This window comes from Amia ocellicauda, unplaced genomic scaffold (genome assembly GCF_036373705.1).
Source record: "Amia ocellicauda isolate fAmiCal2 unplaced genomic scaffold, fAmiCal2.hap1 HAP1_SCAFFOLD_207, whole genome shotgun sequence".
Classification (NCBI taxonomy): domain Eukaryota; kingdom Metazoa; phylum Chordata; class Actinopteri; order Amiiformes; family Amiidae; genus Amia; species Amia ocellicauda.
The window spans coordinates 4920-76559 of NW_027102770.1; the positions used below are offsets into that span (position 1 = coordinate 4920).

At 42.6% G+C, this 71640-nt stretch overlaps 23 non-coding genes across 23 annotated transcripts; 8 read left to right on the plus strand and 15 right to left on the minus strand.

Annotated features, from left to right (window-relative positions):
* Nucleotides 1-17431: 17431 nt before the first annotated feature.
* trnat-cgu (transfer RNA threonine (anticodon CGU)) lies at nucleotides 17432-17505 on the minus strand. Its single transcript has one exon. It is a non-coding gene; the product is annotated as a tRNA-Thr (tRNA).
* A 1802-nt stretch (nucleotides 17506-19307) lies between these two features.
* Nucleotides 19308-19381, plus strand: trnan-guu (transfer RNA asparagine (anticodon GUU)). Its single transcript has one exon. It is a non-coding gene; the product is annotated as a tRNA-Asn (tRNA).
* Nucleotides 19382-19545: 164 nt separating this feature from the next.
* trnat-cgu (transfer RNA threonine (anticodon CGU)) lies at nucleotides 19546-19619 on the minus strand. The gene has a single exon. It is a non-coding gene; the product is annotated as a tRNA-Thr (tRNA).
* A 1569-nt stretch (nucleotides 19620-21188) lies between these two features.
* trnan-guu (transfer RNA asparagine (anticodon GUU)) lies at nucleotides 21189-21262 on the plus strand. Its single transcript has one exon. It is a non-coding gene; the product is annotated as a tRNA-Asn (tRNA).
* A 164-nt stretch (nucleotides 21263-21426) lies between these two features.
* Nucleotides 21427-21500, minus strand: trnat-cgu (transfer RNA threonine (anticodon CGU)). Its single transcript has one exon. It is a non-coding gene; the product is annotated as a tRNA-Thr (tRNA).
* Nucleotides 21501-23078: 1578 nt separating this feature from the next.
* On the plus strand, nucleotides 23079-23152 carry trnan-guu (transfer RNA asparagine (anticodon GUU)). The gene has a single exon. It is a non-coding gene; the product is annotated as a tRNA-Asn (tRNA).
* Nucleotides 23153-23316: 164 nt separating this feature from the next.
* trnat-cgu (transfer RNA threonine (anticodon CGU)) lies at nucleotides 23317-23390 on the minus strand. The gene has a single exon. It is a non-coding gene; the product is annotated as a tRNA-Thr (tRNA).
* Nucleotides 23391-24622: 1232 nt separating this feature from the next.
* trnat-cgu (transfer RNA threonine (anticodon CGU)) lies at nucleotides 24623-24696 on the minus strand. The gene has a single exon. It is a non-coding gene; the product is annotated as a tRNA-Thr (tRNA).
* A 2232-nt stretch (nucleotides 24697-26928) lies between these two features.
* Nucleotides 26929-27002, minus strand: trnat-cgu (transfer RNA threonine (anticodon CGU)). The gene has a single exon. It is a non-coding gene; the product is annotated as a tRNA-Thr (tRNA).
* Nucleotides 27003-29796: 2794 nt separating this feature from the next.
* Nucleotides 29797-29870, minus strand: trnat-cgu (transfer RNA threonine (anticodon CGU)). Its single transcript has one exon. It is a non-coding gene; the product is annotated as a tRNA-Thr (tRNA).
* A 1983-nt stretch (nucleotides 29871-31853) lies between these two features.
* Nucleotides 31854-31927, minus strand: trnat-cgu (transfer RNA threonine (anticodon CGU)). The gene has a single exon. It is a non-coding gene; the product is annotated as a tRNA-Thr (tRNA).
* Nucleotides 31928-34027: 2100 nt separating this feature from the next.
* Nucleotides 34028-34101, minus strand: trnat-cgu (transfer RNA threonine (anticodon CGU)). Its single transcript has one exon. It is a non-coding gene; the product is annotated as a tRNA-Thr (tRNA).
* Nucleotides 34102-34757: 656 nt separating this feature from the next.
* trnan-guu (transfer RNA asparagine (anticodon GUU)) lies at nucleotides 34758-34831 on the plus strand. Its single transcript has one exon. It is a non-coding gene; the product is annotated as a tRNA-Asn (tRNA).
* A 1900-nt stretch (nucleotides 34832-36731) lies between these two features.
* trnan-guu (transfer RNA asparagine (anticodon GUU)) lies at nucleotides 36732-36805 on the plus strand. The gene has a single exon. It is a non-coding gene; the product is annotated as a tRNA-Asn (tRNA).
* Nucleotides 36806-39241: 2436 nt separating this feature from the next.
* trnat-cgu (transfer RNA threonine (anticodon CGU)) lies at nucleotides 39242-39315 on the minus strand. The gene has a single exon. It is a non-coding gene; the product is annotated as a tRNA-Thr (tRNA).
* A 1435-nt stretch (nucleotides 39316-40750) lies between these two features.
* On the minus strand, nucleotides 40751-40824 carry trnat-cgu (transfer RNA threonine (anticodon CGU)). Its single transcript has one exon. It is a non-coding gene; the product is annotated as a tRNA-Thr (tRNA).
* Nucleotides 40825-41938: 1114 nt separating this feature from the next.
* Nucleotides 41939-42012, plus strand: trnan-guu (transfer RNA asparagine (anticodon GUU)). The gene has a single exon. It is a non-coding gene; the product is annotated as a tRNA-Asn (tRNA).
* Nucleotides 42013-42176: 164 nt separating this feature from the next.
* trnat-cgu (transfer RNA threonine (anticodon CGU)) lies at nucleotides 42177-42250 on the minus strand. Its single transcript has one exon. It is a non-coding gene; the product is annotated as a tRNA-Thr (tRNA).
* A 639-nt stretch (nucleotides 42251-42889) lies between these two features.
* On the plus strand, nucleotides 42890-42963 carry trnan-guu (transfer RNA asparagine (anticodon GUU)). The gene has a single exon. It is a non-coding gene; the product is annotated as a tRNA-Asn (tRNA).
* A 164-nt stretch (nucleotides 42964-43127) lies between these two features.
* On the minus strand, nucleotides 43128-43201 carry trnat-cgu (transfer RNA threonine (anticodon CGU)). Its single transcript has one exon. It is a non-coding gene; the product is annotated as a tRNA-Thr (tRNA).
* Nucleotides 43202-44434: 1233 nt separating this feature from the next.
* Nucleotides 44435-44508, minus strand: trnat-cgu (transfer RNA threonine (anticodon CGU)). The gene has a single exon. It is a non-coding gene; the product is annotated as a tRNA-Thr (tRNA).
* Nucleotides 44509-45293: 785 nt separating this feature from the next.
* Nucleotides 45294-45367, plus strand: trnan-guu (transfer RNA asparagine (anticodon GUU)). Its single transcript has one exon. It is a non-coding gene; the product is annotated as a tRNA-Asn (tRNA).
* Nucleotides 45368-45531: 164 nt separating this feature from the next.
* On the minus strand, nucleotides 45532-45605 carry trnat-cgu (transfer RNA threonine (anticodon CGU)). Its single transcript has one exon. It is a non-coding gene; the product is annotated as a tRNA-Thr (tRNA).
* Between the last annotated feature and the right edge of the window lie 26035 nt (nucleotides 45606-71640).

The window sequence follows — 71640 nt, forward strand, 5'->3', positions numbered from 1 at the left end:
GCTTTGTCTCTCAATCTAAGACATGAGTTTGTTTTTAAGTGTTAGTAATTTGGGGGAAAACTTGCACACATCCAGTTCTAAGAAGAGCTTCTGAAAGGCCTCAAATGTGTGCCTCAGTTCTTTCGAGTAGGTGAGGTTTAGTGCATACGTCAGTCCAAGAAAAACAGCACAGGCTCTAGACAGATTTTCCAAGCCAGCCATGACTTGCACCCCCTCCAAGATGATGCTGACGTCCTCCTGATCATCCCTCTTGCAGATGGCAATTTTCATTATTTGCGGCAGGAGATCTTGCTGTACATCTGTATTGTCGCACTGTAAAACAACCATTAAATAAGTATTTTTATCTTGTCTGTCTCTCTATCATTATATATCTGTCCATAATTATAAAGTTTATTTGTGTACGGTTGTAAACAAACATTTTGAAACATTTTTCTTATAACAACTTAAAATTCTAAATTTCTTTGTAAACACTAAAACAAAAAAATATGTTTCAGTGGACGGCACACACTGTCAAAATAACAAGCTCAAATATAGTTTCACCAATGACAGAGGGTGTATTCAGGGTAAAGAAAAAAAATACATTTGGTGACACCAGTGTAGGGGGGAAAACTGCAAATTAACCATGTTTACATGAGGAATATAGTGCATTCAGAATGTAAAACAGCCCCCACATTAATTCTAATTTTCAGTTTACTTATTCTGATTGTTGGGGTAAAGTTGTTTTCCCAATTATAAAGAATACCTTATCAATTATTTCTTCCTGTGTCTCGGAACTGCCCTGGGACATATGCAAAGAAAATTTCATTCAGGTTCGGGACTGCCCCGAACCACCTATGAAATATTGCTTGTAGATGTATAAAAGGCTGTGTGAAACTTTCAATAAACGAAGATAAACAAACTGACATTGTGTCAGTGACTTTATTTCCCGGGCCTGTCTCCTGCTGAGAGTCTAAACTGTTACTGGAAGCGCTCACTGGGGTGCCTGATTCACTGGGATCCGAAGGGTTGCTTCAACTGAAGCTTTGCACCTTAACACTGATGTTGATCCCAATCTGTAAATGTAACTGGTCCTACTTGCACCGCTCCAAGCAAAATTCGAACCAGCTTCACCGGCATTGGAGGTGGGTGCACTAACAAGGACGCTAAAGATCATAGCCTCTAGCATCAGTCACTGGGGCACCTCTTGAGGCCAAGTGGAGTGAGGTTTACTCACACAGCTCTTACTAGCTGCTCTCTGTTACATATAAATGAAATTACACTCTGCCTTACATCACGCCTTTTGGGTTTGAGGACTGAAAGATATAACCTACATTTTTTTTTTTTGGTTACACTATTTCGATGGTCCACTTTAGACATTCTACTAACTGTAAGTAACTACTCTCATTAGAGTATTAGTAGACTGCAAGTAAACTGTTAGGTTAGGGTTAATAGATTACGTTAACACGTAGTTGCAAAGTTACTTATACTCAGTAGAATTTCTAAAGTGGACCACCTAAATAAAGTGTTACCTTTCTTAATATAGTGGCTGACAAAAGTCTTATTTGTGTTAAATATTTTCACAGTTGTTTTAGACAATTTAATTGTAAAAAAGTATTGTTCAGGTTCATCCCCTTGGAATTATAAGGTTCTATCTGACATTTTTGACAAAATTGAGTTATTCACATATTCTTATTCTGTGACAACTTATTTACATTATGTGACTTTTTTTTAAGTTGTGTACATTTTTGGACTTTTTATTTAGAAAACAAAAAGGTTCTGTCTACAAAGTTGAACTCAAACTTCGTACTATACGGTTCTATTTGCGAGCCAATCAGCACTTATCTAATTCTATCTATCTATCTATCTATCTATCTATCTATCTATCTATCTATCTATCTATCTATCTCTCTTTTGGCTATTCTTTCTCAAGCCAACATCAAACAAACCTTTCAATCCATACTGATCTCTAGAGAGAAAGACATTTTACCTGTCACACTTTTTGTGGAATATTGGATTTCGTTAATTTAAGACACCTGTTTCAACTCATCAGCTCGTCAGAATAGGCATCGACATGAGACAACTAAAATTGAACTAATTCTCTTAAGCCTTAAAATTGCAGAAATGTCCTTAAATAAAAGAGGAAAATGTATCTCTTGGTTCTATTAGTGAAATCTTCTCAATATTTTGTATCAAACACTAAACCACAATTTCATTAATAAAATGTACACATTATTTTTAATAATTACGTAAAAACATTTAGTGAAAATTACAAGACCCATGATTAATTTTTTACAGTGTATAAAACATTGAATTTACAAGCCATAATTATATATAACGTGCACATCGGTAATCAATGTGACAACCAAATGAAACAGAAATTAAGCTACTAAATGAGGTTCGGATGATTACTGCGAATTGAAAAGCTGCAGCAGTTCTATGCTATACAAGTACACAAATGAGACTTGTAGAATAAAGTGTTTACTCATTTATTATGATACCAGAGCTATTTATATTATTAAACTAATTTAATTAAAAATGATATATTGAAATCAAATCAGGGTAGTTGACTTTTTGAGATTAATACTGGCTTGTACTTCAACATATGTGACCACAAGAGGGGGAACTTCAACATGAAAACTCTTCCGATTTTGTCAAAATTTGCTTTCATCTGATTTATATTATTAGGGGTGTGAAACCATACATTTATTGACTGGAATCACCTGGAAGCCTCAATAGTTGTCTGCAACGAATATATTTCATTAGTATTATTATGAAAATGTTTCTGCAGTTATTTTCAAAAGCTTATACAAACAATACACTTCATACAGTGATACACAGCTGTGTAGAGCATTGCCATATGTAATATGGAAGTCATTTGTCACTGGCTGGTTGCCAGATTGGTTTAAGTGACAGATTTTGGACAATTTTCAAACGTCTTCTTCTGTGAAACCGCAGGTACGATTGATGTGGAATTCTGTACACATGCCCTTGGCTAGATCCTCCATCAGATTTGTTAAAGGCAATACGATTGATGAAACGAGATGCTTAAAGCAATGCTTAAATTGCATAACGTGTCATAAATAGCAGGTTTGAAGTACATTAGAATGTATTAGACTGTGTTAGTACTGTGTAGATGTGTATTTGGCCCCCTGCATTGCTGCTTGCAGATATATTTATTATTACGCTTCCAGGTCCAGGATGCCTGGAAGCCTATTGTTGTTGTAAGGATTTTTATTATTATTATTATTATTATTATTATTATTATTATTATTATTATTATTATTATTTATTTATTTATTTATTTTTCTTTTCTTCCGCCAGAATATTTTCAAATGCCTATAACTTTTGAACTGCTTGGTGAAAACTCACCAAACTATGGTATGAGTGTAGGGGCTATGGTATGGTCACTTAAATACAATATGGTGGCCTAACGTCACATGGTTTGGCAGCCATCTTGAATGTAGTCCAAAAAATTGGACCGTTTTCAAACAGTGTTTTATCAGGAATGGTAAAGAGTTGAGTTATGAAACTTTTTCTACATAGTGTGCTTATGTAAATACTTGATTTGGATATATCAAAAAAATGATAAGTCACATGGTGTGCTCACAATTTTCAATTAAGCTGAAAACACTTGAGCCTCAGCTCCTCATAGACCATTTGACTGGCTGATGTGTGCTTTGGTATACAGCATCTGTGGACTGTTCTCTACAAATATTCTATAAGAAAAGTTCCTACGTGAAGAAATATGGGCGCAATGAACAAATGTTTTAGACAAAAAGTCAATTTTTTTACTGTAATGATGCACTGTCTCCACTTGTGGCAGCATATATCATATTTTTCACTGAGAAAACAAGATTCAGGCGCCATCTTTGGCATGCACATCGTAAAAACTAAGAACTATCAGTCACTTGCAACAGTACTACAATGGAAAGTATCTGTTTAAACACACAGACACTTCTGCAAGCAAATACAAATAGTATAAACTGAGATTTGTTATAGTGAGGGATCGTTTCAGAAAGAAAGCCGTTGAGAAAAGCTAGACAAACCGAAAGTGAAACTAAAACATAGAATTAAAAGTGATTCACAAAACACGAAAATACAAGTTATTAAAATAAATACAAGAATATGAACAATGGTACAACAGCAATGACGTTGCTGAATCTGTAGTGGTGGGTTATTGCTTTAATTTGAAAATCATTTCAATCTGAGATCGAGTGCCACCGCGAGTGCATTACTACTGTTTAATGTTAACGATGCAACACGGGGGCACGATTTTGTCCTCTTCTATCTCAGTGAGATCGTATATTATGGTGACATATTATATACTGAACAATGCAGAATCGCTGGCTCTACAAAGTAGAGTTGAAAGGGTAAACATAAGACGTGTACTGTGCGAGCTACACCCGAAAATACAGACCTACTCTGTCTTTGTACATTGTAACAGCAAAAGACTAAGGGCAGGATTAAATCAAAAATGTTTGCGAGCGCGAAAAGTCCCAGAAGAGTCACAGGAGGGGATCTCGCAGCTCAGCTCCTCGCTGAATTAAATCTGAAATGTGCGGAGCTGCGAGCGGGAGGAGCCGGATTTTCTGGCGGGGTTTCTGGGGTGGGCGGGCGCGTGAGAGAAATCGCGAGCCAATCACAGTGTCTGAAATCTGAGTGACAGCGAGGGCGCGAGAGCAGGACGTGCTGCGAGGAGAGCGATGCGTCGATAAAGCAGAGAAATCAAAACTGTGACCCGCCCGCTAATAGCAAACTACACAACTGTACTCAGTTGCGGCTTCATTTTCAGTAAGATGACACTTTCTTCTAACCATAAATGTAACCGCTGTGATGTACAGGTGTGTAGTTTGCTATTAGCGGGTGGGTCAAAGTTTTAATTTTATCCAGCCCCACGATAGCGCCTGAAGGTACAGCTCCACGCTGTAAATTGAAAGCATGAGTCTACCCGCTGAAACACAATTACAAACCTGTACTGTGTAGCGGCTAAAAAAGAGTAGGAGAAAATAATACAATAATAAAAACAAAGCCGCTCTTGATGACAGCTGTGTATTTTAAATTTTGTATGTCTTCGCAGACAATCTTATCCAGGCGTTATCTATAGCCGTGGATCAATGCTGGTATCTTCGGTTATATATGAATACCAGAAAAATGCAAGTCTCTTATTCAGGGACGCTTTAAATCAGCGTTTACTTGTCATGTGCACTTTGTATTGCTCTGTTTTGTAAGATTGCCAATAAACATATAAACACATATAATAATAATAAGAATAATAAGAATAAGAATAATGTGTAGCGCGGTGTATTCAATAAAAACTGACCCACTGGCTAATACAAAACTACTAAATGAACATCATAGTGGTTACATTAATTATTAGAATAAATGATCAACTGAAGAATGAAGCCGCAACTGAGTCCAGTTCTGTAGTTTTGTATTAGCAGCGGTCAAAGATTTGATTCAATCTGGCCCCTAGTTTGCCGGTATAATGTCGGTTGATGTGTGATTGTTCACTGGATGTGTCCCATTGTGATATGTGGTTGTGAAGCAAATATATATTTCATGGAGATATTGATATAAGTTGTTCGACTCCGATATGACTCAGAATCGCTCATTTCAGGTGTTTAATTTTCTACATTTTCTGGTGGAGGACCCCCAGACCCCCACCGTGAATCCCTCATTATGCCTCGCCCTCATTTTCCTGGCTACGCCACTGATCCATACATAGATACTCTTTATAGTACACATTGTAATATGACAGTGTAATATAATTGTGTATATGTCAGTTGTATATATGTCAATCTACATCATTGATTTTCCACAGTGCCAGCTGTGATAGCGGTGCTGATAGTGGCTTGGCGCCCCCACAACGTCCCCTACTGTAGTTTGAAAGGAGCCTGTAGCATATAGGCTAACGCGGCACATAATTGTCTCCACGGTAAGAGGATGGTTGCGTGCAAATCTATTGTTCAATTTATCCTTCAGCAGGTGACACAATAACGATATGCTGTGTCTATCAAACCGATAATGTCTTATTAAAAGGTGATCGGAAGGTCTAGAAAGTTCCGATGGATCTGAAAGTGTAGGGCTGGCATCTTCTTCCACGCCTTCGGGCATCGATGTCTGCCGTTTTAATTGTCATAATAGTCCACTTTCTCTTGTATAGATGGCGATATGGTGCTCATTCAATCCAATTGCGTCATGCGTGTGTGATATGTGATTAGTAATGAATGATTGACACTGGTTTCATTATGTTGTTGCATATCATCTCCGTGTTATATAGGCTGCTGTGTCTAGGATAAAGGCATAACGTTGGCCACCTGCTACTAGATAATTGATTGTTCAGATTATTCCATATTTTTCTAGAATATATACAGTGGGGGAAAAAAGTATTTGATCCCCTGCTGATTTTGTACGTTTGCCCACTGACAAAGAAATGATCAGTCTATGATTTTAATGGTAGGTGTATTTTAACAGTGAGAGACAGAATAACAACAAAAAAATCCAGAAAAACGCATTTCAAAAAAGTTATACATTGACTTGCATATTAATGAGGGAAATAAGTATTTGACCCCTTCGACTTAGTACTTGGTGGCAAAACCCTTGTTGGCAATCACAGAGGTCAGACATTTCTTGTAGTTGGCCACCAGGTTTGCACACATCTCAGGAGGGATTTTGTCCCACTCCTCTTTGCAGATCCTCTCCAAGTCATTAAGGTTTCGAGGCTGTTTGGCAACTCGAACCTTCAGCTCCCTCCACAGATTTTCTATGGGATTAAGGTCTGGAGACTGGCTAGGCCACTCCAGGACCTTAATGTGCTTCTTCTTGAGCCACTCCTTTGTTGCCTTGGCTGTGTGTTTTGGGTTATTGTCATGCTGGAATACCCATCCACGACCCATTTTCAATGCCCTGGCTGAGGGAAGGAGGTTCTCACCTAAGATTTGATGGTACATGGCCCTGTCCATCATCCCTTTGATGCGGTGCTGTTGTCCTGTCCCCTTAGCAGAAAAACACCACCAAAGCCTAATGTTTCCACCTCCATGTTTGACGGTGGGGATGGTGTTCTTGGGGTCATTCCTCCTCCTCCAAACACGGCGAGTTGAGTTGATGCCAAAGAGCTGGATTGTGGTCTCATCTGACCACAACACTTTCACCCAGTTCTCCTCTGAATCATTCAGATGATGGCAAACTTCAGACGGGCCTGTACATGTGCTTTCTTGAGCAGGGGGGCCTTGCGGGCGCTGCAGGATTTCAGTCCTTCACGGCATAGTGTGTTACCAATTGTTTTCTTGGTGACTATGGTCCCAGCTGCCTTGAGATCATTAACAAGATCCTCCCATGTAGTTCTGGGCTGATTCCTCACCGTTCTCATGATCATTGAAACTCCACGAGGTGAGATCTGGCATGGAGCCCCAGACTGAGGGAGACTGACAGTTATTTTGTGTTTCTTCCATTTGCGAATAATCACACCAACTGTTGTCACCTTCTCACCAAGCTGCTTGGCGATGGTCTTGTAGCCCATTCCAGCCTTGTGTAGGTCTACAATCTTGTCCCTGACATCCTTGGACAGCTCTTTGGTCTTGGCCATGGTGGAGAGTTTGGAATCTGATTGATTGATTGAGTCTGTGGACAGGTGTCTTTTATACAGGTAACAAACTGAGATTAGGAGCACTCCCTTTAAGAGAGTGCTCCTAATCTCAGCTCGTTACCTGTATAAAAGACACCTGGGAGCCAGAAATCTTGCTGATTGCTAGGGGATCAAATACTTATTTCCCTCATTAACATGCAAATCAATTTATAACTTTTTTGAAATGCGTTTTTCTGGATTTTTTTGTTGTTATTCTGTCTCTCACTGTTAAAATACACCTACCATTAAAATTATAGACTGATAATTTCTTTGTCAGTGGGCAAACATACAAAATCAGCAGGGGATCAAATACTTTTTTCCCTCACTGTATGTGATAAAGAGGTGTTTTTCACCCTTGCTTTAAGATGCATTACTATTTATGTACAGCACAATTAGGCTGGGATTAAATCTAAACTTTGACCCACCTGCTAATAGAAAACTACAGAACTGTACTCAGTTGCAGCTTCATTTTTAGTAAGATGCCATTTTCTTCTAATCATAAATGTAACCACTATGATGTACAGGTTTGTAGTTTGCTATTAGCGGGTGGGTCAAAGTTTTGATTTAATCCGGCCGTTAGTCAGATATCAATTCGTTATTTTAACTTTTTTTATGAAGGTGACCTGCCTGGTATGACCTGAGTTATGGGGATAATGTTTCTATCTCTCACAAATTTAATAAGACAACTTTCCTGGTGTGGTCAGATCTCATTACTTGCCCAAATGTGCCCTGTGTAAACTTGTTGATGACTGACTCTTGACATTGATGCTTCTGTATCAGACAATCAGTAAAATGTTGGTATACCTCAGAGAAAGTTTTTCCAGCCATTGTGGATTGTCAGCAAACCAGTGCTTTTTTCATGCTTTACAGCACAGTCTGGATGTAAATATATAATATTGACCACTGATGCCAACAATCACTCTGGGTCTTCCCACCCCAGATGAGACTATCAGTGGCTGAGAACATCCATGTAAGCAGCGAAGTGTGAAATTGTTTTTCAACCTGCTCATAATGGTACTATCCTCAGGTTTCCAAATAAAGAATAGGTGGAGCTGAAAATACTTTAGTCAAAACAGCGAAACACTGTTCATTGGGAGACATACAGGATGCGATCCAGGCCACAGTCCCAAGGCTTCTAATTCTGTCTTCATCCACACCTTCCACTCTTGAGAACATCTCCAACCCTTGATTCCTTTATCAAAACTAATTGTGTGAGGAGAAGCAAATGATGACACTTGTATGGAAGTAGGTGGTAGGGGTGTACCTTTAGGCAAAATATATGAATAATTTTTAGTCCAGACCACAAAGCTTGCACAGTACACAACTATTTTCTGTAATGGTGCGCTGGCAATGGCACTCACAGTCACAGACTCTGTACCTGCATAAAATATAAAATATCAGTATCTTTTTATAGTGTTTAATTTTTTTCTAAACTGGTAATTATTTAGTGTAAAAGATTAAGAAAAATATGTATATAGTGACAGTACAGACAAAAACTTAGGTTTGTGAAACAACAAAAGCAATGAATTGTGTATTTGTATGCATGTGCACATAATGGTGATTTCAGTACACTTATCAATGAAATGTAAATAGCATACCTTGTGCTTGACCAGATGGAGCCACTTCTGACACCATTGATAACAGTGGTGATGTAGGCTTTACAGGTGGACTTATGTTTTAAAAACAAAGAAATGTTTCAAATGAAAGTTATGTTTATTAAGATTATGCAAGTAATACATATTTACAATCTGACTGGCATACATCCTTGTTGGTAGTGTCACCTCCAGGTGGTCTTGATACTGTAGAATTAGATCGTTCTGAATGTATTAAAAAAAGTTTATTCATATTCTTACTGTGAAGCAGATTAATTGTTAGTGTTAGTATTAGTATGGCAATAACAATATTCCATGTTTAAAGTTTTTATCTTTGGTTGTGCCACCTTATTCACTAATAAGATAATTTCTATGTGAAATGAACATAGATAACTTGTTTCACTTTTGACTAGTTTCAAAATCAAAATAACATAATAAACGTTTACTTACAAGCTTGTGCAGTAAATTTAGATGGTGATATATCTATCATTACCTTATCCAGGTATTCATGACCACTGACAGGTGAAGTGAATAACACTGATAATCTCGTTATCATGGCACCTGTCAGTGGGTGGGATATATTAGGCAGCAAGTGAACATTTTGTCCTCAAAGTTGATGTGTTAGAAGCAGGAAAAATGGGCAAGCGTAAGGATCTGAGTGACTTTGACATGGGCCAAATTGTGATGGCTATACGACTGGGTCAGAGCATCTCCAAAACTGCAGCTCGGGTGTTCCCGGTTTGCAGTGGTCAGTATCTATCAAAAGTGGTCCTAGGAAGGAAAAGCAGTGAACCGGCGACAGGGTCATGGGTCGGCCAAGGCTCATTGATGCACGTGGGGAGTGAAGGCTGGCCCGTGTGGTCCGATCCAACAGAAAAAGTTAATGCTGGTTCTGATAGAAAGGTGTCGGAACACACAGTGCATCACAGTTTGTTGCGTATGGGGCTGCGTAGCCGCAGACTAGTCAGGGTGCCCATGCTGACCCCTGTCTACTGCCGAAAGTGCCTACAATGGGCACGTGAGCATCAGAACTGGACCACGGAGCAATGGAAAAAGGTGGCCTGGTCTGATGAATCACGAGTTCAGGGTGTTGACTAGGCCTCCAAATTCCCCAGATCTCAATCAAATCGAGCATCTGTGGTATGTGCTGGACAAACAAATCTGATCCATGGAGGCCCCACCTCGCAACTTACTGGACTTACAGGAGTCCATGCCTCGACAGGTCAGGGCTGTTTTGGTGGAAAAAGGGGGACCTACACAATATTAGGCAGGTGGTCATAATGTTATGGCTGATTGGTGTATATCTAGTAAATAGAAAATATTTAAGTATTTAATTTTTGTTTTTAACTTCATGACATTCGTTACTACTTGAAGTAGTGAAGTAATTACATGCCTGGTTCTTGTGGGGGAGGCACAGACACTGTTGAGGGAACAGAAACAGCCCGAGGGGGCACAGACACCATCGAGGGAACAGAAACAGCCCCAAGTAGCACAGACACTGTTGAGGTAGCTCTAGAAAAAAGATCCCTTTTCCTCTGCAAGTAACTTTGTAGCTTATGCATTTTTGTCCCCGGTACACATTTTCTGCTGAGAATAAATGCAGCATAACCATCGGCTTCGCTTTATCGAAATCTCTCTCCAGGTGTCTTCAGCGCGCACCCCAAATCCAACAAGATTGTCATCTTCAGATTTCTCAGGTCCCATTGGCACATCTTTCTTGTGCGTTTCAAATTTCAGAAGATCCTCAATTTTGTTGTGGCTCAGTGCATAATCAATGAATGACATTAAACTGTCCTTACTGTGTCCTTGTGAAGAAGGAAACCTTTAGCTGTTTCCTCCTGTACATTTGTGATCAGGTACATGGTGTAACCGACATCATTTTCCAGAAGCCATCTGAATGATTTCCCCTAATATCAGCCAAAGTCGGCGCAGTTGGTCTTTGAGACCGTTTTGGATCACGTGCGGAACAGACCAGGGAGGCGCCAACCATGACTCATTTCAAAAAGGGCAAAAGGAGCACTGTTTTTATTGTTTGAGTATTTTACATTACGAAAATTAAACATACAAAGTTTTAATACTCATGATTAAAAACTGTTTTTAAAAAACAATTCTAAAATCATTTCTGAAACTTTTAAAATCCTTAAAAGTTTTAAACAGAACAAGTGAATTCAAAAGTGTGTTCAATATCAAAACAATTTGTATTAAATATGGCAAACTGCCAAAATAGCTATAATGAAAAAAAAAACATCTGATGTGTTGTTTTAAAACGGTAAATGCATTAGACAAAATAAAGAACAAAACATGTTTCTAAAGCAATACAAAACAGTCTAATACATCTTTTTCTAATTTTAAAAACAGTCAGCACATCAGACAAACCATAAACATAAAAAAAAACTCAAAACCCTGTGATTTAAAACCATTTAAAACAAAGACCATAATCAGTCTTTATAAAATTAAAATCAACAATCCTGCAGAGGAGGCCCTCACAGTCCTGATAGAGATGTTCTTTCTATGCTTCCCAGTGCTGATGCTCCACTCCGGACCGGTTCCTGTCTCTGCTGTGCTAACTCCTCTCCGCAGGCCATGGTTGCCTCGCCGGCATCCTCAATCTGTGTGGATGGTGCCTAGGCGCTGGCGCCTCGGCTCCTCACAGACCTGCAGAGAGAGAGAGAGACAGAGAACCAGTCTGGGTGCACATGGGAAGATTCACTCACGTCTGTACTCCTGAGACCAGCGTGTCAAGTCGGACTCTGCTCCTGAGGAGCAGCCCTGAGGTGGGGGCCCAAGGACCCCTGGACCAGACTTATTAGGAGGAGGAGTGCCTTTTACCCCCCCCCTCACCACCTTTGATCTTCTTAACAAGAGGGATGGGGTAGTTGGGGTATCTCTTCCCCTCTCTCTTCCTCTCCTTTGGCTGTCTGGCCAACTCCTCCTCTGTCATGGAGGCTTTGGCCCCTAACATCGAATCCTGGGTGGGGCAGTGCAGTTGTACCCTTGAGCAAGGTACTTCACTTAGATTGCACCAGTAAAATGCCCAGCTGTATAAATGGGTACAAATGTAAGTCGCCCTGGATAAGATTGTCAGCTAAATGACAATAATAATAATAATAATAATAATAATAATAATAATAATAATAATAATAAACAGGGACCCCTGGGTGAGACCGTGGCCCTGCCGCTCCTCTATCCCCCTTCTCCGAGGTGGCTAGAGGAGGCACCCTTCTGTGCTGGCGGTTTCGACACCTGTGTGCGCCGATATTCCTGTCCTTTGCCTTTCTTTCTATACGAGCCAGCACCTGATCTAATTCACCCTCCAGCTACAACGGTTCCAGGGCTTTCTTTCTCACCTGCCTGTCGCAGCTGGAGGGAGGGCTGGCTCTCTTCTGCAAGACGGTCTCACCTACACTATCTTTCGACCCGGTTCCCGAGGCTCTGCTCTCCACTCTCACACATGGAGGAGCGGTGGGTCTGGTTTTCTTTTCAGTGGTTTTCAGGGGGCTGGTCCACCAAGGCAGGGCCCGATGTTCCGTTTTTGCTGGAGGAGGGAGTGGAACTTCTGCTTCGGCTCCAGCGAGGGGTGGGCCGGGGGGAGCTCGACTATCTTGGGCTGCCTCCAGAGAGGAGACATTATTTCTCCTCTCTGTCCACCACTTTTCTCTTTTTATTGCTCACCTTCACCCAACCCCCCCCTTCTGACTGTTAGCCCTTTCTCTTAAGTGGTTCCTTTGGGGTAGGGGGAGGTTCTGGAGCCAGGTCATATATCTGTTCTTCTTCTCCCTCTCCCTCCTCCTCCCGCGCCGGGCCTCCCTCATGTTCCGGCTCAGGGTCCAGAATGGAATCGTGAGAAGGGAGACCCAACTCTATTTGTGTACGACTGGAGGCAGTTCTTATAGATATGGCCCCCCACAGCTGCAGAGGTAGTAGAGTAACTTTTCTCTGCAGGCGTGTGTCTGGTGACCTCCTCTACACTTACACGTGCACTGGGCAACAACGGGGTCTCGGCCCTGACACCGCCTGCAGAGTTTTGGCATCCCGTCATAGTAGACCAGCCCCCTAGCTTCTCTGATCTGTATAGTATTGGGGAGGTGGCAGACCTTCTCTGGATTCTCCACGCTCCGCCTCAATCGAATCCGGCACTGCCACATTCCCCCCACACACCGTCCACATCCAACATCCAACTATTCGAGTGGAGAGCTCACTGAACCTCTCAAGCCAGATCTTCACGTCCTTGCCTGAGACCATCTCACAGAAAAATTGCACAGTCACTATTCTATAGCAAATATCCGACAGGATTATCATCGCAAAACCCGCCAGCTCCCTGTATTTCTCCCTTCTATACACGCTGTAGCACTCCTCTAGCAAATCATGGTTGACAAAGCTTACCTCGAAGAAGTCTTTGTCTTTATGCGGCAGCTTCACCAGCAAAGCCCATACCTTTTTGCAGGACCTCCCTGCTGAACTGGAGTCTTGACATCCGCTTGTCTCCTAAACTAAACAAAGGAACAGAAAACTAGAGGTAGGTCTCCTGCTGGTGGTGGAGGTTCCAGTGGATTGATGTCAGTGAAAAGGTCTGACTGGAGTCACTGCTCCAGTGGGCTGCGCTGCTTCCCGCTGAGACCTGGTCCTGGTATCCCGTGGGGTGCTGCCTTCATGAAGCCTGCTCTTCGGTCCCACTGGTCCAGGCAGGACCTTCAGATGGTTCATCCTCAGCTGGGCCTCCCTCGCACCGGAACAGGAACACCGCTGGATCAGGAACTCCAAAGGATTCTGGGTCGCCGCCACACTGCCTCTGCTGAAAAAAAAAAGACAAATGCCAATCTCTGCAAAGTCTACTCCATGTCCTCCTTCAGGTGGTGAAGAGAAACCCAATTCCAAGATAAAGGAGCACTGGCTATGTCAAAAGCAGGAATCAAACCCATGCCTCTAGGGGAAACTACAACCTAACCACAGCACCTTCGACCACTTGGCCATCCTGACCACCCGGGAGGGTGCTAGCAAAATGAGTAGCAGTCAAGGACTGCCTTCCGGAGCTTGAGCTGACTGAAGGACACTCACAATGTGGAATAAAGCAGGCAGGGGAGGCAGCGATGCTGCCCTCAACTTTTAGAACTGGAAAAAGACGTGGCGGAAGATATGGGGGCTGCAAGGGCAGCTCCTCATTAGAATACTATTTTATTGTATTTAGTATTTTACATTTACATAAAAACAATTCAATTTTTTAATACTTATGATTAAAATCTTTAAAAATCAATTCTTAAAATCACTTAAAAAAAATTATTATCTTTGTGATTTTAACGAAAAACAAAACAATTAACTTAAAATAAACGTGCACAAAACAACAAAACAAACGTGATTAAAGCAAAACTGCTCACCAACATAAAAGTCAAATACATTGAAAATAACTGAAAATGCATTGGACAAAATAAAAAAAACAATTAAAAAGGTAAAAATAAAAAACAAACAAAAAAGGTCCAATGCATTTAAAATTAAATCCAAAACAGTCAATGTATTTGACAAAAGAATATAACAAAACTAAACCAAAAAACCCCTAAAACAATTAGTGGTTTAAAAACAACTAAATCTTTAAAAACAATTAAGATTCATTTTTAAAATCGTTTTAAAAACAATCATCCATAAATTAATTAAAAGATCTTGGACTCGGGCTCCAGCAGGGGGAACTGACCGTCCCCGGAGGTGGGTCCCATCATGGGATCCTGAGCTCCCCCAGATCTTGTATGTGCCAGTTCTTATAGGCTTATAGGCTGCCCTCAACTTTTAGAACTGGAAAAAGACATGGCGGAAGATATGGGGGCTGCAAGGGCAGCTCCTCATTAGAATAGCGTTGAGTATCCCTGCCTGTCATGCGGGAGACTGGGGTTTGATTTCCCGATAGCAGGCTCCTTCTCTGGTTTTGCTTCCCCCACCTAGGGGGGGAAGCCTACACAAAGGACTTGGGAACAAGAAAGAAATGTCACCCCAATGACCAGAGAAAGGAGGAAGAGCAAGAGCAACACAATAATTCCAATAGATTCCAATCTCTATATGTAGATTTATATATTATAAAGTCATAGAGCGAGAGAGAGAGATTGCAAAAAAATGTGTGAGAGAAACAGATTTTACGAATGGGGGCCAACAAGCCTTAGGGGGGCTGGCACTATTCTTTGGCGTCATAGTCAGCAGGATTCAAACCTGCACGGGGAGACTTCAATGGATAACTAGTCCATAGCGGGGGATGTGGAGAAGCAGGTGTATCCCGATGAGGAAGGGACAGGGAGCAGATCGCTTTACAGATCAAGAAGGATATAGGATTAAAAGCGTCTGCTAAACCTACTTAAAATGATGGACGGGGGTGCTTGACTTATTTTTTTCTGCTGTCTGTTTTCTTTGTGTGTGTTACTCACTCTACTTCTATAATGGACACAATTAAAGTATGAATGGATGCGTTAAAGAGAGCGGCTGTGTTTTAGTATGTCAAGCAGAAATGCCTGTCCGTGATCTTTTTAGATGCAGATGCACACAGAGCACGCTAGAGGGGGAGTGGGTCAGGAATTGGAAAGGCGAGATTTGTTTTAGTCATGGGTCAAGACAGAGTGCAGGAGTTACAGTTTTATTTTCAGGGCATTTTAGATTAGTTTCTGTTTTAATGACTGAGGTGGTGGAAGGACGCCTGCTTGTTGTCAAGGCAGTAGTTGAGAGACGATTGTTTGTTTTTATAAATGTATATGCACCAACAAATGGCAGGGAGAGAGTGGGGGGGTTAAAACAGCTTGACAATGACAATTATTGATTTTAATTGCACCCTGCATGACAAACTTGACAGGAACCACACTGAGCCGCACTCCCAGTCTGCCAGGGAGATGAGGGGGCTGCAGGAGAGGCATGACCTGCAGGATGTGTGGAGGAGTTTGTATTTGGCACGCTGCAGGTGGACAGTGCAATGTCCCTGATGGACATTAGCAGGCTGGCAGCAGGCAACCTTCCTGGGTTCTACCGCAGTGTGTTGAGGGCCTGGCAGCTGCTCACAGCCTGACATGTGTACAGCTCCCTCATCCTGCACTGGCTGCTCCAGATGCCCATCATCTGGACCGGGGTGTTCCAGCTGCATGATCTGCTGGCTGGAGGATTGTGGACAGCCTGGAAGGGAAAATGGGTGTGCGCTCCCTGCGCTGGACAGGTATTCTGCTCGGCCGAGGCCGGTGCCACCCTGCCTTCTGAAGGGAAACTGCTGCTGAGGGAGTGTTTCCTCCAGCTCCAGACCCCAGAGCCCCTGTTCAAGTTCCCCAATTTGCTGGTTTCCCCCTTCCCTGAGGTATGATGGAGGCCTCTCAGGGACCCTGTTGAGGAGGGGTCCGCAGGAGTTGTCCCTGGATGGGGCCTGTGTGAAGGCCCGGCACCAAACGCAGCTCTTGCCGCTAACTGACATGCCCTGGAGGGACAGGCTGGGGGGGAGGAGGGGAAGGGGGAGCCAGTATGGCACAGTGTGTATCAGCCACTGCTGAAAAGAGAGCTTGGGATCTGCAGTGGAGAGTGCTCCACGTTATCATTGCCATCAAGTACTTCCTGTTGCTAATTAACGTTGCACAGTGTGACATCAGTTTGCACACCTTTCTCTTTCTTGTTCTCAAGTCCTTTGTGTAGGCTTCCCCCACCACTCCCCGGAATCAATCCCCGGTCTCCCGCAAGACAGGTAGACATACTCACCACTATACTAATGAGGAGCTGCCCCTGGTGCCCCTGCTGCCCCCACATCTTCCGCCACGTCCTTTTACGGTTCTAAATTTGTCAGAGCAAGGTGAGGGCAGCATCCCTGCCTCACCTGCCTACTTTATTCCACCTTGTGAGTGTCCTTCGGTCAGCTCAGGCTGCGGAAGGCAATCCTGGACCACTACTCGCATTCCTAGTACCCTGCCGAGTGGTCAGGATGTCCGAGCAGTCTAAGAGGCTGCGTTCATGTTGCAGTCTCCTCTGGAGTTCAAGTCCCACTTCTGACATATCCAGTGTTCCTTTTGCCCTTCTTCAAACGTGTCAGCAGGAGCACCTTTGTCTGTCTCTGTGGTGTAATCGATTAGCTGTTGACCTTTTCCCCCCACCCCCTGTTATTATTTCTACTTCGGGCGGTCAGCTTGCCAGACTGCGGCTACAGTAACCTTAAGCTGCTTGCTGCGGACGGCCATCTTGGAAAAATGTATTGAGCGTTTAGAAACTTCCTTTCCATTGCCTAGGCCAACATAAACCAAGGCACTGCTAGGAGTCGAACCCAGGGTTTCCTGTTTACGAGACAAGCGCTTTGACCAACTAAGCCACGGTGCCAGGACTCTCCCATTCCCCAGTGCCTACACTCAGGCGTAAGAAACAAAACAAAACAAAACAAATTAAACAAAACAAAACAAAACAAAACAAAACAAAACAAAACAAAACAAAATCTGGATGCAGGCTGCAACAAAGAAAGCACACAGAGGTGAAAATGTAAGGTTGACGGGAGCAACAAGCTCCCTGTTGCGACTGTCCAGGGGCGGCAATGGGAATTGGACGTTAGGTAAGTAGCATAGTAGCATAACAGCAGATCACGGACCACTGTCAATCAGATGCTTGCCTTTCCGTCCATCCATCCATCTATCTATCTATCTATCTTTGACTCTCGATATCTAACTCTCTTGCTTGCTATCGCTCCCCCAATGGTCAGTAGCATAGTAGCATAACAGCAGATCACGGACCACTGTCAATCAGATGCTTGCCTTGCCGTCCATCCATCCATCTATCTATCTATCTATCTATGACTCTCGATATCTAACTCTCTTGCTTGCTATCGCTCCCCCAATGGTCAGTAGCATAGTAGCATAACAGCAGATCACGGACCACTGTCAATCAGATGCTTGCCTTGCCGTCCATCCATCCATCCATCTATCTATCTATCTATGACTCTCGATATCTAACTCTCTTGCTTGCTATCGCTACCACAATGGTCAGTAGAATAGTAGCATATCAGGAGATCATAGACCACTGTCAATCAGATGCTTGCCTTGCCGTCCATCCATCCATCTATCTATCTATCTATCTATGACTCTCGATATCTAACTCTCTTGCTTGCTATCGCTCCCCCAATGGTCAGTAGCATAGGAGCATAACAGCAGATCACGGACCACTGTCAATCAGATGCTTGCCTTGACGTCCATCCATCTATCTATCTATCTATCTATCTATGACTCTCAATATCTAACTCTCTTGCTTGCTATCGCTACCACAATGGTCAGTAGAATAGTAGCATATCAGGAGATCATAGACCACTGTCAATCAGATGCTTGCCTTGCCGTCCATCCATCCATCTATCTATCTATCTATCTTTGACTCTCGATATCTAACTCTCTTGCTTGCTATCGCTCCCCCAATGGTCAGTAGCATAGTAGCATAACAGCAGATCACGGACCACTGTCAATCAGATGCTTGCCTTGCCGTCCATCCATCCATCTATCTATCTATCTATCTATGACTCTCGATATCTAACTCTCTTGCTTGCTATCGCTCCCCCAATGGTCAGTAGCATAGTAGCATAACAGCAGATCATGGACCACTGTCAATCAGATGCTTGCCATGCCGTCCATCCATCCATCTATCTATCTATCTATCTATGACTCTCGATATCTAACTCTCTTGCTTGCTATCGCTCCCCCAATGGTCAGTAGCATAGTAGCATAACAGCAGATCACGGACCACTGTCAATCAGATGCTTGCCTTGCCGTCCATCCATCCATCTATCTATCTATCTATCTATCTATCTATCTATCTATGACTCTTGATATCTAACTCTCTTGCTTGCTATCGCTACCCCAATGGTCAGTAGAATAGTAGCATATCAGCAGATCATGGACCACAGTCAATCAGATGCTTGCCTTGCCGTCCATCCATCCATCTATCTATCTATCTATCTAGCTATCTATCTAGCTTTTTAGCTAGCTATCAATCTATGACTCTCAATATCTAACTCTCTTGCTTGCTATCGCTCCCCCAATGGTCACGTATGTTGCATTCAACGACAAAGAAAATCGTGTGCTGGAAATGATTTCTGGCAACTGTGAAGGAACTGCACGACTGCAGCAAGCACAACACCTCCGTCTGTGTCTGTGGCGCAATCGGTCAGCGTGTTCGGCTGTTAACCGAAAGGATGGTGGTTTGAATCCACCCAGGGACGGCCCACTTTTCCCCCCGCCCCTTGTTATTGTTTCTACTTCTGGCGGTCACCTTGCCAGACTGCGGCTACAGTAACCTTAAGCTGCTTGCTGCGGACGGCCATCTTGGAAAAATGTATTGAGCGTTTAGAAACTTCCTTTCCATTGCCTAGGCCAACATAAACCAAGGCACTGCTAGGAGTCGAACCCAGGGTTTCCTGTTTACGAGACAGGCGCTTTGACCAACTAAGCCACGGTGCCAGGACTCTCCCATTCCCCAGTGCCTACACTCAGGCGTAAGAAACAAAACAAAACAAAACAAAACAAAACAAAACAAAACAAAACAAAACAAAACAAAACAAAACAAAACAAAACAAAACAAAACAAAACAAAACAAAACAAAACAAAACAAAACAAAACAAAATCTGGATGCAGGCTGCAACAAAGGATGCACACAGAGGTGAAAACGTAAGGTTGACGGGAGCAACAAGCTCCCTGTTGCGACTGTCCAGGGGCGGCAATGGGAATTGGACGTTAGGTAAGTAGCATAGTAGCATAACAGCAGATCACGGACCACTGTCAATCAGATGCTTGCCTTTCCGTCCATCCATCCATCTATCTATCTATCTATCTTTGACTCTCGATATCTAACTCTCTTGCTTGCTATCGCTCCCCCAATGGTCAGTAGCATAGTAGCATAACAGCAGATCACGGACCACTGTCAATCAGATGCTTGCCTTGCCGTCCATCCATCCATCTATCTATCTATCTATCTATGACTCTCGATATCTAACTCTCTTGCTTGCTATCGCTCCCCCAATGGTCAGTAGCATAGTAGCATAACAGCAGATCACGGACCACTGTCAATCAGATGCTTGCCTTGACGTCCATCCATCTATCTATCTATCTATCTATGACTCTCAATATCTAACTCTCTTGCTTGCTATCGCTACCACAATGGTCAGTAGAATAGTAGCATATCAGGAGATCATAGACCACTGTCAATCAGATGCTTGCCTTGCCGTCCATCCATCCATCTATCTATCTATCTATCTTTGACTCTCGATATCTAACTCTCTTGCTTGCTATCGCTCCCCCAATGGTCAGTAGCATAGTAGCATAACAGCAGATCACGGACCACTGTCAATCAGATGCTTGCCTTGCCGTCCATCCATCCATCTATCTATCTATCTATCTATGACTCTCGATATCTAACTCTCTTGCTTGCTATCGCTCCCCCAATGGTCAGTAGCATAGTAGCATAACAGCAGATCACGGACCACTGTCAATCAGATGCTTGCCATGCCGTCCATCCATCCATCTATCTATCTATCTATCTATCTATGACTCTCGATATCTAACTCTCTTGCTTGCTATCGCTCCCCCAATGGTCAGTAGCATAGTAGCATAACAGCAGATCACGGACCACTGTCAATCAGATGCTTGCCTTGCCGTCCATCCATCCATCTATCTATCTATCTATCTATCTATCTATCTATCTATGACTCTTGATATCTAACTCTCTTGCTTGCTATCGCTACCCCAATGGTCAGTAGAATAGTAGCATATCAGCAGATCATGGACCACAGTCAATCAGATGCTTGCCTTGCCGTCCATCCATCCATCTATCTATCTATCTATCTAGCTATCTATCTAGCTTTTTAGCTAGCTATCAATCTATGACTCTCAATATCTAACTCTCTTGCTTGCTATCGCTCCCCCAATGGTCACGTATGTTGCATTCAACGACAAAGAAAATCGTGTGCTGGAAATGATTTCTGGCAACTGTGAAGGAACTGCACGACTGCAGCAAGCACAACACCTCCGTCTGTGTCTGTGGCGCAATCGGTCAGCGTGTTCGGCTGTTAACCGAAAGGATGGTGGTTTGAATCCACCCAGGGACGGCCCACTTTTCCCCCCGCCCCTTGTTATTGTTTCTACTTCTGGCGGTCACCTTGCCAGACTGCGGCTACAGTAACCTTAAGCTGCTTGCTGCGGACGGCCATCTTGGAAAAATGTATTGAGCGTTTAGAAACTTCCTTTCCATTGCCTAGGCCAACATAAACCAAGGCACTGCTAGGAGTCGAACCCAGGGTTTCCTGTTTACGAGACAGGCGCTTTGACCAACTAAGCCACGGTGCCAGGACTCTCCCATTCCCCAGTGCCTACACTCAGGCGTAAGAAACAAAACAAAACAAAACAAAACAAAACAAAACAAAACAAAACAAAACAAAACAAAACAAAACAAAACAAAACAAAACAAAACAAAACAAAACAAAACAAAACAAAATCTGGATGCAGGCTGCAACAAAGGAAGCACACAGAGGTGAAAACGTAAGGTTGACGGGAGCAACAAGCTCCCTGTTGCGACTGTCCAGGGGCGGCAATGGGAATTGGACGTTAGGTAAGTAGCATAGTAGCATAACAGCAGATCACGGACCACTGTCAATCAGATGCTTGCCTTTCCGTCCATCCATCCATCTATCTATCTATCTATCTTTGACTCTCGATATCTAACTCTCTTGCTTGCTATCGCTCCCCCAATGGTCAGTAGCATAGTAGCATAACAGCAGATCACGGACCACTGTCAATCAGATGCTTGCCTTGCCGTCCATCCATCCATCTATCTATCTATCTATCTATGACTCTCGATATCTAACTCTCTTGCTTGCTATCGCTCCCCCAATGGTCAGTAGCATAGTAGCATAACAGCAGATCACGGACCACTGTCAATCAGATGCTTGCCTTGACGTCCATCCATCTATCTATCTATCTATCTATGACTCTCAATATCTAACTCTCTTGCTTGCTATCGCTACCACAATGGTCAGTAGAATAGTAGCATATCAGGAGATCATAGACCACTGTCAATCAGATGCTTGCCTTGCCGTCCATCCATCCATCTATCTATCTATCTATCTTTGACTCTCGATATCTAACTCTCTTGCTTGCTATCGCTCCCCCAATGGTCAGTAGCATAGTAGCATAACAGCAGATCACGGACCACTGTCAATCAGATGCTTGCCTTGCCGTCCATCCATCCATCTATCTATCTATCTATCTATGACTCTCGATATCTAACTCTCTTGCTTGCTATCGCTCCCCCAATGGTCAGTAGCATAGTAGCATAACAGCAGATCACGGACCACTGTCAATCAGATGCTTGCCATGCCGTCCATCCATCCATCTATCTATCTATCTATCTATGACTCTCGATATCTAACTCTCTTGCTTGCTATCGCTCCCCCAATGGTCAGTAGCATAGTAGCATAACAGCAGATCACGGACCACTGTCAATCAGATGCTTGCCTTGCCATCCATCCATCTATCTATCTATCTATCTATCTATCTATCTATCTATCTATCTATCTATCCATCTATCTATCTATCTATGACTCTCGATATCTAACTCTCTTGCTTGCTATCGCTCCCCCAATGGTCAGTAGCATAGTAGCATAACAGCAGATCACGGACCACTGTCAATCAGATGCTTGCCTTGCCGTCCATCCATCCATCTATCTATCTATCTATCTAGCTATCTATCTAGCTATTTAGCTAGCTATCAATCTATGACTCTCAATATCTAACTCTCTTGCTTGCTATCTCTCCCCCAATGGTCACGTATGTTGCATTCAACGACAAAGAAAATCGTGTGCTGGAAATGATTTCTGGCAACTGTGAAGGAACAGCACGACTGCAGCAAGCACAACACCTCCGTCTGTGTCTGTGGCGCAATCGGTCAGCGTGTTCGGCTGTTAACCGAAAGGATGGTGGTTTGAATCCACCCAGGGACGGCCCACTTTTCCCCCCGCCCCTTGTTATTGTTTCTACTTCTGGCGGTCACCTTGCCAGACTGCGGCTACAGTAACCTTAAGCTGCTTGCTGCGGACGGCCATCTTGGAAAAAAGGATTGAGCGTTTAGAAACTTCCTTTCCATTGCCTAGGCCAACATAAACCAAGGCACTGCTAGGAGTCGAACCCAGGGTTTCCTGTTTACGAGACAGGCGCTTTGACCAACTAAGCCACGGTACCAGGACTCTCCCATTCCCCAGTGCCTACACTCAGGCGTAAGAAACAAAACAAAACAAAACAAAACAAAACAAAACAAAACAAAACAAAACAAAACAAAACAAAACAAAACAAAACAAAACAAAACAAAACAAAACAAAACAAAACAAAACAAAACAAAACAAAACAAAATCTGGATGCAGGCTGCAACAAAGGAAGCACACAGAGGTGAAAACGTAAGGTTGACGGGAGCAACAAGCTCCCTGTTGCGACTGTCCAGGGGCGGCAATGGGAATTGGACGTTAGGTAAGTAGCATAGTAGCATAACAGCAGATCACGGACCACTGTCAATCAGATGCTTGCTTTTCCGTCCATCCATCCATCTATCTATCTATCTATCTATGACTCTCGATATCTAACTCTCTTGCTTGCTATCGCTCCCCCAATGGTCAGTAGCATAGTAGCATAACAGCAGATCACGGACCACTGTCAATCAGATGCTTGCCTTGCCGTCCATCCATCCATCTATCTATCTATCTATCTATGACTCTCGATATCTAACTCTCTTGCTTGCTATCGCTCCCCCAATGGTCAGTAGCATAGTAGCATAACAGCAGATCACGGACCACTGTCAATCAGATGCTTGCCTTGCCGTCCATCCATCCATCCATCTATCTATCTATCTATCTATGACTCTTGATATCTAACTCTCTTGCTTGCTATCGCTACCCCAATGGTCAGTAGAATAGTAGCATATCAGCAGATCATGGACCACAGTCAATCAGATGCTTGCCTTGCCGTCCATCCATCCATCTATCTATCTATCTATCTAGCTATCTATCTAGCTATTTAGCTAGCTATCAATCTATGACTCTCAATATCTAACTCTCTTGCTTGCTATCGCTCCCCCAATGGTCACGTATGTTGCATTCAACAACAAAGAAAATCGTGTGCTGGAAATGATTTCTGGCAACTGTGAAGGAACTGCACGACTGCAGCAAGCACAACACCTCCGTCTGTGTCTGTTGCGCAATCGGTCAGCGTGTTCGGCTGTTAACCGAAAGGATGGTGGTTTGAATCCACCCAGGGACGGCCCACTTTTCCCCCCGCCCCTTGTTATTGTTTCTACTTCTGGCGGTCACCTTGCCAGACTGCGGCTACAGTAACCTTAAGCTGCTTGCTGCGGACGGCCATCTTGGAAAAATGTATTGAGTGTTTTGAAACTTCCTTTCCATTGCCTAGGCCAACATAAACCAAGGCACTGCTAGGAGTCGAACCCAGGGTTTCCTGTTTACGAGACAGGCGCTTTGACCAACTAAGCCACGGTGCCAGGACTCTCCCATTCCCCAGTGCCTACACTCAGGCGTAAGAAACAAAACAACAAAACAAAACAAAACAAAACAAAACAAAACAAAACAAAACAAAACAAAACAAAACAAAACAAAACAAAACAAAACAAAACAAAACAAAACAAAACAAAACAAAACAAAACAAAATCTGGATGCAGGCTGCAACAAAGGAAGCACACAGAGGTGAAAACGTAAGGTTGACGGGAGCAACAAGCTCCCTGTTGCGACTGTCCAGGGGCGGCAATGGGAATTGGACGTTAGGTAAGTAGCATAGTAGCATAACAGCAGATCACGGACCACTGTCAATCAGATGCTTGCCTTTCCGTCCATCCATCCATCTATCTATCTATCTATCTATGACTCTCGATATCTAACTCTCTTGCTTGCTATCGCTCCCCCAATGGTCAGTAGCATAGTAGCATAACAGCAGATCACGGACCACTGTCAATCAGATGCTTGCCTTGCCGTCCATCCATCCATCCATCTATCTATCTATCTATCTATGACTCTCGATATCTAACTCTCTTGCTTGCTATCGCTCCCCCAATGGTCAGTAGCATAGTAGCATAACAGCAGATCACGGACCACTGTCAATCAGATGCTTGCCTTGCCGTCCATCCATCCATCCATCTATCTATCTATCTATCTATGACTCTCGATATCTAACTCTCTTGCTTGCTATCGCTCCCCCAATGGTCAGTAGCATAGTAGCATAACAGCAGATCACGGACCACTGACAATCAGATGCTTGCCTTGCCGTCCATCCATCCATCTATCTATCTATCTATCTATGACTCTCGATATCTAACTCTCTTGCTTGCTATCGCTCCCCCAATGGTCAGTAGCATAGTAGCATAACAGCATTTCACGGACCACTGTCAATCAGATGCTTGCCTTGCCGTCCATCCATCCATCTATCTATCTATCTATCTATGACTCTCGATATCTAACTCTCTTGCTTGCTATCGCTCCCCCAATGGTCAGTAGCATAGTAGCATAACAGCAGATCACGGACCACTGTCAATCAGATGCTTGCCTTGCTGTCCATCCATCCATCTATCTATCTATCTATCTATGACTCTCGATATCTAACTCTCTTGCTTGCTATCGCTCCCCCAATGGTCAGTAGCATAGTAGCATAACAGCAGATCACGGACCACTGTCAATCAGATGCTTGCCTTGCCGTCCATCCATCCATCTATCTATCTATCTATCTATGACTCTCGATATCTAACTCTCTTGCTTGCTATCGCTCCCCCAATGGTCAGTAGCATAGTAGCATAACAGCAGATCACGGACCACTGTCAATCAGATGCTTGCCTTGCCGTCCATCCATCCATCTATCTATCTATCTATCTTTGACTCTCGATATCTAACTCTCTTGCTTGCTATCGCTCCCCCAATGGTCAGTAGCATAGTAGCATAACAGCAGATCACGGACCACTGTCAATCAGATGCTTGCCTTGCCGTCCATCCATCCATCTATCTATCTATCTATCTATGACTCTCGATATCTAACTCTCTTGCTTGCTATCGCTCCCCCAATGGTCAGTAGCATAGTAGCATAACAGCAGATCACGGACCACTGTCAATCAGATGCTTGCCTTGCCGTCCATCCATCCATCCATCTATCTATCTATCTATCTATGACTCTTGATATCTAACTCTCTTGCTTGCTATCGCTACCCCAATGGTCAGTAGAATAGTAGCATATCAGCAGATCATGGACCACAGTCAATCAGATGCTTGCCTTGCCGTCCATCCATCCATCTATCTATCTATCTATCTAGCTATCTATCTAGCTATTTAGCTAGCTATCAATCTATGACTCTCAATATCTAACTCTCTTGCTTGCTATCGCTCCCCCAATGGTCACGTATGTTGCATTCAACAACAAAGAAAATCGTGTGCTGGAAATGATTTCTGGCAACTGTGAAGGAACTGCACGACTGCAGCAAGCACAACACCTCCGTCTGTGTCTGTTGCGCAATCGGTCAGCGTGTTCGGCTGTTAACCGAAAGGATGGTGGTTTGAATCCACCCAGGGACGGCCCACTTTTCCCCCCGCCCCTTGTTATTGTTTCTACTTCTGGCGGTCACCTTGCCAGACTGCGGCTACAGTAACCTTAAGCTGCTTGCTGCGGACGGCCATCTTGGAAAAATGTATTGAGTGTTTTGAAACTTCCTTTCCATTGCCTAGGCCAACATAAACCAAGGCACTGCTAGGAGTCGAACCCAGGGTTTCCTGTTTACGAGACAGGCGCTTTGACCAACTAAGCCACGGTGCCAGGACTCTCCCATTCCCCAGTGCCTACACTCAGGCGTAAGAAACAAAACAACAAAACAAAACAAAACAAAACAAAACAAAACAAAACAAAACAAAACAAAACAAAACAAAACAAAACAAAACAAAACAAAACAAAACAAAACAAAACAAAACAAAACAAAATCTGGATGCAGGCTGCAACAAAGGAAGCACACAGAGGTGAAAACGTAAGGTTGACGGGAGCAACAAGCTCCCTGTTGCGACTGTCCAGGGGCGGCAATGGGAATTGGACGTTAGGTAAGTAGCATAGTAGCATAACAGCAGATCACGGACCACTGTCAATCAGATGCTTGCCTTTCCGTCCATCCATCCATCTATCTATCTATCTATCTATGACTCTCGATATCTAACTCTCTTGCTTGCTATCGCTCCCCCAATGGTCAGTAGCATAGTAGCATAACAGCAGATCACGGACCACTGTCAATCAGATGCTTGCCTTGCCGTCCATCCATCCATCCATCTATCTATCTATCTATCTATGACTCTCGATATCTAACTCTCTTGCTTGCTATCGCTCCCCCAATGGTCAGTAGCATAGTAGCATAACAGCAGATCACGGACCACTGTCAATCAGATGCTTGCCTTGCCGTCCATCCATCCATCCATCTATCTATCTATCTATCTATGACTCTCGATATCTAACTCTCTTGCTTGCTATCGCTCCCCCAATGGTCAGTAGCATAGTAGCATAACAGCAGATCACGGACCACTGACAATCAGATGCTTGCCTTGCCGTCCATCCATCCATCTATCTATCTATCTATCTATGACTCTCGATATCTAACTCTCTTGCTTGCTATCGCTCCCCCAATGGTCAGTAGCATAGTAGCATAACAGCAGATCACGGACCACTGTCAATCAGATGCTTGCCTTGCCGTCCATCCATCCATCTATCTATCTATCTATCTATGACTCTCGATATCTAACTCTCTTGCTTGCTATCGCTCCCCCAATGGTCAGTAGCATAGTAGCATAACAGCAGATCACGGACCACTGTCAATCAGATGCTTGCCTTGCTGTCCATCCATCCATCTATCTATCTATCTATCTATGACTCTCGATATCTAACTCTCTTGCTTGCTATCGCTCCCCCAATGGTCAGTAGCATAGTAGCATAACAGCAGATCACGGACCACTGTCAATCAGATGCTTGCCTTGCCGTCCATCCATCCATCTATCTATCTATCTATCTATGACTCTCGATATCTAACTCTCTTGCTTGCTATCGCTCCCCCAATGGTCAGTAGCATAGTAGCATAACAGCAGATCACGGACCACTGTCAATCAGATGCTTGCCTTGCCGTCCATCCATCCATCCATCTATCTATCTATCTATCTATGACTCTCGATATCTAACTCTCTTGCTTGCTATCGCTCCCCCAATGGTCAGTAGCATAGTAGCATAACAGCAGATCACGGACCACTGACAATCAGATGCTTGCCTTGCCGTCCATCCATCCATCTATCTATCTATCTATCTATGACTCTCGATATCTAACTCTCTTGCTTGCTATCGCTCCCCCAATGGTCAGTAGCATAGTAGCATAACAGCAGATCACGGACCACTGTCAATCAGATGCTTGCCTTGCCGTCCATCCATCCATCTATCTATCTATCTATCTATGACTCTCGATATCTAACTCTCTTGCTTGCTATCGCTCCCCCAATGGTCAGTAGCATAGTAGCATAACAGCAGATCACGGACCACTGTCAATCAGATGCTTGCCTTGCTGTCCATCCATCCATCTATCTATCTATCTATCTATGACTCTCGATATCTAACTCTCTTGCTTGCTATCGCTCCCCCAATGGTCAGTAGCATAGTAGCATAACAGCAGATCACGGACCACTGTCAATCAGATGCTTGCCTTGCCGTCCATCCATCCATCTATCTATCTATCTATCTATGACTCTTGATATCTAACTCTCTTGCTTGCTATCGCTACACCAATGGTCAGTAGAATAGTAGCATATCAGCAGATCATGGACCACAGTCAATCAGATGCTTGCCTTGCCGTCCATCCATCCATCTATCTATCTATTATCTATGACTCTCGATATCTAACTATCTTGCTTGCTATCGCTCCCCCAATGGTCAGTAGCATAGTAGCATAACAGCAGATCACGGACCACTATCAATCAGATGCTTGCCTTGCCGTCCATCCATCCATCTATCTATCTATCTATCTATGACTCTTGATATCTAACTCTCTTGCTTGCTATCGCTACCCCAATGGTCAGTAGAATAGTAGCATATCAGCAGATCATGGACCACAGTCAATCAGATGCTTGCCTTGCCGTCCATCCATCCATCTATCTATCTATCTATCTAGCTATCTATCTAGCTATTTAGCTAGCTATCAATCTATGACTCTCAATATCTAACTCTCTTGCTTGCTATCTCTCCCCCAATGGTCACGTATGTTGCATTCAACAACAAAGAAAATCGTGTGCTGGAAATGATTTCTGGCAACTGTGAAGGAACAGCACGACTGCAGCAAGCACAACACCTCCGTCTGTGTCTGTTGCGCAATCGGTCAGCGTGTTCGGCTGTTAACCGAAAGGATGGTGGTTTGAATCCACCCAGGGACGGCCCACTTTTCCCCCCGCCCCTTGTTATTGTTTCTACTTCTGGCGGTCACCTTGCCAGACTGCGGCTACAGTAACCTTAAGCTGCTTGCTGCGGACGGCCATCTTGGAAAAATGGATTGAGCGTTTAGAAACTTCCTTTCCATTGCCTAGGCCAACATAAACCAAGGCACTGCTAGGAGTCGAACCCAGGGTTTCCTGTTTACGAGACAGGCGCTTTGACCAACTAAGCCACGGTGCCAGGACTCTCCCATTCCCCAGTGCCTACACTCAGGCGTAAGAAACAAAACAACAAAACAAAACAAAACAAAACAAAACAAAACAAAACAAAACAAAACAAAACAAAACAAAACAAAACAAAACAAATCAAAACAAAACAAAACAAAACAAAACAAAATCTGGATGCAGGCTGCAACAAAGGAAGCACACAGAGGTGAAAACGTAAGGTTGACGGGAGCAACAAGCTCCCTGTTGCGACTGTCCAGGGGCGGCAATGGGAATTGGACGTTAGGTAAGTAGCATAGTAGCATAACAGCAGATCACGGACCACTGTCAATCAGATGCTTGCCTTTCCGTCCATCCATCCATCTATCTATCTATCTATCTATGACTCTCGATATCTAACTCTCTTGCTTGCTATCGCTCCCCCAATGGTCAGTAGCATAGTAGCATAACAGCAGATCACGGACCACTGTCAATCAGATGCTTGCCTTGCCGTCCATCCATCCATCTATCTATCTATCTATCTATCTATGACTCTCGATATCTAACTCTCTTGCTTGCTATCGCTCCCCCAATGGTCAGTAGCATAGTAGCATAACAGCAGATCACGGACCACTGTCAATCAGATGCTTGCCTTGCCGTCCATCCATCCATCCATCCATCTATCTATCTATCTATCTATCTATCTATCTATCTATCTATCTATCTATGACTCTCGATATCTAACTCTCTTGCTTGCTATCGCTTCCCCAATGGTCAGTAGCATAGTAGCATAACAGCAGATCACGGACCACTTGTAAAACAGATGCTTACCTTGCCGTCCATCCATCCATCCATCTATCTATCTATCTATCTATGACTCTCGATATCTAACTCTCTTGCTTGCTATCGCTCCCCCAATGGTCAGTAGCATAGTAGCATAACAGCAGATCACGGACCACTGTCAATCAGATGCTTGCCTTGCCGTCCATCCATCCATCCATCTATCTATCTATCTATCTATGACTCTCGATATCTAACTCTCTTGCTTGCTATCGCTCCCCCAATGGTCAGTAGCATAGTAGCATAACAGCAGATCACGGACCACTGTCAATCAGATGCTTGCCTTGCCGTCCATCCATCCATCCATCTATCTATCTATCTATCTATGACTCTCGATATCTAACTCTCTTGCTTGCTATCGCTCCCCCAATGGTCAGTAGCATAGTAGCATAACAGCAGATCACGGACCACTGTCAATCAGATGCTTGCCTTGCCGTCCATCCATCCATCTATCTATCTATCTATCTATGACTCTCGATATCTAACTCTCTTGCTTGCTATCGCTCCCCCAATGGTCAGTAGCATAGTAGCATAACAGCAGATCACGGACCACTGTCAATCAGATGCTTGCCTTGCCGTCCATCCATCCATCCATCTATCTATCTATCTATCTATGACTCTTGATATCTAACTCTCTTGCTTGCTATCGCTACCCCAATGGTCAGTAGAATAGTAGCATATCAGCAGATCATGGACCACAGTCAATCAGATGCTTGCCTTGCCGTCCATCCATCCATCTATCTATCTATCTATCTAGCTATCTATCTAGCTTTTTAGCTAGCTATCAATCTATGACTCTCAATATCTAACTCTCTTGCTTGCTATCGCTCCCCCAATGGTCACGTATGTTGCATTCAACAACAAAGAAAATCGTGTGCTGGAAATGATTTCTGGCAACTGTGAAGGAACTGCACGACTGCAGCAAGCACAACACCTCCGTCTGTGTCTGTTGCGCAATCGGTCAGCGTGTTCGGCTGTTAACCGAAAGGATGGTGGTTTGAATCCACCCAGGGACGGCCCACTTTTCCCCCCGCCCCTTGTTATTGTTTCTACTTCTGGCGGTCACCTTGCCAGACTGCGGCTACAGTAACCTTAAGCTGCTTGCTGCGGACGGCCATCTTGGAAAAATGTATTGAGTGTTTTGAAACTTCCTTTCCATTGCCTAGGCCAACATAAACCAAGGCACTGCTAGGAGTCGAACCCAGGGTTTCCTGTTTACGAGACAGGCGCTTTGACCAACTAAGCCACGGTGCCAGGACTCTCCCATTCCCCAGTGCCTACACTCAGGCGTAAGAAACAAAACAACAAAACAAAACAAAACAAAACAAAACAAAACAAAACAAAACAAAACAAAACAAAACAAAACAAAACAAAACAAAACAAAACAAAACAAAACAAAACAAAACAAAATCTGGATGCAGGCTGCAACAAAGGAAGCACACAGAGGTGAAAACGTAAGGTTGACGGGAGCAACAAGCTCCCTGTTGCGACTGTCCAGGGGCGGCAATGGGAATTGGACGTTAGGTAAGTAGCATAGTAGCATAACAGCAGATCACGGACCACTGTCAATCAGATGCTTGCCTTTCCGTCCATCCATCCATCTATCTATCTATCTATCTATGACTCTCGATATCTAACTCTCTTGCTTGCTATCGCTCCCCCAATGGTCAGTAGCATAGTAGCATAACAGCAGATCACGGACCACTGTCAATCAGATGCTTGCCTTGCCGTCCATCCATCCATCTATCTATCTATCTATCTATCTATGACTCTCGATATCTAACTCTCTTGCTTGCTATCGCTCCCCCAATGGTCAGTAGCATAGTAGCATAACAGCAGATCACGGACCACTGTCAATCAGATGCTTGCCTTGCCGTCCATCCATCCATCCATCCATCTATCTATCTATCTATCTATCTATCTATGACTCTCGATATCTAACTCTCTTGCTTGCTATCGCTTCCCCAATGGTCAGTAGCATAGTAGCATAACAGCAGATCACGGACCACTGTCAATCAGATGCTTGCCTTGCCGTCCATCCATCTATTTATCTAGCTAGCTATCTATCTATGACTCTCGATATCTAACTCTCTTGCTTGCTATCGCTCCCCCAATGGTCAGTAGCATAGTAGCATAACAGCAGATCACGGACCACTGTCAATCAGATGCTTGCCTTGCCGTCCATCCATCCATCCATCTATCTATCTATCTATCTATGACTCTCGATATCTAACTCTCTTGCTTGCTATCGCTCCCCCAATGGTCAGTAGCATAGTAGCATAACAGCAGATCACGGACCACTGTCAATCAGATGCTTGCCTTGCCGTCCATCCATCCATCCATCTATCTATCTATCTATCTATGACTCTCGATATCTAACTCTCTTGCTTGCTATCGCTCCCCCAATGGTCAGTAGCATAGTAGCATAACAGCAGATCACGGACCACTGTCAATCAGATGCTTGCCTTGCCGTCCATCCATCCATCTATCTATCTATCTATCTATGACTCTCGATATCTAACTCTCTTGCTTGCTATCGCTCCCCCAATGGTCAGTAGCATAGTAGCATAACAGCAGATCACGGACCACTGTCAATCAGATGCTTGCCTTGCCGTCCATCCATCCATCTATCTATCTATCTATCTATGACTCTCGATATCTAACTCTCTTGCTTGCTATCGCTCCCCCAATGGTCAGTAGCATAGTAGCATAACAGCAGATCACGGACCACTGTCAATCAGATGCTTGCCTTGCCGTCCATCCATCCATCTATCTATCTATCTATCTATGACTCTTGATATCTAACTCTCTTGCTTGCTATCGCTACCCCAATGGTCAGTAGAATAGTAGCATATCAGCAGATCATGGACCACAGTCAATCAGATGCTTGCCTTGCCGTCCATCCATCCATCTATCTATCTATCTATCTAGCTATCTATCTAGCTATTTAGCTAGCTATCAATCTATGACTCTCAATATCTAACTCTCTTGCTTGCTATCGCTCCCCCAATGGTCACGTATGTTGCATTCAACGACAAAGAAAATCGTGTGCTGGAAATGATTTCTGGCAACTGTGAAGGAACTGCACGACTGCAGCAAGCACAACACCTCCGTCTGTGTCTGTTGCGCAATCGGTCAGCGTGTTCGGCTGTTAACCGAAAGGATGGTGGTTTGAATCCACCCAGGGACGGCCCACTTTTCCCCCCGCCCCTTGTTATTGTTTCTACTTCTGGCGGTCACCTTGCCAGACTGCGGCTACAGTAACCTTAAGCTGCTTGCTGCGGACGGCCATCTTGGAAAAATGTATTGAGTGTTTCGAAACTTCCTTTCCATTGCCTAGGCCAACATAAACCAAGGCACTGCTAGGAGTCGAACCCAGGGTTTCCTGTTTACGAGACAGGCGCTTTGACCAACTAAGCCACGGTGCCAGGACTCTCCCATTCCCCAGTGCCTACACTCAGGCGTAAGAAACAAAACAACAAACCAAAACAAAACAAAACAAAACAGAACAAAACAAAACAAAACAAAACAAAACAAAACAAAACAAAACAAAACAAAACAAAACAAAACAAAACAAAACAAAACAAAACAAAATCTGGATGCAGGCTGCAACAAAGGAAGCACACAGAGGTGAAAACGTAAGGTTGACGGGAGCAACAAGCTCCCTGTTGCGACTGTCCAGGGGCGGCAATGGGAATTGGACGTTAGGTAAGTAGCATAGTAGCATAACAGCAGATCACGGACCACTGTCAATCAGATGCTTGCCTTTCCGTCCATCCATCCATCTATCTATCTATCTATCTTTGACTCTCGATATCTAACTCTCTTGCTTGCTATCGCTCCCCCAATGGTCAGTAGCATAGTAGCATAACAGCAGATCACGGACCACTGTCAATCAGATGCTTGCCTTGCCGTCCATCCATCCATCCATCTATGACTCTCAATATCTAACTCTCTTGCTTGCTATCGCTCCCCCAATGGTCACGTATGTTGCATTCAACGACAAAGAAAATCGTGTGCTGGAAATGATTTCTGGCAACTGTGAAGGAACTGCACGACTGCAGCAAGCAAAACACCTCCGTCTGTGTCTGTGGCGCAATCGGTCAGCGTGTTCGGCTGTTAACCGAAAGGATGGTGGTTTGAATCCACCCAGGGACGGCCGAATTTTCCCCCCGCCCCTTGTTATTGTTTCTACTTCTGGCGGTCACCTTGCCAGACTGCGGCTACAGTAACCTTAAGCTGCTTGCTGCGGACGGCCATCTTGGAAAAATGTATTGAGCGTTTAGAAACTTCCTTTCCATTGCCTAGGCCAACATAAACCAAGGCACTGTTAGGAATTGAACCCAGGGTATCCTGTTTACAAGACATGCGCTTTGACCAACTAAGCCACGGTGCCAGGACTCTCCCATTCCCCAGTGCCTACACTCAGGCGTAAGAAACAAAACAAACCAAAACAAAACAAACCAAACCAAACCAAAACAAAACAAAACAAAACAAAACAAAACAAAACAAAACAAAACAAAACAAAACAAAATCTGGATGCAGGCTGCAACAAAGGAAGCACACAGAGGTGAAAACGTAAGGTTGACGGGAGCAACAAGCTCCCTGTTGCGACTGTCCAGGGGCGGCAATGGGAATTGGACGTTAGGTAAGTAGCATAGTAGCATAACAGCAGATCACGGACCACTGTCAATCAGATGCTTGCCTTTCCGTCCATCCATCCATCTATCTATCTATCTATCTTTGACTCTCGATATCTAACTCTCTTGCTTGCTATCGCTCCCCCAATGGTCAGTAGCATAGTAGCATAACAGCAGATCACGGACCACTGTCAATCAGATGCTTGCCTTGCCGTCCATCCATCCATCTATCTATCTATCTATATATGACTCTCGATATCTAACTCTCTTGCTTGCTATCGCTCCCCCAATGGTCAGTAGCATAGTAGCATAACAGCAGATCACGGACCACTGTCAATCAGATGCTTGCCTTGCCGTCCATCCATCCATCTATCTATCTATCTATCTATGACTCTCGATATCTAACTCTCTTGCTTGCTATCGCTCCCCCAATGGTCAGTAGCATAGTAGCATAACAGCAGATCACGGACCACTGTCAATCAGATGCTTGCCTTGCCGTCCATCCATCCATCTATCTATCTATCTATCTATGACTCTCGATATCTAACTCTCTTGCTTGCTATCGCTCCCCCAATGGTCAGTAGCATAGTAGCATAACAGCAGATCACGGACCACTGTCAATCAGATGCTTGCCTTGCCGTCCATCCATCCATCTAACTATCTATCTATCTATGACTCTTGATATCTAACTCTCTTGCTTGCTATCACTACCCCAATGGTCAGTAGAATAGTAGCATATCAGCAGATCATGGACCACTGTCAATCAGATGCTTGCCTTGCCGTCCATCCATCCATCCATCTATCTATCTACCTATCTATGACTCTCGATATCTAACTCTCTTGCTTGCTATCGCTCCCCCAATGGTCAGTAGCATAGTAGCATAACAGCAGATCACGGACCACTGTCAATCAGATGCTTGCCTTGCCGTCCATCCATCCATCTATCTATCTATCTATCTATGACTCTCGATATCTAACTCTCTTGCTTGCTATCGCTCCCCCAATGGTCAGTAGCATAGTAGCATAACAGCAGATCACGGACCACTGTCAATCAGATGCTTGCCTTGCCGTCCATCCATCCATCTATCTATCTATCTATCTATGACTCTTGATATCTAACTCTCTTGCTTGCTATCGCTACCCCAATGGTCAGTAGAATAGTAGCATATCAGCAGATCATGGACCACAGTCAATCAGATGCTTGCCTTGCCGTCCATCCATCCATCTATCTAGCTATCTATCTAGCTATTTAGCTAGCTATCAATCTATGACTCTCAATATCTAACTCTCTTGCTTGCTATCGCTCCCCCAATGGTCACGTATGTTGCATTCAACGACAAAGAAAATCATGTGCTGGAAATGATTTCTGGCAACTGTGAAGGAACTGCACGACTGCAGCAAGCACAACACCTCCGTCTGTGTCTGTGGCGCAATCGGTCAGCGTGTTCGGCTGTTAACCGAAAGGATGGTGGTTTGAATCCACCCAGGGACGGCCCACTTTTCCCCCCGCCCCTTGTTATTGTTTCTACTTCTGGCGGTCACCTTGCCAGACTGCGGCTACAGTAACCTTAAGCTGCTTGCTGCGGACGGCCATCTTGGAAAAATGTATTGAGTGTTTAGAAACTTCCTTTCCATTGCCTAGGCCAACATAAACCAAGGCACTGCTAGGAGTCGAACCCAGGGTTTCCTGTTTACGATACAGGCGCTTTGACCAACTAAGCCACGGTGCCAGGACTCTCCCATTCCCCAGTGCCTACACTCAGGCGTAAGAAACAAAACAAAACAAAACAAAACAAAACAAAACAAAACAAAACAAAACAAAACAAAACAAAACAAAACAAAACAAAACAAAACAAAACAAAACAAAATCTGGATGCAGGCTGCAACAAAGGAAGCACACAGAGGTGAAAACGTAAGGTTGACGGGAGCAACAAGCTCCCTGTTGCGACTGTCCAGGGGCGGCAATGGGAATTGGACGTTAGGTAAGTAGCATAGTAGCATAACAGCAGATCACGGACCACTGTCAATCAGATGCTTGCCTTTCCGTCCATCCATCCATCTATCTATCTATCTATCTTTGACTCTCGATATCTAACTCTCTTGCTTGCTATCGCTCCCCCAATGGTCAGTAGCATAGTAGCATAACAGCAGATCACGGACCACTGTCAATCAGATGCTTGCCTTGCCGTCCATCCATCCATCTATCTATCTATCTATCTATGACTCTCGATATCTAACTCTCTTGCTTGCTATCGCTCCCCCAATGGTCAGTAGCATAGTAGCATAACAGCAGATCACGGACCACTGTCAATCAGATGCTTGCCTTGCCGTCCATCCATCCATCTATCTATCTATCTATCTAGCTATCTATCTAGCTATTTAGCTAGCTATCAATCTATGACTCTCAATATCTAACTCTCTTGCTTGCTATCGCTCCCCCAATGGTCACGTATGTTGCATTCAACGACAAAGAAAATCGTGTGCTGGAAATGATTTCTGGCAACTGTGAAGGAACTGCACGACTGCAGCAAGCACAACACCTCCGTCTGTGTCTGTGGCGCAATCGGTCAGCGTGTTCGGCTGTTAACCGAAAAGATGGTGGTTTGAATCCACCCAGGGACGGCCCACTTTTCCCCCCGCCCCTTGTTATTGTTTCTACTTCTGGCGGTCACCTTGCCAGACTGCGGCTGCAGTAACCTTAAGCTGCTTGCTGCGGACGGCCATCTTGGAAAAATGTATTGAGCGTTTAGAAACTTCCTTTCCATTGCCTAGGCCAACATAAACCAAGGCACTGCTAGGAGTCGAACCCAGGGTTTCCTGTTTACGAGACAGGCGCTTTGACCAACTAAGCCACGGTGGCAGGACTCTCCCATTCCCCAGTGCCTACACTCAGGCGTAAGAAACAAAACAAAACAAAACAAAACAAAACAAAACAAAACAAAACAAAACAAAACAAAACAAAACAAAACAAAACAAAACAAAACAAAACAAAACAAAACAAAACAAAACAAAACAAAACAAAATCTGGATGCAGGCTGCAACAAAGGAAGCACACAGAGGTGAAAACGTAAGGTTGACGGGAGCAACAAGCTCCCTGTTGCGACTGTCCAGGGGCGGCAATGGGAATTGGACGTTAGGTAAGTAGCATAGTAGCATAACAGCAGATCACGGACCACTGTCAATCAGATGCTTGCCTTGCCGTCCATCCATCCATCTATCTATCTATCTATCTATGACTCTCGATATCTAACTCTCTTGCTTGCTATCGCTCCCCCAATGGTCAGTAGCATAGTAGCATAACAGCAGATCACGGACCACTGTCAATCAGATGCTTGCCTTGCCGTCCATCCATCCATCTATCTATCTATCTATCTATGACTCTTGATATCTAACTCTCTTGCTTGCTATCGCTACCCCAATGGTCAGTAGAATAGTAGCATATCAGCAGATCATGGACCAAGTCAATCACATGCTTGCCTTGCCGTCCATCTATCTATCTATCTATCTATCTATCTAGCTATTTAGCTAGCTATCAATCTATGACTCTCAATATCTAACTCTCTTGCTTGCTATCGCTCCCCCAATGGTCACGTATGTTGCATTCAACGACAAAGAAAATCGTGTGCTGGAAATGATTTCTGACAACTGTGAAGGAACTGCACGACTGCAGCAAGCACAACACCTCCGTCTGTGTCTGTGGCGCAATCGGTCAGCGTGTTCGGCTGTTAACCGAAAGCATGGTGGTTTGAATCCACCCAGGGACGGCCCACTTTTCCCCCCGCCCCTTGTTATTGTTTCTACTTCTGGCGGTCACCTTGCCAGACTGCGGCTACAGTAACCTTAAGCTGCTTGCTGCGGACGGCCATCTTGGAAAAATGTATTGAGTGTTTCGAAACTTCCTTTCCATTGCCTAGGCCAACATAAACCAAGGCACTGCTAGGAGTCGAACCCAGGGTTTCCTGTTTACGAGACAGGCGCTTTGACCAACTAAGCCACGGTGCCAGGACTCTCCCATTCCCCAGTGCCTACACTCAGGCGTAAGAAACAAAACAAAACAAAACAAAACAAAACAAAACAAAACAAAATCTGGATGCAGGCTGCAACAAAGGAAGCACACAGAGGTGAAAACGTAAGGTTGACGGGAGCAACAAGCTCCCTGTTGCGACTGTCCAGGGGCGGCAATGGGAATTGGACGTTAGGTAAGTAGCATAGTAGCATAACAGCAGATCACGGACCACTGTCAATCAGATGCTTGCCTTTCCGTCCATCCATCCATCTATCTATCTATCTATCTTTGACTCTCGATATCTAACTCTCTTGCTTGCTATCGCTCCCCCAATGGTCAGTAGCATAGTAGCATAACAGCAGATCACGGACCACTGTCAATCAGATGCTTGCCTTGCCGTCCATCCATCCATCCATCTATCTATCTACCTATCTATGACTCTCGATATCTAACTCTCTTGCTTGCTATCGCTCCCCCAATGGTCAGTAGCATAGTAGCATAACAGCAGATCACGGACCACTGTCAATCAGATGCTTGCCTTGCCGTCCATCCATCCATCCATCTATCTAACTATCTATCTATGACTCTCGATATCTAACTCTCTTGCTTGCTATCGCTCCCCCAATGGTCAGTAGCATAGTAGCATAACAGCAGATCACGGACCACTGTCAATCAGATGCTTGCCTTGCCGTCCATCCATCCATCTATCTATCTATCTATCTATGACTCTCGATATCTAACTCTCTTGCTTGCTATCGCTCCCCCAATGGTCAGTAGCATAGTAGCATAACAGTAGATCACGGACCACTGTCAATCAGATGCTTGCCTTGCCGTCCATCCATCCATCTATCTATCTATCTATCTATGACTCTTGATATCTAACTCTCTTGCTTGCTATCGCTACCCCAATGGTCAGTAGAATAGTAGCATATCAGCAGATCATGGACCACAGTCAATCAGATGCTTGCCTTGCCGTCCATCCATCCATCTATCTATCTATCAATCTAGCTATCTATCTAGCTATTTAGCTAGCTATCAATCTATGACTCTCAATATCTAACTCTCTTGCTTGCTATCGCTCCCCCAATGGTCACGTATGTTGCATTCAACGACAAAGAAAATCGTGTGCTGGAAATGATTTCTGGCAACTGTGAAGGAACTGCACGACTGCAGCAAGCACAACACCTCCGTCTGTGTCTGTGGCGCAATCGGTCAGCGTGTTCGGCTGTTAATCGAAAGGATGGTGGTTTGAATCCACCCAGGGACGGCCCACTTTTCCCCCCGCCCCTTGTTATTGTTTCTACTTCTGGCGGTCACCTTGCCAGACTGCGGCTACAGTAACCTTAAGCTGCTTGCTGCGGACCGCCATCTTGGAAAAATGTATTGAGCGTTTAGAAACTTCCTTTCCATTGCCTAGGCCAACATAAACCAAGGCACTGCTAGGAGTCGAACCCAGGGTTTCCTGTTTACGAGACAGGCGCTTTGACCAACTAAGCCACGGTGCCAGGACTCTCCCATTCCCCAGAACCTACACTCAGGCGTAAGAAACAAAACAAAACAAAACAAAACAAAACAAAACAAAACAAAACAAAACAAAACAAAACAAAACAAAACAAAACAAAACAAAACAAAACAAAACAAAACAAAACAAAACAAAACAAAATCTGGATGCAGGCTGCAACAAAGGAAGCACACAGAGGTGAAAACGTAAGGTTGACGGGAGCAACAAGCTCCCTGTTGCGACTGTCCAGGGGCGGCAATGGGAATTGGACGGTAGGTAAGTAGCATAGTAGCATAACAGCAGATCACGGACCACTGTCAATCAGATGCTTGCCTTTCCGTCCATCCATCCATCTATCTATCTATCTATCTTTGACTCTCGATATCTAACTCTCTTGCTTGCTATCGCTCCCCCAATGGTCAGTAGCATAGTAGCATAACAGCAGATCACGGACCACTGTCAATAAGATGCTTGCCTTGCCGTCCATCCATCCATCTATCTATCTATCTATCTATCTATGACTCTCGATATCTAACTCTCTTGCTTGCTATCGCTCCCCCAATGGTCAGTAGCATAGTAGCATAACAGCAGATCACGGACCACTGTCAATCAGATGCTTGCCTTGCCGTCCATCCATCCATCTATCTATCTATCTATCTATGACTCTCGATATCTAACTCTCTTGCTTGCTATCGCTCCCCCAATGGTCAGTAGCATAGTAGCATAACAGCAGATCACGGACCACTGTCAATCAGATGCTTGCCTTGCCGTCCATCCATCCATCTATCTATCTATCTATCTATGACTCTTGATATCTAACTCTCTTGCTTGCTATCGCTACCCCAATGGTCAGTAGAATAGTAGCATATCAGCAGATCATGGACCACAGTCAATCAGATGCTTGCCTTGCCGTCCATCCATCCATCTATCTAGCTATCTATCTAGCTATTTAGCTAGCTATCAATCTATGACTCTCAATATCTAACTCTCTTGCTTGCTATCGCTCCCCCAATGGTCACGTATGTTGCATTCAACGACAAAGAAAATCGTGTGCTGGAAATGATTTCTGGCAACTGTGAAGGAACTGCACGACTGCAGCAAGCACAACACCTCCGTCTGTGTCTGTGGCGCAATCGGTCAGCGTGTTCGGCTGTTAACCGAAAGGATGGTGGTTTGAATCCACCCAGGGACGGCCCACTTTTCCCCCCGCCCCTTGTTATTGTTTCTACTTCTGGCGGTCACCTTGCCAGACTGCGGCTACAGTAACCTTAAGCTGCTTGCTGCGGACGGCCATCTTGGAAAAATGTATTGAGCGTTTAGAAACTTCCTTTCCATTGCCTAGGCCAACATAAACCAAGGCACTGCTAGGAGTCAAACCCAGGGTTTCCTGTTTACGAGACAGGCGCTTTGACCAACTAAGCCACGGTGCCAGGACTCTCCCATTCCCCAGTGCCTACACTCAGGCGTAAGAAACAAAACAAAACAAAACAAAACAAAACAAAACAAAACAAAACAAAACAAAACAAAACAAAACAAAACAAAATCTGGATGCAGGCTGCAACAAAGGAAGCACACAGAGGTGAAAACGTAAGGTTGACGGGAGCAACAAGCTCCCTGTTGCGACTGTCCAGGGGCGGCAATGGGAATTGGACGTTAGGTAAGTAGCATAGTAGCATAACAGCAGATCACGGACCACTGTCAATCAGATGCTTGCCTTTCCGTCCATCCATCCATCTATCTATCTATCTATCTTTGACTCTCGATATCTAACTCTCTTGCTTGTTATCGCTCCCCCAATGGTCAGTAGCATAGTAGCATAACAGCAGATCACGGACCACTGTCAATCAGATGCTTGCCTTGCCGTCCATCCATCCATCTATCTAGCTATCTATCTAGCTATTTAGCTAGCTATCAATCTATGACTCTCAATATCTAACTCTCTTGCTTGCTATCGCTCCCCCAATGGTCACGTATGTTGCATTCAACGACAAAGAAAATCGTGTGCTGGAAATGATTTCTGGCAACTGTGAAGGAACTGCACGACTGCAGCAAGCACAACACCTCCGTCTGTGTCTGTGGCGCAATCGGTCAGCGTGTTCGGCTGTTAACCGAAAGGATGGTGGTTTGAATCCACCCAGGGACGGCCCACTTTTCCCCCCGCCCCTTGTTATTGTTTCTACTTCTGGCGGTCACCTTGCCAGACTGCGGCTACAGTAACCTTAAGCTGCTTGCTGCGGACGGCCATCTTGGAAAAATGTATTGAGCGTTTAGAAACTTCCTTTCCATTGCCTAGGCCAACATAAACCAAGGCACTGCTAGGAGTCGAACCCAGGGTTTCCTGTTTACGAGACAGGCGCTTTGACCAACTAAGCCACGGTGCCAGGACTCTCCCATTCCCCAGTGCCTACACTCAGGCGTAAGAAACAAAACAAAACAAAACAAAACAAAACAAAACAAAACAAAACAAAACAAAACAAAACAAAACAAAACAAAACAAAACAAAACAAAACAAAACAAAACAAAACAAAACAAAACAAAACAAAACAAAACAAAATCTGGATGCAGGCTGCAACAAAGGAAGCACACAGAGGTGAAAACGTAAGGTTGACGGGAGCAACAAGCTCCCTGTTGCGACTGTCCAGGGGCGGCAATGGGAATTGGACGTTAGGTAAGTAGCATAGTAGCATAACAGCAGATCACGGACCACTGTCAATCAGATGCTTGCCTTTCCGTCCATCCATCCATCTATCTATCTATCTATCTTTGACTCTCGATATCTAACTCTCTTGCTTGCTATCGCTCCCCCAATGGTCAGTAGCATAGTAGCATAACAGCAGATCACGGACCACTGTCAATCAGATGCTTGCCTTGCCGTCCATCCATCCATCTATCTATCTATCTATCTATGACTCTCGATATCTAACTCTCTTGCTTGCTATCGCTCCCCCAATGGTCAGTAGCATAGTAGCATAACAGCAGATCACGGACCACTGTCAATCAGATGCTTGCCTTGCCGTCCATCCATCCATCTATCTATCTATCTATCTATGACTCTTGATATCTAAATCTCTTGCTTGGTATCGCTACCCCAATGGTCAGTAGAATAGTAGCATATCAGCAGATCATGGACCACAGTCAATCAGATGCTTGCCTTGCCGTCCATCCATCCATCTATCTATCTATCTATCTAGCTATCTATCTAGCTATTTAGCTAGCTATCAATCTATGACTCTCAATATCTAACTCTCTTGCTTGCTATCGCTCCCCCAATGGTCACGTATGTTGCATTCAACGACAAAGAAAATCGTGTGCTGGAAATGATTTCTGGCAACTGTGAAGGAACTGCACGACTGCAGCAAGCACAACACCTCCCTCTGTGTCTGTGGCGCAATCGGTCAGCGTGTTCGGCTGTTAATCGAAAGGATGGTGGTTTGAATCCACCCAGGGACGGCCCACTTTTCCCCCCGCCCCTTGTTATTGTTTCTACTTCTGGCGGTCACCTTGCCAGACTGCGGCTACAGTAACCTTAAGCTGCTTGCTGCGGACGGCCATCTTGGAAAAATGTATTGAGCGTTTAGAAACTTCCTTTCCATTGCCTAGGCCAACATAAACCAAGGCACTGCTAGGAGTCGAACCCAGGGTTTCCTGTTTACGAGACAGGCGCTTTGACCAACTAAGCCACGGTGCCAGGACTCTCCCATTCCCCAGTGCCTACACTCAGGCGTAAGAAACAAAACAAAACAAAACAAAACAAAACAAAACAAAACAAAACAAAACAAAACAAAACAAAACAAAACAAAACAAAACAAAACAAAACAAAACAAAACAAAACAAAACAAAATCTGGATGCAGGCTGCAACAAAGGAAGCACACAGAGGTGAAAACGTAAGGTTGACGGGAGCAACAAGCTCCCTGTTGCGACTGTCCAGGGGCGGCAATGGGAATTGGACGTTAGGTAAGTAGCATAGTAGCATAACAGCAGATCACGGACCACTGTCAATCAGATGCTTGCCTTTCCGTCCATCCATCCATCTATCTATCTATCTATCTTTGACTCTCGATATCTAACTCTCTTGCTTGCTATCGCTCCCCCAATGGTCAGTAGCATAGTAGCATAACAGCAGATCACGGACCACTGTCAATCAGATGCTTGCCTTGCCGTCCATCCATCCATCTATCTATCTATCTATCTATGACTCTCGATATCTAACTCTCTTGCTTGCTATCGCTCCCCCAATGATCAGTAGCATAGTAGCATAACAGCAGATCACGGACCACTGTCAATCAGATGCTTGCCTTGCCGTCCATCCATCCATCCATCTATGACTCTCAATATCTAACTCTCTTGCTTGCTATCGCTCCCCCAATGGTCACGTATGTTGCATTCAACGACAAAGAAAATCGTGTGCTGGAAATTATTTCTGGCAACTGTGAAGGAACTGCACGACTGCAGCAAGCACAACACCTCCCTCTGTGTCTGTGGCGCAATCGGTCAGCGTGTTCGGCTGTTAACCGAAAGGATGGTGGTTTGAATCCACCCAGGGACGGCCCACTTTTCCCCCCGCCCCTTGTTATTGTTTCTACTTCTGGCGGTCACCTTGCCAGACTGCGGCTACAGTAACCTTAAGCTGCTTGCTGCGGACGGCCATCTTGGAAAAATGTATTGAGCGTTTAGAAACTTCCTTTCCATTGCCTAGGCCAACATAAACCAAGGCACTGCTAGGAGTCGAACCCAGGGTTTCCTGTTTACGAGACAGGCGCTTTGACCAACTAAGCCACGGTGCCAGGACTCTCCCATTCCCCAGTGCCTACACTCAGGCGTAAGAAACAAAACAATCCAAAACAAAACAAACCAAAACAAACCAAAACAAACCAAAACAAAACAAAACAAAACAAAACAAAACAAAACAAAACAAAACAAAACAAAACAAAACAAAACAAAACAAAATCTGGATGCAGGCTGCAACAAAGGAAGCACACAGAGGTGAAAACGTAAGGTTGACGGGAGCAACAAGCTCCCTGTTGCGACTGTCCAGGGGCGGCAATGGGAATTGGACGTTAGGTAAGTAGCATAGTAGCATAACAGCAGATCACGGACCACTGTCAATCAGATGCTTGCCTTTCCGTCCATCCATCCATCTATCTATCTATCTATCTTTGACTCTCGATATCTAACTCTCTTGCTTGCTATCGCTCCCCCAATGGTCAGTAGCATAGTAGCATAGCAGCAGATCACGGACCACTGTCAATCAGATGCTTGCCTTGCCGTCCATACATCCATCTATCTATGACTCTCGATATCTAACTCTCTTGCTTGCTATCGCTCCCCCAATGACAGGCAATCCCGCGTGACAGGCGGGGATACTCACCACTATACTAACGAGGAGCCGGGCTTGCCACCTCCCACCTTCTCCGCCCCCAGATCTTTCGCCACGCCCCTTTCCGATTCTGAATGTCTCAGGGCAAGGCGAGGGCAGCATCGCTGCCTCCCCTGCCTGCTTTATTCCACCTTGTTAGTGTCCTTCGGTCAGCTCAGGCTCCGGAAAGCAGTCCTGGACCGCGACCCGTTGCGCTAGGGCTCCGCCGGGCAGTCAGGATGGCCGAGCGGTCTAAGGCGCTGCGGTCAGGTCGCAGTCTCCCCTGGAGGTGTGGGTTCGAATCTCACTTCTGACAACAGTTTGTGCTCCTTTTTGCCCCGTTTGAAACGGGTCAAGGATGGCGCCCTCCCTGGTCCTTTCAGCACGTGAGCCAAAAAACGAACGCTTCAGTGACTGCGAAGCGGGGCCAAGCGGGCTCGTCCGGGAGTTGAAGCCAGGGCCTCTCGCACCCGAAGCGAGAATCATACCCTAGACCAACGAGCCAAGTTAACGGACGGTGTCGCAGTTTCTGCTGGGCAAGCACGTAACTGCTTGGGGCAGACCGGGAGACCTACGCTCACTGACTGATAGCATGGACTGTAGCGCTGACGTGTCTTTCCAGAACGGTAACCCCATCCCCAGTGAGACAGCACTGAGAGCATGGTTCAGCAGGCCCGCAAACAACTGAAAAGAATGCCTCTCCTTGGGTGCAGCTCAGGTGTACACGTTCAGCAAAGGTCTCCATAACAAGCCGGCAAACCACATTTCGTCCTCCTCCTCCTCAACAACACACTACATGTCCTCCTCCTCCTCAACAACAACAACAAACTTGTAAAATACACATTTTCTTTAAAGAAAACAAAACACACAGGTGACAGTCTGATTTCCCATCAGCTATACAGGCAACAGTATCTGAGGTCAATAGCCCTCCTTTGTGCAGAGGAGCCCAGAAGCCAGCCTTCAAGAGCAAATGAACAAACACTTCAGTGATTGCAAAGCAGGGCCATGTGGGCTCGTCCTGGAGTTGAACCCAGGGCCTCTCACACCCTCAGCAAGAATCATACCCCTAGACGAACGAGCCAAGCTAATAGGCAGTATTGCATGTTCTCCTGGGAAGCACGTAACTGCTTGAGGCAGACCCTCACCTGATCACCACATGTGGTTACACTTTAAGAAGGGGTGAGTTTAAGGTCATCGGTAACATCACAAAGGTTGGCAGCATTTTACATGAATATGTAAAGTAAAAAACACACACTACATGTAAATAAGCCATACTACTTGTTTAGTGTATGTAAGCTCGTTCTGTAATCATACATCATCCATACTAGTATTTAATAATTTAATTAACTATACACAAACTACTTGGTCAATTCACTCTTGTTACCGTGTAATTACAGTGCAAGTAAATTGTAATAATTGTAGCGTTGTATATTGGGCCATATTTTACATGTAACTATATATTTCATATTTGTCCAATTAATGTACATTTGTTTTTGTTTTTTTTAGCTGGTACCAAAACATTGGTCTCTGGAACTAAAAGGTCGGAAATTGGAAGAACTATTAATGACAAATGAATGACCGCTGATACAAGTAAATAGTGTTTCCTCAAATCTAAAGTGAGACCTTTTTGAATGAATCTGTAATACATGCCCTATACACTCACCTAAAGGATTATTAGGAACACCTGTTCAATTTCTCATTAATGCAATTATCTAACCAATCAATCACATGGCAGTTGCTTCAATGCATTTAAGGGTGTGGTCCTGGTCAAGACAATCTCCTGAACTCCAAACTGAATGTTTGAATGGGAAAGAAAGGTGATTTAAGCCATTTTGAGCGTGGCATGGTTGTTGGTGCCAGACGGGCCGGTCTGAGTATTTCACAATCTGCTCAGTTACTGGGATTTTCACGCACAACCATTTCTAGGGTTTACAAAGAATGGTGTGAAAAGGGAAAAACATCCAGTATGCGGCAGTCCTGTGGGCGAAAATGCCTTGTTGATGCTAGAGGTCAGAGGAGAATGGGCCGACTGATTCAAGCTGATAGAAGAGCAACTTTGCCTGAAATAACCACTCGTTACAACCGAGGTATGCAGCAAAGCATTTGTGAAGCCACAACACGTACAACCTTGAGGCGGTTGGGCTACAACAGCAGAAGACCCCACCGGGTACCACTCATCTCCACTACAAATAGGAAAAAGAGGCTACAATTTGCACAAGCCTGGTCTGATGAGTCTCGATTTCTGTTGAGACATTCAGATGGTAGAGTCAGAATTTGGCGTAAACAGAATGAGAACATGGATCCATCATGCCTTGTTACCACTGTGCAGGCTGGTGGTGGTGGTGTAATGGTGTGGGGGATGTTTTCTTGGCACACTTTATGCCCCTTAGTGCCAATTGGGCATCGTTTAAATGCCACGGCCTACCTGAGCATTGTTTCTGACCATGTCCATCCCTTTATGACCACCATGTACCCATCCTCTGATGGCTACTTCCAGCAGGATAATGCACCATGTCACAAAGGTCGAATCATTTCAAATTGGTTTCTTGAACATGACAATGAGTTCACTGTACTAAACTGGCCCCCACAGTCACCAGATCTCAACCCAATAGAGCATCTTTGGGATGTGGTGGAACGGGAGCTTCGTGCCCTGGATGTGCATCCCACAAATCTCCATCAATTGCAAGATGCTATCCTATCAATATGGGCCAACATTTCTAAAGAATGCTTTCAGCACCTTGTTGAATCAATGCCACGTAGAATTAAGGCAGTTCTGAAGGCAAAAGGGGGTCAAACACCAAGTGAGTACCAAGTGAAATCTATTAAAGTATTGAAGTATCCCAATGTTTTAAGTTACACTTCATGTATACATGTGTTTGGAAGTTTATCCAAATATATTCTACCAGTATATTTAGAATGCAACATTTTTGCAGTCTAATATATTCACAGTATACAATACATGCAATATGAGATTGTTGTGTATTTAGCAGTATACTAAATGTATATTATAAGGGGACATATATGTATGCATTTTTATATATTTAGTATAAAATACATGTGTAGATGTTACAGTATATTTGCATATAATTATAGATATATTAAAAACAAGTTTACATATAATTCTGAATATACTTAAGTTATATTAAGCAATATTTGTATTGTATAATATAGTGTATTTGACCATATTTCTGTATCAAGTAACATACTAAAACTGCAATTGATATTTAAAAGTATATTTTCACCATATATTATAAAATGGTATGCACATTTATAAAACATATTAATACATTAAAATACATTTCATATTTCAGAATATTATATATTTTTAAATATTTTATTTTTGTAAGGGTATCTTCCATAAATGCAGTTTTACCAAACAAAGGAAAACCAGGAAAGGTTGGTGGAGGAGATTACGCAGTTTTGGCAGCCCATTCTGAAACCCACTGCAGAATATATTCTGGCAGGAGGTCTGATTAAAATACTGGAAAATCTTCAATCAAAGTCAAGAAATGTGTCAAAAGGCTTCCAGTTTCCTTTCCTGCCATGAGAAGTATGCTGATTTCAGAACCTCTATGAAGTAGATTCCTTATTTTTCAAAAAATAAGTAATGGTTATTTTTTTCACTGTTTCCTCAATATATTAATAATAAACTGTTTTATTTTTTTCTGCAAAATAAGTAAAGTTTACTTATTTATTTCTGGTTCCTGTTTTTTTTTTTTTAAATAAGTAATGGTTATTTATTTTTATCTTTATTGTTTATTACTTTTTCTGTGAATTCTGATTCTAGTAGTATGAAGAAATAAGTAATAGTTACTCATTCCTTATTTCTGTTTCCCTGTTTTTTCACAAAATAAGTAATGGTTATTTCAAAAATCCCTGTTTGCAAATGTAAGGACTTATAGGACAACAGCATTACATACAGATAGATAACATACATTAGTTATTATGCTAACAAGTGTCCATTATAAACAATCTATTAACAAATTATTGATTATGTTATTGTTATATGATTATTACAAATTATAAATATATTAGACATTTTTATTTAAACATTATTGCTATACTATGTAGTTTGCATGTTCTCCCCGTGTCCACGTGGGTTTCCTCCCACCGTCCAAAGACATGTGGGTTAGGTTAATTGGCTTCTCTAAATTGCCCTGTATGTGGGTGTGTCTGCGTGTGTGTGTGTGTGTGTTGCCCAGCGATGGACTGGGGTCCCGTCCTGGGTGTATTCCTGCCTTGTGCCCTTTGCCTGCCGGGATCAGTGCTCGGCGACCTTCGCCAGGATAACTGGTTTCAAAAATGGATGGATAATAGCAGCAATTAACTGGCATGGCAGTTAATGATAATAGATTGATATCGGTGTGCAAATGTCATGTTATTATACCCTTTATTAAATATGTTATTAAATACCTTAAAACATATTATAGCAAAAAAGTTTAAAAATGTCTAATATATTTATAATTTGTAAAATTAATCATATAATAATAACATAACATGTTAATAGATTGTTTATAATGGACACTTAAAATAAAGCATTACCATTATTCTTAATACATGGATACAAGATAATCAACAACATGGGAGGGCTTGAGAATCTGCTATGGCTTTGTGCAAGGAAATTTGGCACTGAATAAATGTTGGCTACGGCAAACATGCGCTGCTGTACAGGCTGACAGAGACACTGTGATGCATTTCTTCAATGAGTGATGCTTACTTAATCTTTATTTCCATTTCCCAGTTTAAGGACACTTATCTCTACAGCATTACTTCAGTAGTTCACGCAGCCCCCTATAGAAGTCAGCGGAAGATGTAGTGATTGAAGTAATGGAGGTATCTTGGCCTGTACACACTTGGCAGAGGGAACGACAGCCTGGCCATGGAACACCTACCCCCAGCTCCATCTTGAGATTAGCGAGAGGCAGCAGTGATGCAGCGCTATGGAGCCTACAGCGCAGGGAAGGGACTTAATGCGTGGTATCTCTGATGTAGTGCTTGTGTGTTTTTCAGGTCTTTTCTATAATGTGCTTTCTGTATTGTCATAAACCCCTGGCACTTTTTGTCACTGTTACTCTATATTGTTTTGAATTACATTCATAAAGAAAATAAAACGAAAAATCTCTAATAGTGTGTGTCTCAATGGTTCTGTTTGTTCATACATCGATAAAAAACGTTTGGAAATACTATGAAAAGTAAAATGTAGATAACAAATAAGTAATCATAAGTTATTTCTGTGTCCTATTCTGTAAAAAATAAGAAATGATTAGGCCTACTTATTAAGTGGTTACTGAACAGTGTGCTCTCTGTCAAAAGCCAGCTTTTGGGCTCCTCTGCACAAGAGGGCTTTTGACCTCAGATGCTGTTGCCTGTGCAGCTGAAGGGAAATCAGACTGTCATATGTGTGTTTTTCTATAAAACAAATGTGTATTATGCAAGTTTGTTGTGGTTGTTGAGGAGGAGGAGGAGGAGGAGGACATGTAGTGTGTTGTTGAGGAGGAGAACTTTGTGAAGCCACTTGTTCAGTTGGCCTGTTGGTCTAGGAGTATGATTCTCACTTAGTGTGCGAGAGGTCCTGTGTTCAACTCCTGAACGAGCCCTAGGGCATGAAGCCGTCTGGTTTCGTGGCTGGTGACGGTAGTCTTCTTGGGGTTGCTTTCCGCTACCTGCTTTCACATTATTGTTCATCTGCACTGTGAAGTGCTGTTAAATGAGTTTTGAATCATTTGGCTGAATCTGAGCAGATAACATAGCCCTAAACATTTCAGAATTCATCCTGCTGCTTTTGTCAAAAGTCAACCAGTTCTCTTGACAGCCATACATGCCCTTACCATAACACTACCTTCACCATGTTTCACAGATGAGGTGGTATGCTTCAGATCATGAGCAGTTCCTTCCCTTCTCCATACTCTTCTCTTCCCATCATTCTGGTACAAGTTGATCTTTGTCTCATCTGTACATAAGATGTTGTTCCAGAACTGTACAGGGTTCTTTAGATGTTTTTTGCCAAACTCTAATATGGTCTTCCCATTTCCTGTTTAAATACAGAGGGTTTACCACAAGATGTACTCTGGTGAAGTGTTCTCTTGATTGTTGACATTGACACAGATACGCCTACCTCCTGGAGGGTATTCTTGATCTGGCCAACTGTTGTGAAGGGGTTTTCCTCACCAGGGAAAAAATTCTGTCATCCACCACAGTTGTTTTCCGTGGTGTTCCTGGCCTTGTGGTGTTCCTGCGCTCACCAGTACGTTCTTATTAGTGGATTTGGCCCCACCTAATGTTTTTGCTCTCGGATTGGTTTGTTTTGATATCTAAGGCAAAACACCCCAAGAACAAGCAGGATCTAAAGACAGCTGTAGTGCAGGCCTGGCATAGCATCACCAGGGAAGAAACCCAGCATCTGGTGATGTCTATGGGTTCCAGACTTCAGGCAGTCATTGACTGCAAAGGATTTGCAACTGATAGGGAGAAATTTTACTCCCTCAATAAACAGGCGGACAAGGAATACTCAGGACCCGATTTAACTGAAATAATACCAAAATAGTTTATTCAGCTACAACTAAGTGCTCTGGAGATGGTCAGTCAGCAAGACACATCTAAGGTTTTTCTAAAGAACATGCTATCATATACAAGATGACTCCCTTTGGTTGCTGGGAAACTGGATGACGTCAATGATGTACCCCAAACTTGATCACAGACTTCTCCTTTGTCTTCTGTTTTCTCTATAGCCTTGGATGAAAATGTTTTTCTAAAAATCAGCTACACAGAACTACTGCACCTGTCCTCTGCGGAGCAATACACAAAGCTTAAATTCATACATGGGTTACACAATCTTACTGCAACAATGGTGCAAATATATTTGGCATTCGGACAGGCCACTGTCCCGCATCACAACCAAGTATTGAAACTCACAATTTAATTAATGATTATGTTAGTTTGTCCAAATACTTTTGAGCCCCTAAAATTGGGGGGACCACATAAAAATTGGTTTAATTCCTACACCATTCACCCGATTTGGATGTAACTACCCTCCAATTAAAGATGAAAGTCTACACTTAAAGCACATCTTGATTGTTTCCTTTCCAATCCATTGTGATGGTGTACAGAGCCAAATTGACAATTGGGTCTGTCCAAATATTTATGGACCGGACTGTATACCTGTAACGAAGGACTGCCATGGCGGGGAACCCAGGTGCGGAGTGAGAGGTGGTCAGAAACAGGCTGTGGTCAATGCCGGCAAACCGTAATGTCCAGGGAAATCCACAAGTCCTGGTCGAAAAGACAAGCAGGGGGTCAATGATCAGGCAAACAGGCTGGTAGGGAGAATACGGGAATTGGTGGAGGAACACGTGGAGGTTGTAAACAATCAATAACAAAAGGATACAAGACTTAGCAGTGAATTAAAGTCACAGAAAGGTTTATATGTGTAGCAGAGAGGAGCAGAGGACGGTGAAGGAGAGTGCTGGTCCAATGGGAGTTCGAGGATGATAGAACAAGTGCACATGGTGCCGAGGAATGTTAAGTGGCTGATTGCTGGGGAATGTGAGGGTTTAGAATTCCGGTGATTCTGACCTCTGCAGGGGAGCTTGTGAATTGCGGGATGTGTGGGATACAACAGTGACAATACCACTTGTTATTGTGTGTTTGAGTTTACTTGCATGGATTGTCTATTCATGTCAATATTAAAATTCCAAAGCATAACATTTATTCACAACATGCTTTAGTGTTAAATGTTTGATATGGCAGCGTATATAAAGGTGTATACAGCTCTGGAAAAAATTAAGAGACCAGTGCACAATTATCAGTTTCTCTGGTTTTACTATTTATAGGTATATGTTTTGGTAAAATGAACATTTTTGTTTTATTCTATAAACTGCTGAAAACATTTTTCCCAAATTCCAAATAAAAATATTGTCATTTAGAGCATTTATTTGCAGAAATTTACAACTGGACAAAATTACAAAAAAGATGCAGTGTTGTCAGACCTCAAATAATGCAAAGAAAATAAGTTCATATTAATTTTTAAACAACATAATACTAATGTTTTAACTTACAAAGAGTTCAGAAATTAATATTTGGTGATTTTCAATCACAGCATTCATGCGTCTTGGCATGCTCTCCACCAGTCTTTCACATCGCTGTTGGGTGACTTTATGCCACTCCTGGCGCACAAATTCAAGCAACTCGGCTTTGATTGATGGCTTGTGACCATCCATCTTCCATCCATCACATTCCAGAGGTTTTCAATGGGGTTCAGGTCTGGAGATTGGGCTGGCCATAACAGGGTCTTGATCTGGTGGTCCTCCATCCACACCTTGATTGACCTGGCAGTGTGGCATGGAGCATTGTCCTGCTGGAAAAAACAATCCTCAGATTTGGGGAACACAGCAGAAGGATCAGAGCAGAAGGAAGCAAGTTTTCATTCAGGACAACCTTGTACATGGCTTGATTCATGCGTCCTTCACAAAGACAAATCTGCCCGATTCCAGCCTTGCTGAAGCACCCCCAGATTATCACTGATCCTTCACCAAATTCCACAGTGGGTGCGAGACACTGTGGCTTGTAGGCCTCTCCAGGTCTCCGTCTAACCATTAGATGACCAGGTGTTGGGCAAAGATGAAAATTTGACTCATCAGAGAAGATGACCTTACTCCAGTCCTCTACGGTCCAAACCTTATGGTCTTTTGCAAACCTCAGCCTGGCTCTTCTTTGCTTCTCGCTTTTTTCTAGCTTTGCAAGACTTCAGCCCTGCCCCTAGGAGCCTGTTTCGAACCATCCTCGCAGTGCACTTCACCCCAGCTGTCATTTGCCATTCTTTTTGTAGGTCACTTGATGTCATCCTACGGTTGTTGAGTGACATTCCAATGAGTTGGCGGTCATCCCGGTCAGTGGAGAGTCGTTTTTGTCTTCTGCTGGTAGCTTTGTAGCTTTGTTGTCCCCAATGTCTGCTGCTTGACCTTGTTCTTATGAACCGCCATCTTTGACATTTTAAGAATGGAAGCAATGCTCACTGTATCCCTCTGCCAGTAAAGCCAGAATTGAAACCTAATTTTCTCAAAACTTTCCTTTTCAACTCTTTTGGCATGGTCAATAGTTATTTTCTGATTCCAATTACTTTTGAGGTTCTATTAGCACTGTTTTTCCCATCCAGCTGGTCCTAATGCAAGAGGATAGTGATATACTTTTCCTCCTTAAATATGATTTGGTTCAGGTGATCACCTAATTAGTACCTCATTGAGTAGAATGAGGTGTGTCTGTGTTGGAATTCAACAGACACTGGCATGGAATGACTGCCATACATGTCGAGATGCTGATTTAAGAAAAATGTGCAGTGGTCTCTTAATTCTTTCCAGAGCTGTATAAAATAATGAGGACCTAGTAGGGCAGCATGGTGGCATGGTGGTTAGCACTGCTGCCTCACCAGTACAGGGGTCTGGGGTTTGAGTCCTGGCTTGGGGGCTTGTCTGTGTGGAGTTCACATGATCTACCTCTGTCTGTGTGGGTTTCCTATGGGCACTTCAGTTACCAGTTCTGTGAGAAGAGTGCAAATCTAAACAAACAAGAAGGTTCTTGAGTTTCAACTTCACTGCTGCAACTGGTCTGTAATTCTGTGAGGCAAGAATGATAAAAAAAAATCTGTAACCTTTGTAAGGACTTGTAAGGTATGCATGTTCCATGTTTTTACTGGTAATGGATTTTATGTAATTACAGTCACTGACTCCCTCAGCTGTGCTTGGGTGGCCTTCTTCTCCTCAGTCCTCATCCTCCTCAATCTCTCTGCAGAATTTGACACTGTCGATCACTCCATCCTCCTCTCCTGCCTCGCTGACCTTGGAATCTCTGAACTGCTCTCACCTGGTTCTACTCCTACCTCAGCGACGGGACCTACCAAGTGACATGGCGAGGTTCCTCATCCACCCCCCAACCTCTCCTCACAGGTGTAACCCAAGGCTCCATTCTGGGTCCCCTCTTGTCCTCTCTCTACACTCACTCCCTGGGCCCCCTCATTGCATCCCATGGTTTCTCTTACCATTTTTACACAGATGATGCCCAGATCTTCCTGTCTTTTCCCTCCTCCGACATTCTCATCCCCTCTTGCATCTCTTCCTGCTTGTCTGCTATCTCTGCCTGGATGCACTCACACCACCTCAAGCTCAACCTCTCCAAATCTTTTTTACATTCCATTAATTCCTTTAGAAATCAGGATAAATTGGGTAAAACCAGAAAAGCATCTAATTAATTCTCATTCAGGAGTCAACATAAAAAACAGAAAAGAAACAGAAAACCATCCTGAGGTTCTGTGACACCGAAGAAGGTTTCCTACTGTTCACAGAGAAAGGGGAGCAATTGCTTGCCCCAGTGGAGGACCTTCTACGGCAGATGGGATTGAAGACTGTGGAGGAGATCGAACAGCTTCTCCCTGTAGTAGCAGACATAACTATCCAAAGTAAAAAAAAAAATGCAATCAATCTATTGCAATTAGCAATGAGGAGTAGCATTTAGTGCTATTGTTTGGCTCCAAACCAGAAGCCTATTGGATGATGTGTTATTTTAAATAAGTATGTATAATATAAAAATAGTAACAGACTGATTTGTTTTTTTGTATACGCATATTTTACTGTTTTAGTTTTTAATTTACTTTTTTTTAACTAAGTTAATTACATGCAATTAAATGTGTGTGTATATATATGTTTCCAATTTTGTTTACTTTTTAACAAAATTAAAGTGTTCCGAAGCCCAACCCTGCAGCAACACCAGTCTATCACAAGGCAACTCTAATTATCTCTAATTAAGGACACAAGTCTAACACAGGGTAACTCTAATTCTAATGTTTGTTATATTCCTTTTTGATAATTTTCAAGATAAGAAAATGTACAAACAAATGATATATGCCAATATTCAGTAAATAATTATCCATTAAGTTTAATCTGAGGATTTTTACAGCTTTCCTTCTACCCCCAAAATTCCAACTCCTGTTACAACTTTGGTAGAAACATAGTATACATACCAGGCAATTAATTCCCTATATTATCCTTATCTAATAGCCTTAGCTTATTTTCCTTAAACACCTTTTTCAAATCGTTTAACGTTTCGATTATTTTCAAAAACTACTACTAGTAGCTTACTACTGTTAACAATAACTTACATGTACTTATAGTAACTTACATACTGTAGCATTGGGGGGGCATTTTATTGGTTATTATGAATTATTATTTATTATTTTGTATTGTAAGGATAAGGGTGTCTGCCAAGAGATAAATAATAATAATAATTTAATTATTGAAACAGCGATACACAGCAGACCGACACTGTACACACTGCCGGTTTATCTGCCGCTCACGCTTGGCTGCGAGGCACTGCCTGAAGAGCTGGAGTCTCTGGCCTGCGCCCCCTCCTCCCCTGTCTGCTGGCCAGGAGCCGTAAGTGTCCATCCTCATTTCTGATGCCAATGTAGTATTTTCAGCGGGGGAAAACAAGTAGCCCACAAATCGCTTTCTTACTTGCTGCTAGATTTATTGAAGAAAAAAACTAAGCGCCTTTTGCCCAGTAGAAGTTCACACAGTTCCAGGTGTTGCTCCGCACACGTGGTCACCAACTCTAAAACCCCTGCACACACCCTAATAAACCCCAGCTACCTTACCTAAATTAGCATAACACATTTTTAAATAAATTAAACTGAGCACTTTATCTCCGTTGTTACACATACATAGTATTAATAATTATACTGTTCTTACCATATGTAAATCCTGCAATAAATCATTCCCCAGCGTGAAGTAATGTTCACAAAACGAAATCCAAATATACATTTTTGCTAGTCTTTAGATGTGCCCAGCAAATGTAGTCTGTAACTCTAAGTTAAAACTTTAATAACACTCATGTATTACAATCAAACTTGAAAAATAGGGCATCCAAAACAGGAATGTCACAAAATGTTGTATCACTATATTAAAATAATATCATATGAAAGCTGTTGGGACTGAGGGACGGAAGCTCAGTTCGTTAGCTTTGCCCCTCATATTAGGAATTGGGGGTGCACAAAATGTACTAATTTATGTTTAATCTTAATTGTAAACTACTGTAAATAAATGAATAAACATATCAAGTTTATTGTGGATAATAATAAACTCTGCCTATGATTCTACTCCAGTTACTAAGCTGGTTACTTTTTCATACTATTACTGATGCTGCCCTGCTAAAATGTATTTATATAGCGACTGTTATACTAAAGGCCACGATGAAACACTATGAAATTTCCATGAACTCCGATTTCATGCGATTTCAAGCAATGGAGCAAAGTCCTATTACGACATCACTGGGAACCTTGAACAGCAGTGAAGAACCCAGTCTTGATGCACAGAGGATAAATGTATTTATTTAACATGCCAGACCTGGAAGGGCCTGACATGGAAGCTCTCCACCTCAGAAGAGTCTCTTTCTCTGAACAGCAGAAGTTAACAGCTTTTTATACATTTCATGACATGTGGGTTTGTGGGCAGGGACAGTCACAGGTTTCCCGAAGTGTTATCTTGAGGTCAGGTTTCTGAATGTTTGTGGTTGTCTTCCTGGGGGGAGGTGTAGGAATGTGGAAACCAGATGGCTTCCTTTGATCTACTGGCAGAGGTCTGGTCTCATAGTTCTCAAAGCAACTGTTGATCAATAATGATGAGGTGACCTCTCCAGCCACAGATTAGCCACAGAAATCTTGAAGGAGATGCTGGGAGTGTCAGAACAGCCTTGCTAAAATTTGCTTGCTTGACAATTAATACAATTGGCTCTGTTGACATGTTTTTCAATCATTAATATAAAACATTATACAGTTTATACAAAACATTAATACCGGCTCTTCCAAAAGTTTTACATTTATATTTATAAATGTTATTTTGTATACTGGTAAGTTAGCCTTGATTGGTCTTTGTTCACATATTTTTCTTTTTAAGCTGTCAAAAGCAAAATATTCCATACCTCTGTTTTGGATAGCGTACAGTTGCTAATAATAATACAAACCATACATTTCATTACAATAACACACACACATATATATTAAGGCTGTCAGTCCATTCAAATATTTGATCGGTTAATCAATGGGCAATTGCTGATTAATCGGGCACTTATTAAAATAAAAACAACGCTGTAACATTAATGGTAAAATATATATATATATAGGAATATATATTTAAAAAACACCAAATCATTATAATAAGCAAACTAAATTATAATTGCTACAGCAAATGGGTGCTCACAAATTATACTGTAAACTACACTGCTCTTGTAAGAAAAGCATTGCATGCAAATGAAACAGAAAACCTTTCCTTGTCTTCAATATTTCCTTACAAATCGAGTTTGAATCCAAAGTTTAGTTTCCCATTAGCGGCTTGTGACCCTGTAGTTTGTGTGCTGATACTGTACACGTGATGTGATCTTTTGCATGATTTGCCTTTATAATTTAACTCTAGAAGTGCACGGCTGGTCAGTTTGACTGATTTAATTTGAATTACTATGTGTTCCTGAATACACTATGGATACCAATTCCTCACTTTTCCTAAATATATGTATTAAATATGCCTACAGCATTTTAGCTGCATAAACGCAAATAAAGTTTTTTATTTGATCATTATTATACTATAGTTTTGGCTCTTGTAGGTAGTTTGAAATGTCGGTGCTTCTAGTGTGTACTGTATAATAGCCAGTCATTATAATAGACATTTTTAATTTGTTTAAATCTGCTTGATAAATGATCTTTCAAGAACTATACTGTGATGATTATATATATATATATATATATATATATATATATATACTGTCATTTATGTTGTTGTAACTTACCATTACATATAGTGTGCCTTCCAGATGTATGCATACCCCTGATTCAATGTAACAAAAATAGTTTTAGCAAAGAAAAGAGAACAATGTTGTTTTTTGTTTGTTTTTGTTTTGTTTAAATACATGCACACATGAAACAATCTAGGACTATCAGTGTTAGATATCGCAAAAATATTAAAGTACAAGTTTTGAACAAATATGCAAATATGTTTTTGCGAAGTACAGTACTGAAACTAGTATTGCTTTCATTAATTTCTGCAACAAATACTGAGTGTACACTTGCATAGATGTGAGTGAAGCCATCTTCTTTTTGCCAATGTACAGCATGGCAGAAGCTGCCATAACTAAATATTCCTATACATATTTACACTCTTGATCTTGCTTTTCTCTTTCAAAACTCAAAACTTCACCATGTAGTCTCGCTCCCAAACAACCTTTATATAGCATGCAATTGTATCACGATTTAATCTGTATTCACCTGATTAAATCATGCAATTTCATGCATTCGGATTTCATGAAATCCAACAAAATTGAACACATTCGGATTCCATGGAAATTTCATAGTGTATCGCAAAGCTCTTTACAAGAAAATATAGTTAATTAAATATTAAAACTACAATTAAGTAGTACAACAAATACTGTAGGACACTGTTGTATACCACACTAAACTTTTATACTATGGTATACTGAATAATGTGTGACATACGATAGTACACTGTTATACTATAGTATACTCTTGTTACGTGATATACTATAGTATCTTGTAATGTACTATAGTGCCTCCTACGGTACTTAGACAAATATTGAACTACCCTGTTGTATACTATAGTTTACTGTAGTACCTTGTGATGTACTATAGTACTTAATATATTACATGTACACTGAAACATACTGCTTACTGTACTTCCACAATGTTTCTCATGGAACTTTAGCATTCTAGTTATAAATAATATCATCATTATTATTATGCTTTTACTTTGTATTGCCTACAGGTCTTACACATACTAGTACAGACTGTTACCGAGGGTCTGGTGGAGAGAAAATGGCCACCTATTCCTTAAGAAAATCATATTAATAAATATATCTTCACTTCAGACATTTGTGACATTGCTATATTTAAAACAATTTATACAAATAACAGAATTAAGATAAAATTGTGGTGCAGTTCCCCTTAAAGTTTAAGCAAAACTTATTTTAGCAAATACATTGTTTATTCATTACTTGAATCGCTTCACATTACATAAATAAATGAATAAATGTAGTAGTGTTGACATAAATAAATGTCCATTTGAACATGTATTTATGTATTAATGTATTGATTATTTTCACTGTATTTATTTTTAATTAAAATTTAAAACAAATTCGCAGTGAAAATAATAAATAAATGTTGAAATAAATAAATACATGTTCTAATAAATACATGGAGATTTATTTATTATTGTATTTAATTCAAAATCTGTTTATTTATCCATCTATTTATTTCCACATTAATTCATGTATTTATTATTTTCTCCATGTATTTATTTTTAATTTTGTCATGGATAGTATGGACGATAATTTGTGCCAAAATGTAAAAAAAAAAAAAACAATGTATAAATAAATAAATAAATATGTAGATAGTAAAGACGTTAATTCCGTTCGGAACTTAAAATGGTGTCCAGACTGTTCCTATTGCACAGACCTCCTGATGTGCCTTGTCCTAATGGATAATTTCTGTAATGGATAATTTAATCGCTGGATCTATAGAGTTGAACATAAGACAACATACGGACATACGGACATACTCGGTCAGGCGCAATAGTAAAAACTAATTGGAGCTATTTGCTCCTTAGTGATATACTTTGCTTTTCCAGCTGTAAATATATATAACGCATACATCAGAAATCAACGTGATAACTATATGAAACACCAGGTATGCAACTAAATAAGCTTGAGAAGGTAAATGGAAAAATGGAGAGCAGCAGCAATCTAAAGCTACTTAAATGGTTAGATTGTGTTTTAAAGTACACAAAATGAAACTTAGAGAATAAAGTGTTTACTACTATATTATGATATTAGAAGTATTGATGGTACTACTAATGTAATTAAATTGATACATTTCAATCAAATAAGTGTAGTTGGTTTATTGAGATTGAAATGGCTTGTTCCTTAAAATATTAGACCACAAGAGGGGGAACTTGACCTTGAATACTCTACTTACCAAAACCTTTAAGCAACAATTGTTGTCAACATGTGTCTTCTTCTGATTCATATTTTTTTGAGTCTGAAGCCATACATTTCTCGACTCCAAGCACCTGGAAGCCTCAAAAGTTGGGGGCCAAGCAACGAAGTTGCTGGAACCCTATTGTTATTGTTAGGATTATTATTTTTCCGCAGTATCTTTTCAAAAGCCTATAAAAACCAACGCTTGATGAAAACTCAAGAAACTTCATACAGTGATAGATGGCTATGTAGTACTATGCCATATTCAATATGGAGGCCATATGTCACATGGTCTGGTGGCCATAGTGGCTTAAGTGACACATTTTGGAAAATATACAAAAATCTTCTCCGAAACCGCAGACGGGACAGATGTGAAACTTGGTGTGTGATGTTATGTTATGGCCTAAATTCAGATTTGTTCAAAACAAGTCAATAAGTCATATGGTTTGGCAGCCATATTGGATTGGCCAAGAATCTTCAAAGATCTTCATCTCTGAAATGGTTGGTCTGATTGATATGAAATTTTGTACACGTGACCTTGGCTAGATCCTCTATCAGATTTGTTCAAGGCAAGTTGATTGAGAAAACAAAATGGCCGCCATGAGCCAATCAAATTTCAGAGATGGTCAAGTTGCAAATAAATGCATATGGTGCAGTATGGAACTATGTTAGAATGTATTGGACTGATTGTTACTTGACAGAATTGATCCCATAAGCAATGTGGTGGTCACTGGTCATTATTATTATTATTATACTTATTTTTTCTTCTCTTCCACCAGAATATGTTCAAATGCCTATAACTTTTGAACCGCAGTCTAAAAAGTCACCAGACTTTGAATGGATGTAGGGGTCTATGCCATGGTCACTAGATCGCAAAATGGCGGCATAATGTCACATGGTTTGGTAGCCATCTTGATTGTAGTCCAGGCAAAAAATGACAGTTTTCAAACATAGTTTTCTCAGGAACGGGAAAGATATTGTACATATTGCGCTTATGAGTAGTAATGATGGCACTTTATGTCAAAGTGTCAGGTGGCCCCACCCCTACCCAGAAGCCCCATGGGCTGGGAAGCCCCGCCTTACCCAGAAGCCCCACGGGCCAGGAAGCCCCTCCTTACCCAGAAGCCCCACGGGCCAGGAAGCCCCTCCTTACCCTGTACCCTTTGATCCTCTCCAGTCAGTCAACTTGTTAGGATACAGGTTTTACCCTTTGACCCTCTCCTGTCAGCCATCTTGTTTGGATGACCGTTATCTTGTTAGGATGACAGCCATCTTGTTTGGATGACCTCCATCTTGTTAGGATGACAGGCATTTTGGAAAGGGCACAGGTCATCTTGACAAGTGTTTACTGCCATCTCACACTGATGGTGTATGTGTGTGTGTGTGTGTGTAATGTTTAAGAGTTTAAACTTATTATTATTTGTGTTAGGTTATGTTTTATGATTAGGTTTGTTATGATAAGTTGTTAGCAAAATAAAATACATTAAAATAAAAAGAGAACAACAACATAAAGTTTTAATAAAAAAGTATTTTAAACTGTGTTTAGTGATGTGCGTGTGATGATTTTAGGTTATATATTTTATGATTATTTTTGGGGTGGTACAGTGTTGGAAAAATGAAAGAGAAAGAAAAGGTATAGACATTCAAAATATGAGACTCAGTAAAATATATTTCAATGTCAATATTTTATTGTGACAGCTCTAAAAATGACAACAAGGCATCAAGTCAGATGTAGACAGTGAGATTAGATACTGACTCGGGTGACCAATGATCCCGCTTCCCCAACACCTACAGCAGCCAGGAAGAAACAACTGAACTGTACTGCACTAGCTACTCCCTCTACTTGTTTATTGGCCAGGGCAGTGACACTATTCTGTCTAGCACAGTGTAGAAATTGGGTTTGGTCATGATAGGGATAGTATTTCCAAAAGAACTGTGCAGAACTTTTTGGACAGATGTAAAAGCAGATTCACCAGGATGTGTCTCTTTATACAGCATTCTCTTGAGCACATTGGGGAGGGACGCCACTGTTTTTTCAACATCAGCAACTAGCGATTTCACATCAGAATTACCAGTATCATACAAATCACCAAACTTGTGAGCTATTAGAGTGAGGATGACATCTTCAAACATAGATTCCTCAAACATACGTAAACGTAATTCCAGGGGCCCCGGGGGTTTCTTTCTCTGAAAAAATATAGGAATTAATATAATGTCTTATTGCACAGAAAAGCAGAGCAGACACAAACAGTATTTTATTTATGTTTGTAAAACACTTGATAAGCCTTGTTTTTTATAACCTTCTCAACTATTTGCATTACTTTCTCATCCACACTTTCTAACAAGTCACTAAACCATCTTGAAGGTAGAGTGCATGTTTCAGAGAAAAGCACGCAGTAAGACAGCCCGCTACTGTAAAAAGAGGTAAGCAGACAAATAGCACAGTTAACCCCACTCCGAGTGTGCATAAAGAGATAGACAGGTCAGGTGAACAAATACCCTGTACAGGCATTCAGACCTCTGATGATTCTAGGGCCCTGTTGTTTAGTAAAATATGTCACATTTGTTGGCAACTGGTAGAAGATTTACACACAGCTCATAGAAAAATACATGTTTTGACAAATGTGTTAAAACAAAAAGGGTATAACATCGAGTTTGCTGAATCGTCACACTGTGAGTGAAAACCGCAATTAACAAATAATGAAACAAGTAAGACACAAAGACACTCGGTCTGCATGTATCACGGCAGTACTGATAAAGAATATTAATGTAGCCAAAAGAATGCTGCGTAGGCTTAAATCTAGAATGGATGTGTCACAATTAGCAGGATCACAGACACCATTACAGCACAGTGGCGGTTGATGACCACCCAGCAAACTTGGAAATTCAGGAATATATTGATTTGATTGTGTCTGATGAATTAGCATTAGAAGCTGATAATAATAACCAACCAGACTTGGAAATTCAGGAATATATAGATTTGCACGTGTCTGATGGGTAAGCATTAGAAGCGAATAATAATGATAATCAGATTGGGGATGGTGATGTAGCAATGTTAGAGGTGAATAATGAAAATGCTGAACAAATGGTTGAGGGTGGTGATGGCGGGGACCCGCCTCGGGTGTTTTTGGAGCGTATTCGTCACTATGACCGGGAACTTAACAGGTTCCGGGGAATGGAGTTTTATGAAGAATTCAGGTTTGTGAATCTGGATCTGGTAGAATCGTACTGGTGCTGTGCAAGGGCTGTTAAATGAAATATCACACAATGTGGGTCCTAATGATTTTGTACAGCTTAGACTGAGCTCGGGGTCATTAAATAATGCTTTCTGTTAGAGGAGGCAACATTTGGGGGAGCTGGATGAAACAGATTTCCTAGAGAGCATAGCTAATTTACTGCAAAGTCACACCGAAATCCTAATATGCAAGGTGGGGTACGGAGACGTATAAAAGGTATTTTGTTTTGCAAGATAATAGACAAGAAAAGGGCATGCCTCACTGATTTCAAAAACCAAGGTAACAATTTATGTTTTGCCGCCAGTGTGTACCGCCTGTGGAAAGGGAAAGAATGCACAGATGTTTGTTTTACTTCACAAACAGCATTACTACGGGGTTTTAAACATCAGAACATTTATAGGTGTTAACTATTTCTGTGATTATTGCCACGCAGTATATGGGCATAAAAATAGTCACACGTGTCGGAATTTGTGCAGAGCGTGTTTAGACCCCCACTGTTTTGAGGTTAAAGAGACCATCACCAGATGCGATGTATGTAAAATATTCTGTAGAGGTGGTGTTTGTCTCAGGAGACACAAGGCTAAAGCTGCCACCAAAGAGATTCAGTGTGTTCAACACTTTTACTGTACAGAGTGCCGGACTTTTCTCCCAATAATGCACTCTTGCGAAGAAAAGCTCTTTCCGTGCTGTAAAAGTGTTATCCAGACACCTGACAATCATGTATGCTACATGAGCGTAATAAACATCCCCAAACAATCGGAAAAATACATTTTCTTTGATTTTGAATGCATGCAAGAAACAGGACACACATCCCAAATTATGTTTATGCCTCACACATAAACAACAAACGCACATGGGAGTTTTATGGGGATTCTTGCTTATCTGACTTTGTGAAATGTTTCATTGACACGTGTTTTAAAAACTACACTTTTATTTCACACAATGGTAAAGGCTATGATAACTACATGGTCATTAGAGAGCTCATACGTGAAAAGGTTGCTACACAATTCATCACACAAGGAGGTAAAATTATTTGCATGACAGTGACCGCTCTGAACATCATGTTCATTGATTCATTACATTTCTTGCCTCTGAAACTGAGCAATATGCCAAAAGCAATGGGGTTTGAGGGTGAGAAAGGCCATTTCCCACACTTCTTTAACACGGTCGCAAACCAAAATTATGTAGGACCCTTACCCGCTGAACAATTTTACGGGGTAGACTACATGATGGGTGCTGATAAAACACAGTTTCAGGAATGGTACGATGAGCACAAACTCGATGAATTGAAGCGGTATTGTAGACAGGACGTGGACATACTGAGACAAGCTTGTACTACATTTAGAAACGAGATATTAAGTATGACAGATGAGATACGTCTGAAGTGTCCGTCTGACCCTGATTCAGACCTGATTAAAGTCAGTCTTGACCCGTTTCAGTACATCACATTAGCCTCTGTGTGTATGACCATGTACCGGTACATGTTTCTCAGACCGCAGACCATAGCATTAGTCCCGCACGACAATTATCACAACCAGAAAAAGCGGTTCTCGACCCCCGCTATTCAGTGGCTCATGTATACTGAACACACAGACAACATCAGTATACAACACGCACTAAAGCGGGGTGGTGAGCATAAATTTGGCCCGTACTATCTAGATGGTTTTGCAGTAATAAACGGTGTGTACACTGTTTTTGAGTACCATGGATGTTTTTTTCATGGTTGCGATACCTGTTATAGCGAAAATGGCGTTAACAGTGTGACAAAAACAACATTCGGCTGGCTATATCAAAAGACAATGTATAAAACCGAATTCTTAAAATTACAAGGGTTTGATGTTAAAGTGATGTGGGAACACAAATGGAAGACAATGCTGAATGAAGACCAGGATGTTAGGGCATTTATTTCCGAATCACAGTTACCAGCGCCTCTAGACCCCAGGGAGTCTCTATTCGGTGGGTGGATGAATGCAGTGACCCTGTATTATCAACCAAAACCTGGCTAGGAACTCCGTTACTATGATTTCACCAGTCTGTACCCGTTTGTAAATAAAACCAAATTGTACCCCGTTGGTCACCCGGATATAATATGCGAGGGCTTTGAAGATTTACAAAATTACTTTGTGCTCGCAAAGTCAAAGTTTACCCTCCTAGAAGGTTGTTTTTCCCTGTGCTACCGACCAGAGTTGGTAAAAAACTGTTCTTTACACTCTGTCGGACGTGCGCTGACACCCAGCAGGGCTCCCCCTGAACAAACAGCGACGAGCAGAGAGCGCTTACCGGTGTCTGGTGCATGCCAGAGCTGCTGGCTGCTGTAGATAAGGATTACAGAATTGCAGAATTATACGAGATCTGGCACTTTAAGCACTCGACCAACACGTTGTTTAGTGAATATATTAAAACGCATTTAAAAGGCAAACAAGAAGCTTCAGGCTACCCCCAGTGGTGCAAAAATGACACAGACCGTGAACACTACATCAGAGAGTAACATGACAGAGAGGGGGTACACTTGGACCATTACAACATTACTAAGAATCCGGCCAAAAGACAGATTTCAAAACTGTTTTTGAATTCTTTATGGGGAAAATTTGGACAACGACCAGATTTACAAAACACCAGTATTGTGAGAGACCCCAACGAATTATTTAAATACGTGTTTGCCCCATACCACGAGGTCCCGTCTTGTGATTTTATTGATGATGACGATGATTTTATGTGCCTGTGTCACCTGGAAACGGGGAAAAGAGCACTACACACAGCTTTCAAATGTAAATATTTGTATTGCCAGTTTCACCACCGCCTATGCTAGGTTAGAACTGTACTCTCTTCTGGATTCATTACAAGGTCGTTGTTTGTATTATGACACAGATTCAATCATTTATGTAAGCAGGCCAGGACAGTGGGACCCCAAGTTAGGAGATTATCTGGGTCAATTGACAAGTGAGCTGCCTCCGGATCAGCACATTACAGAGTTTGTTGCAACAGGACCTAAATCCTATGGATATAAGCTCTCAGGAGGGAAAGCCTGTATCAAGGTAAAGGTATCACATTAAACGTGGCTAATAGTGAGAAAATTAATGTCGATAGCCTAAAAGATTTGATACTTGACTATGCGGATAAGTAGGCTGGTGCAAATGGTGAAATAAAAGACATTGCACTGCGGCAACCGGGGATAGTACGTGTTAAACGTGACTGGCACTTTGAGATGAGAACACTGCAAAAGACCGAGAGATAAATTACAGATTACAACGTTAGCTCGACAGATGTATCCAGGCAAATCTCAATATTTTTTGGAAGCTTTTGAAGATGCCACCAAGAAGTATTTCGGATACTTATTTGTCGATGTCATGTCAAAGACCCCTGATGAATACCGTTTAAGGACGGGTCTTTTCCCCCCTGACATCCCGGTGGTTTATGTGTTTAAAAAACAAAGAAAGTAAAAGCCGCTGGTTTTCCAGCGTTGAGCACATTTGCTGTCTGTGACTCTGGCTGTCAGTATGTCACTGCGTATGAAGAGAAAACTGGCTCTCCTGCAGCTGCTGGTTAAAGCCAAGCCGCAACAAGGCCATTCTGTGCGCCGCTGGAAGCGACCTGGTACAGGCCGTGTCAGAAATCGCTCTAAATACACTGAAAGGAAACATCCGCTTGAGCGCTAAACAATTTCAGAAACTCAAGAAAAGTGGCCACATTATAAAAACACTTAGTAAAAAGACAGTGTCTGTTAAGAGAAAGAGAAATCTATTGAATCAGTCTGGGGGGTTTATCGGTAATTTGCTAAGTATTGCCATTCCCCTCATTACCGGCTTACTGACCAGATGAAAATGCAATTCACTGAGAAAATGTATCTAGTACCTCAGAAACAGATGGGCCAAATTAAAGAGGACTTTCCAGTTGAACACGACATCAGAAAAATAGCCACATATAAATTGGATGGTGAAATGAAAGATATTCTGCAAAGCTCTCAATTGGGTGAATATGACAAAGCGCTGCAGAGGTACTTGGCCCTGACGCGGCAGGCAGAATCTGAAAAAGCCACTTTGACTTTGCAGATGCCTGACACCGATACCCCAGCCGAAAAACCGCACACAGAGCCTGTTTTCGATTATATTTTAGACGCTATCCCACAAAGGCAAAATAAAAATGCCGAAATGGTGTCCAACAATTCTATAGCTAGCTGGAATGAGAATGGGGAATTTGTGTACAAGGGGGGCCCTGTTCGTGGGTCTCATGTGATTGATCTGGTTAGGGCTGTCACACAGCCGCACACGCTGGCCACAGGAAGAGCCCCCAAAGGCTGGGGCAGTTTTATGATGGCGATGGCGGAGATTAACATCCCCGGTTCGGTACTGTCTAACAGAATAAACAGGGAGGTGTTGGAGAAACTGAAAACAACACCTACTAGAGACAGTTCTATGTCTATACAGAGAAATCCTATTTCTCCTGAACCAGACTTTGATATTTCGATGGAGGGGGCGGCTGCCCCACCCGAAACACCACAAAGAGACCAGCCAGCTAAAAAGCATCGGCTGTTTGGGAAATTACCATGGCTGTCTCTGTAAAGCGGGTCCTCATGGTTTTATTTTTTGTATTTATTAACTACATATAAACATAATTCATGTGTATATAATATTTTATTATCAGGTTAGCAGGCGTTACATATATGAGAATGCCACGTCATTAAGCTTAAACGCACACACACAAACATACACACAAGCATTATTCTATCATTCTATAGTGTCTATAGTGTTATTCATACACTGTTCTAACATTGTTTATTTCTGTTCATGACTGATTTAGCAATTATGACAGATCCTAAAATCATGCATTCGGTTACACATCTGACAATTCTCATTTACATGAAGCTTAAACAGATACATAGGTCTCGTTCTCCTGTTATAAATTTTCACAAACTGCATTACTAATTAAATCTTCAGAATACAAATCCAATATCTGATTTTAAGCTAGCCCCTTACAACGCTGTTGTAAAAAATACACACAGTGGTTTCCACATGTTGTGGATAAAGCATCCTGCAACTGTCTGGAGTTAACACTGTTAACACTGAGTTTGTGTTTAAAAAACGCATGATTGATTTAGGGAAAAAAGGAGCATTGGGGGGGAATCCGTAAGAATCAAAGAATTCGGCCTTCCCATCTCCTCCTAGATAGATAGCAAGCCAGTGCTCCCCGGGTCGGTCATGCGGATGTGTGTTGATGACGAAACAGGCCGACCTGTGGACTCCTGACCGTTTGGGGAGCTTGTCAGATGGAAACACACCCAGAAAATAGTCTGTTGTGTAACTGTCCTTAGTCATGATGGCCCCAATCTGTTGCGTATTCATGACCAGAGTATTGAAAGCCACAAGGCAATCGTTTTTCAACTGTAGTCGTAAAGGACTTATCTTAATAATGATTAATGTTAATTTCAACAATGTTGTCAAAAACAGCATACACTATCATGTTCACGGTGGTTGGTAATGGCTGGGCAAAACTAATTTCTGCTCTCAGGTTCCCTGTTTTTATGAGCGAATAGTGCCCAGTGCACTCTTGATCCGGGCTGGTGCTTCTCTGTTACGGGTGAGTTGAATTTTTATATCAACGCCGTTCAGCATTAATTTGTCTTGAAAAAACATGTCTGCATGAATACAACCCAACAATTCTAGTTTTCGGCTTCCTGCTGTATAGGCCGCTCTATTTCTGAACCCCAGGTTTGTCCCGTTCAGTGCGGTTACTTCATGCTGGCCGGCTGTGTCCTTGACAAAAAGGCCTGCTGAGTACTGTGTGTTCAAAGTGCTTTCACTGTAGTTGAGAATGGATTCTATTATAGCCCTGTATGGATAACAGTTGTTGCTCTGGCTAATAAGTCTGTCACCGATTGTGATGTCGACCTGGCTGAAAAGGGAGGCCACGGGGTAATTTACCAGGCCCACCCGATCATCCTGGGCCAGATCAGTGCCATCATGCTTAGTAATTTTACAAGTCAGGTAGATGATCGTGTTGTTCAGATCTAGATAGTCTTCTCCGTTTCCAGTGATGTAGAATTCCAGTGGGGCATTGTCAGAGAGCGCTGTGAGGGGGGGCACCTCCACATAGAAACTCTTCTCAATGCTGGTCTGTGTGGGCACCAGCTGAAAAAGGTCCAGTTCAGATTTGGTGCACTCCTCAGAACTGCAGTGAACGAAAGCCATGTTTAAAATATATCCCCGC